The sequence below is a fragment of the Sminthopsis crassicaudata genome, chromosome 6, assembly GCF_048593235.1.
Source record: "Sminthopsis crassicaudata isolate SCR6 chromosome 6, ASM4859323v1, whole genome shotgun sequence".
NCBI lineage: Eukaryota > Metazoa > Chordata > Mammalia > Dasyuromorphia > Dasyuridae > Sminthopsis > Sminthopsis crassicaudata.
Genome location: NC_133622.1, coordinates 184,640,329 through 184,712,417, shown reverse-complemented (window position 1 = coordinate 184,712,417; position 72,089 = coordinate 184,640,329).

Below are 72,089 nucleotides of genomic sequence, written 5' to 3'. Positions count from 1 at the left end.
CCAGCATATTTTTTTTATTTTATAAAACATATGCATGGGTAATTTGTCAACATTGACCCTTGCAAAACTTTCAGTTCCAAATTTTTCTCACCTTCTCTCCACTCCTTCCCCTAGCTGGCAGGTAGTTCAACACATGTTAAATAGTTAAAATATATGTTAAATCATATATATACATATATGTATATATATACATATATGTATATATATACACATATTTATACAGTTATCTTGCTGCACAAGAAAAATCAGATCAAGAGGGAAAAAGAAACCTGAGAAAGAAAACAAAATGCAAGTAAACATCAACAGAAAGAGTGAAAATACTATGTTGTGGTCCACACTCAGTTCCCACAGTCCCTTTTCTGGGTGTAGATGGCTCTCTTCATCACTGAATAATTGGAACTGGTTTGAATCATCTAATTGTTGAAGAGAGCCACGTCCATCAGAGTTGATTATTGTATAGTCTTCTTGTTGCCGTGTATAATGATATCCTGGTTCTGCTCATTTCACTTAGCATCAATTCATGTTAAATCTCTCCAGGCCTTTCTGAAATCATTGTGCTGGTCATTTCTTACAGAACAATAATATTCCATAACATTCATTTATAATAATTTATTCAGCCAATCTCCAATTGATGGGCATACATTCAATTTCCAGTTTCTGGATACTACAAAGAGGGCTGCCACAAACATTTTTGCACATACAGGTCCCTTTCCCTTCTTTAAGATCTCTTTTGGATATAAGCCCAGTAGTAACACTGCATTCCTTCCTCCTTTTAGCCCATGCTGACATTTTTTTTTATAGAATCAAGCCATACTTTCATTCATTCTCCAATACCTGTCCTTTCTTCCATTTCCTTTCTAAATGCCTTCAAAGAAAAATCTGATTTGGACTATGTTCTCTATGTGGCCATTGGTTTACATTAAACATTTCTCCCTTTTCTTACTCATCAAAATTATTTCTTTTTGCATCTTCAGATTTTCATTCTTGAGAGTTTCCATCTATCCTGAGCTTACTTTCTCTAAAGAATTTTATGATTCAATATCCCTCTTATTATTTTCTCTAAACCCTTTAAAAATCTCTTCTCTCAAAATATAATGTGCATATCAGACTATTGCTCATTAAGAACCTCTGTTCAAAAGGAGGATTTGGTCATTTCTTCCAATTTTTTTTCTTTGTATCTCAGGAACCAGATCCTGAATAGTCTTCATCTCATGAAAATATCATTAAGGCTTGCAAAGAAATAATTAGCTGTTCTACTTTTGGCAAAATGAGATCTCCAGCAACTGTCTACATGATTGAAGTTATGTGTAACATTATATCATGTCTCTTTGAGTTTTAGCATTTTTCACAAACTCTTAATCCATTTCCATCTTCTGCCCACATTGTTTGTAGCATACTTCAATTATAGCATCTTTTCTTTTTTTCATCTTTTCTGTGTAATTTTCTGGGGTTTACACAGCAAATAAGAGTTTGAGATAATGAGGATCAGAACCTGAACTTTAACCCAGTATTCCCAAAGGTAAAGTATTTTGCCCATCAGAGGAAAGAGATAGTCTTCATAAGCACAAAGGTTGTGAGTCCGTACAGAAGTTATATTCCAAAAAGTGGGAGAGGGGAAATAGTGAGAAATATCAGTATAAGAAAGGTAAGAAGGTGGGAATGACAAAAGCAGATAGGGTTGTTTAGGTAGAATTGTGACGAGTAGATCAGCTGTTGGAATGTATGATTGTGGAAGAAAGCTTGAAAGATAAACTTGAATACATAAAAAGGAAAATTTTAAAAGCCAAAATGAAGAATTCTGAATAAAATGTTGGATCGATAAGTCTTACAAACCCAATCAACTAATCAAATCCAATGATCTAAATGTTAAAGCTGGAAAAAAGCATATAAGCTTTGGAGATCATCTGTTAAGTTTTTTTTTCTTTTTAGAGACATGAAAGAAACTATTTCCCCAAGCTCACTGATAAAGTTAGTGGTATACTTGGGATTAGAGCCCAAGTCATCTTTTTCCTCCTCTTGAGTCATACTATCTTCTTCATTGATTCATAAACAGCAGAGTAATTCAATGAAAGTCACATTTCCAGAAGGTTAGGCTGTAATAGTCCATGAGAGAATGGGAAAAGGTCTAGAATAAAGTGGGCATGGTGGTAAGAGGAATAAAGGGAACAAAGGGAATGGGAGAACTAAGAAAAATCTAAAATGGAAAATTTTCAGGGCTTTGTGACTTGAAGAGGCATGAGAGCGCTCAAGATGAAAAAATGATGGAGATGGATTAGTTTCCATTCTTAAGACACAGGACAAAGTTTATTGGAAGAATAAGAATAAAGTTATTAGGGAGAAAGTCTACCTGGGAGCATATAGAAAAAGGCTGACTGTTATGAATTTTTAGGGTGACAGAAATAGCCACATCTCAGATTCCAGTGAGAAATTTCAGTTTTCAAAGAAAATTAGAATTCATGGCATTCTAAGTTTCTCAGCCTCCTAATTCATTTCCTTCCTATTTTCTAATTGACTGACCTCCACACAATTCACTCTGACTTCTTATTGGCAGTTGCCTCAGGCATATCTTAATCCATCTTTGAAGATCCTACCCAGTCTGTGAAATAACCTTTATTCCATGTCTTAGTCTCTCCTGAATAAGACTGCTTCACATGGTCTCTTGCCAAGCTCTTCACAAAGGTATTCACTCTTATCCCAATTAAGCAGTCCTGTCATTCTATTTAGCACTATTGTGGATGACATCAACCAACCTTCAGTGGGATTGAAGGGGAAATTGTACTTACTTTAGCAAGGACTGGATCCCTCTACTCTTCTTCAGAGCAATAGTTCTTAACCTGGGGCCATAGGGGTCCAAGAATAGATTTCAGGAAATCCATAAATTTTGGTGAAAAAAATTTATTGTTATTTTCACTAACTTCAAAGAACTGAAATCTAGAATCAACTTGAATTTGGACAATGGAATATTATTCTAAGAAAGGAGTCCATTACTGTAAGAGTTCTGGTAGTTCACCAAAATGCCAAAGGTGTCCATAACACGTCAAAAAAAAGTTTAAGAACTTCTTTAGAAGAGGAAAATGGGTCCACTTTGTTCAATTCGATTCAACCAAGTCGTTGCTTTCACAAAATGACAAAATTTAGTAATAAAATGTGAAAAGTACAGTAATACTTAACCCTGGGCAGTAACTTCATTTGAGAACATCCTAGCGTTACTCTGTACTTTTACATTGCCAGTTTCTCCTAATTCCCAGGGGGTCAGAGAAACCTTCATAGAGTCCTGAATAAAGAGCTCCCATTCCCATGGGCTACTATGCTTTTCAATGCATTTATTTCATAATAGTCTTGTGAGATAGGGAGTGTAGTTACTTTATTCTTATGTTGCAGACCAAAATATAGAAGAAAATGAAGTGATTTACCTGAGGAGAGCAGTAGGATGAGAACACATCATAATGATCATCTAATGAATACCATACTGAGAGATTTAGATTTCCTTCTGTTGAAGGCAAGGGGAAGCTATTAAAGGTTTTTAAGCAGAAGAAATGTCCAAGCTCAGAGTTATACATTAATAAGATTATTTAATTTTTTTTGGACAATATAGGCATTAGTATCAGTTTAACTATGAAAAAGTCTTTCATCCTCTGAAAATTATTTAACTTTCTCAATGGTCCCGTTGGGAAAGAATTATCTTGCTCTTAATTTTCTACATGAGAAAGATGGGACTAATTGAAGCCATATAGCAGAACAGAATGGCATTCATCATCCTGACACTCAGTCATATGGCCCTGCTCTGGGGAACAACCCAGAAAGCTGAGCTCTATTTAAGTGGACCACCAGGAAGGGTGAATGTTACCTTTTTAACCTAATCATTCAGCAGAATAACTGAAACAAACATCATTTCCAACAGCTTGGATTAATATTAATTCGGATCAAGAAACATTTATTAGCCAGCCAATATGTTCAGAGTACTGAGCAAGTACTGAGCAAGTACCGAGCAAGACACAAAATTTGCATGAGACATATGTTTCTGCCTTTATTGAAATTACAGTCTAGAAGGGGACAAAACCTGGACACAAATGAACATGCCGTGCACAAAAGGAGACATTCTAATACTCTGAGAAATTTCAAGGAGGAGCAATCACTGATAGTTGTGGGAAATTAGGGATGATTTTATGGAGAACCAAAGGAGCATAGACATAAAATAGGAAATAAACTTTCACATCATCTAGTCCAGGAATTCTTAGTTTGAGATCTATGATGACTATTTTAATATAATTAACTTCCTTTGTAATCTTACATATTTAAAAACATTCTGAGAAAGAATTCATAGGTTTTACCATGCTGCCAAAGGAGTCTATGGCATAAAATGTTCAAAAACCATTGATCGGATTTGAGAGAAATTGAGACCCAAAGAGGTTATGAGCTGACCACTATCACTGACATATTAAATGGCAGAATCAGAATTCAAATCTGGGTCTTCTGATTCTACATCTTGTGGTTTTTCTACTAGGTAAAGTTGCAAGTGCCACTTGAGCTAGGTTTTAAGGAAGAGATTCAAAGAGGAGATATTTGGAACAAAGGTGCATTCTAGATAGGACAAAGAAAGCAAAGGCCCCCAAAATATGTGTGGATACAATCATGCAATTTGATTCAGCATATATTAAGTACATTCTGTTTGCAACAGTATCTGCTAGGTGATAGAAGAATCACAAAAATTAAATAGGCCATAATCATTGCTTTTAAGTAACACCATCTAGTATCCACCAAACTACCACGCAAAATAATACATTAATACTTGATAGATGCAAACAGATGACATATAAGTTGAGGTTTTAATGATAAGTGATACAAAAAAATTGAATAATATTGAAAAATATCTGATATCCAAAATAATTAATCATTTGACACAAATAATTATAACACCAAGAAGAATCATCCCCAATAGAATAATGGTTAAAGAAGATGGACAATTTTCAAAAGATTTGCCAACTTTAAATGACAACATGAAAATGTAAGAGTAATTGTAATTAAATTTTAATTGTAAAAAATGTAAGCAAATTAGAGCAATTGGAAGTTATTGCTCCTTCTCCATGCTATTGTAAATATGTCATGAAAAATGACCAAGATTCCAGTAGATGTGAATAATCAATGCCCAAAGGGACGACAGAAAGATGATCACAGTGATGTATTGTCAATGGAGCTATGAAATGGTTCAGCTGCTTTTATCATAAATTAAGATTTACTCAAATCTTTAGGGTCTAGACTCTATTTTGAAAGTAACTTGAACTTAGAGGATCTATTTTTCTCATGTCTCTGACAATTAGAAATTAAATTCTCCTTGTAAAATTGGAACAGGTGTTAGTATGTTGTGATGGGTGACTGAAAAAGTAGTATAGAAGCTCTGAATTCAATTTAATTGAACAAACATGCATTAAACACTGCTTGTGGGCAAGTCACTGTGTTAAGTTGGGGACAAAAATTAAATAGCTTCTGCAGTTGAAAAATTTACTTTACAATTAGAATCAAAGTCAGAATGTGTAATCTTGTCACTGCTATTGACTAGATGTAGGATCTTGGGCAAATCATTTTCTCATTTTGGGCCTCAGTTTTTCCATATATAAATAAGTCCAGATGGCCTCTTAGTTCCCTTTCAAATCTAAAATTCTACTGAAAACATCCATGATAAACTTCCTTTAAGGGAGGTTTTTGAAGCGAAACTGTTCAGTTTCATAATCTGAGAAATTGGTGACTCAAGATAATGACCAATGGAAGCCAAAGTAGATATTTATAGAAACCAAGGAAATAGAACCAGAGTTAAAGTACATAACAATAGATGGCAACTGAAATTTTTGGGTGAGAAGTAACTATAAATTGCAAATTTTTGTTTTGTTTAGCTAGTTAAAGATTAATTCATTGGTATGTTTTGTTCTTTTGCTAAATACTTTTATGTTTATATGAAACACTGACTTCCTTACAGAGAGATGTATGGTTGCTTTCAAATGTTTGGGAATATGCAGTATAAAAAATCCAGCGCTCTTTTCACTTTGCTTCTAAGAAAAACATAAGATCAAAGATTAATTGGATATTAATAGTCAGAAAATGGACTTGGACTATTGAAGAGAGAGTTTAGAAATCAGCTAGTTAACTGTCCAAGGAGACATAACAAGATGTTGTGGAATGGGAATATGAAAATAAGAATGGGTTAGAGTTGGAAAGAATCTTAAAGATTATCTAATCCAATCCTCTCATTTCAAAAGTGAGGAAACTGAGATCCAGGGAGACTGAATGATTTGCCCAGACTTTCACAGATAGCAAGTGGAAGAGGCTGGATTGGATTATAGAATCAGTACTCTTTCCATATCATCATACTTAAACCAAAAAAGTTGAAGAAACCATGATAGAATACATTGGGGCAGAGGATTTTTCTTGAAACTAGTGGAAAATTTCCACTTTAGAGATAAGGTTCATTAAGAGAGCTCCAGGGCTTGAAATAAAGATTGTGTATTAAAAAAAAATTCAATGTGTCCAAAGCTATATTACTACTTCACTAATATGGATATTAAAAATTAGTAATTAGTTTTAGTTCACATAACAAAAATAAACATTTTGTAGATTAATCTGATATTATAGAATTAAATGATTGATTACATTTCATTGCATAAATTCCTTTTAAGATGAAGAGATAGAGAAAAACAGATAGATGTAGGACATCATACAAAGACTTCTGCTAAAAAAAAACTGAATGATTACTTATAATGATCAAGACACAGCCAGCTATTGGGCATGTGGAGCATCAGGAAGAGCAAAACAAGTGATCATACTGGAATCAGATAATTAAAGGAATACTATAATAGAAAAGTTATCTGGAGGATGTCACCATAGTGGTTTAGGGGGCAGGAACTAATGCTTAGGTATTACCCTGAGCTTTTGAAATTTCTAAGACATTTGATCATAGAAACCATTTACTTCCAGAAAACCTTGTAGTTAAGATGTAAAGAAACCATGCAAAGGAAGAAAATAAATAACTGTAATATATACTGTATATATATAATATATATGACATATATTATATATTATATAATATGCATAATATATAATATATAATAATATAAAATTTTCTACCTGACTAATCCAGAACCTGGCTATGAATAATATACCCTATGAATAATGTGGACCTTCTCTGTAGAGTTGGTTGTTCCCAAAAGTTAACCATGACTCTTACTTGGAATCAAACAGCACTAAAAAAAAGCTTTACCAGATCATTCTTATGCTGGGTTGGGCTGTGCTCTTAAAGATATAATCTTGACCTTGTTACAACCATGGTTATCCTTTTTCCTTTCAAAGCGAATTTCTATAATCATAGCAAGTAAATTCTAAAGCTTTTTTCTTTTAATAATTCATCATGCTGTTGTAATACTGAAACATCTTTGAGCTCCTATAATGATATGAAAGCATGAGAAACTATTGCTTTGTATTTTACTATTTAATTTTGCACTGATTCTTTAATTCATCTCCTTAGTCTAAGCTAAGAAACCAGAAAATGAATTCTTACACTTGTTGATGGTTATGTATTCATGTGTAGCATTAGGTCTGTAATACATACACACACACACACATATATATGCATATATATGTATATATGTGTACATATTCAAAGGGTAGATAGAACAATATGTGGTATGAAAAAGAAAGATATAAAGAAGATGTAAAAATTTAAATTTTAAATTTTATATAAAAATCTTACATTTTGATGAAATAGTGAATTTTACTTTAAGAAAAGCAAATTCATTTGAGAAAAGTAATAAGGCTAAATTTTTCCTAAAAATTAGGGGATATGTATATGTATACACACATCCACATGGCTATTACATGTGTTTGTACTAAGATATATAGATATATACACACATTATATATACATATGTATATTTTTAGATATTATACACATATATATCCTAAATGTTTCTTTAAGAACAAAGACAAAAAGACAACAGAGGTTTATGTCTTGGGCTGTCACTTGGCCAAATCTGGGTCTCATCAAGATGGTTTTGGCAACTATGTTTAGAATGTATAATAGAGAGTAAAGAATATGGTTAAATTATTTTCTCATATGTCAAGGAGATTAATTACGAGATTATTATAAATAAAAATAGTTCACATTTCCTGAAGCATTTTCCTCACAACAACTCTGTGAGTGAAATGATATAAATTTTTATTATGCCTGTTTTAAAGGAATTTGAAACTAAAAAGGAAAGTGACTTTAAAAGGGAGGTCCCACAGTAAATGAATAACAGACTTTAGATTAAACTTCATATTCTGGCTTTATGTCCAATGCTCTTGCTCTTTTAAATGAGCTGGAAGGGAAGGGATTTATTAAGTATGTACTGTGTGCCAAACATCTCGAAATTACTATAACGAGATGAAAATGTGAGAAGTTTTATTGTAATGTTCTCTGTTGGTTAGGTTTTCTTGGGGTCTCTGGCTTTTGAGGTACACACACACACACACACACACACACACACACACACACACACATAGCAATGTTCCAAGCAATCCCTCCCAGCAATGTTCCAGGAACCACTCTTTGAGGCCCTCTGTCTTTGAGCCAGCTTTAGCCTTACCAATGGTACCCACCCAGACTTGTTTCAAAGGCAGGTAGGAGAGAGGACAGGTGTTGTGCTTTCCCAGAAAAGACTTCTTTCTGGTTCCATTGAGTCAAATCTAGTCCAGTCCCTAGTAAGAACACCGATCTCAACAAGTGGTCAGCCAGCCTCTGCTTAAAAATCTTGACTGAGGGAAACTTACTTGAAAACTCTCACTTTGGTTGAGAACACATTAGGGAAAGCTCTCAGGGCTAGATTATCTTCCCTCATGTCAAACCCAAAAGTGTGGGTGGACTTACATCCAGAAGCACTGATATCTGTGAGTAGCCCCCAGCCCTGAAATCATGAAGCTGAGAGCAGGAAAACGAAGAAGCAGCTCATGCCCTGGGTCCAGCTCAGACTTGAGTTCTCACCATGACTGTTCCCACGTAGATGAGCTAGATTCCTCCCAAGGCAGGGTCCCAGAGTCCCATCTCCCAAATTCCTCTTCATAGAAGTCATTCTCCTTTCCCTTTTCCTCTCTCTCAAGGTCTCATTGTATTGAGGGAAAAGAACTAGGTAAACTTCCATGAGCTAGCTCAGCGGGAGCTGTTGTTATTTTTCTTATAGAATGAGAGAATTACAGAATTTCAGAGTGGTAAAAGACCTCAGCAGGAATTTAATCCAAAATGTTTTTCCAAAGAAATCCTCACTACAACATTCCCAAATATATCAAATACTCTCTGCTTGAATATTGCAGAGCGGAACAATCTATTCTTACTTCACTTATGGTCAATTATTTAGCATTTATTTAGCACCTACTTTGAGTTCTCTTCTTAGGAATATTTCTGCCCCCACAGTTTGTGGGAGAGACCTGAGAAGCCTTTGAAAAGTCCCTGAGAGATTTCATCCTGAAAACTAACCTAAGGGGATTTTCTGATTTTGCTGTGTCCACAGCTTCCTTCAATTCCCTGAAATATGTGACTAGACCGTATATGAGGCTCCATGAAATCGGCTATTCAACAGAAAAGTAAAAAAGTGGTTGAAAAAAAAGAGGAAACAATTCTTATTATTTTGTATGATTGCTAGAGATTTTCCAAAGAAGTATGACACTTCCACAGTATTTCACAAACAAGGCTGGGAACCTTAATTTCCTTATCTGGAAAATAAGGGTTTTGGACAAAGGGACTTTTAAGATCCCTGCCAGTTCTAACAATCTCTCTGCATTGTGTTATAAAGACCCTCCATTCACATACACAGTATTAAATAAACATAAGGATTCAGCCTTAAGAAGAGATATTACATTTAGATAAGACCCAGTTCCTTCCCTCTTGGAGATCAAAGCCTCGTAGTTCTAATATTTTATGTTCTCTGATGTATCCAAAATATATTTCATAATCTTTACCTTCAAATCACCTTTCTTCCTAGCTTTGTTGTTTTGAAAGCACAATTATTCTTCTAGTCACCCAGACTAACAACCTAGAAATCATTCTTTATACTTCTCTTTTAATCCTCATAGGTAATCAATTATAGAGTCTTACTGATTCTACTTTCCACAATATTTCTTGGATCTGTCCCACTCCTCCAGTTACCATGTCATTTTCCTTGCTTAATTCTTAACCAGTTTTCCCCTGGGCTATTGCAATAAGCTTCTAAATGGCCATCTTTCATCAAATATCTTCCTTCTCTATTCCATCTTCCACACAGACTCAACCTGATTTTCCTAAATCCACAAGTTTGACCATTTTTAACACTTTTGCTTAAGAAGCTTCAGGGGATTTCTTTTGTCTCCAAGAAAAAGTACAAACTGATATCTATGTGTCTGGTAGATAGAAATAAACCTAAAAATAATTCTGAGCACATCTGTCAGATTGGTTAAATGACAGGAAAGGATAATGACAAATGTTGGAGGGAATATGGGAAAACTGTCCCGCTAAATGTGGAACACTGGGATATTGTTGGTAGGTTTATGAACATATTCAACCATTCTGGAGATCAATTTAAAACTATGCTCAAAAAGTTATCAAACTGTGCATACCTTTGACCCAGCAGTGTTTCTCCTGGGCTTATATCCCAAAGAGATCTTAAAGAAGGGAAAGGGACCCACATGTGCATAAATGTTTGTAGCAGCCCTATTTGTAGTGGCAAGAAACTGGAAACAGAGGGGATGCCCATCATCAGTTGGAGAATGGCTGAATAAGTGATGACATGAATGTTATGAAACATTATTGTTCTATAAGAAAAGATCAGCAGGATCATTTCAGAAAAAGCCTGGAAAGACTTACATGAACTGATGCTGAGTGCAGTGAGAAGATCCAGGAGATCATTATACACGGCAACAAGAAGATTACACTTTGATCAATTCTGATGGACGTGGCTCTTTTCAACAATGAAGTGATTCTGATCAGTTCCAATGATCTTGTGAGGAAGAGAGCCATCTACACTCAGAGAGCATTGTGGGAAATAAATGAGGACCACAACATAGAATTTTCACTCTTTTTGTTGTTGTTTGCTTGAATTTTATTTTCTTTCTCACTTTTCCTTTTTTATTTAACTTTTCTTGTGCAGCAAGATAATTGTATAAATATGTATTCATATATTGGATTTAAAGTATATGTTTACTGTGTTTAACATATATTGGATTACTTGTCATCTAAGGGAGGGGGGGAAATTGGGACACAAGGTTTTGCAAGGGTTAATGTTGAAAAATTATCCTTGTATATGCTTTGAAAATTAAAATAAATAAATAATAAAAAATAAAAAATAAACAATCCTACCTCATATATTTAACCAATTGGGTAATCTTGGGCAAGTCATTTGATCTCTGTTTCCCTCAAGTTTCTCATCTGCAAAATGGGGATAATAATGTATCTACTTCTCAAGTGCAGATCAAATGAGAAAATATTTATAAAGCTCTTTGCAAACCTTAATGCTAACTTATCATGACCATCATCATTAGTCAATTAAAGCCCTTTCTAGCTAGGCTCTGACCTAATTTGCCAGATTGTTTTTACTCCCCATGGCATGATACATTCTAGCTGAACTGGCTACTTGCCATTCCTCATGAACAATATTTCATTTCTCACCTTGTATACTTTTGCATAGGATCTACTCTTGTTGTTGGAATACTCTCCTTCCTCACATCAACTTCTTGAATTCACCAGATCCTTTCTAAGCTATAGGAATTCTTTTCTGATCTTTCTCTCCATATTTTTCCATCTTGAATTTACTTTGCATTTTTTTATTTATCTTATTTACCTATCTGAACACATGTTGGTGCTCCCATTGTAGAATATAGGCTCCCTAAGGGTAGGAATGATCTCATTTTTGTTTTGGAGTCTTTCGTGCCTGGCACATAATAAAACAATTAATGTGTATTGAATTGAAATGAAGGCTCAGCAGATGGTTTTCAAAGATGTGACTGACATGGATTACTGGCTTTTAATTACAATAGGAATATTATCACCACTAATTTAACAAATGAGAAAACTGAGCCTCAAAGAGGGGACATTCATCAATCATAGTTACACAATTAGTTAAGTATAATAGCCATTATTTGAGTCCAAAGCAGTTTAATCTAATGTACACTGAGCTGCTTATCAGAAATCAATGAAAAAAGTTAGATTTCTCTTTAGTTGGGGAACTTTCTATTATCATCATCATTATCATCATCATCATCCAATAATGGCTCCAGGAAAGATTCATACCGAGAATTTATATTCACATATTTCCAAAGCTTCCTAAAGTGAAATGAACTGTTTTATACCCATCCTGGCTGAGCAAACTCAGTAAGTGAAGAATCTCTATAATCAAACCTATTATCCAAGCAGGTGAGACATTTATCCTGAAGGGGAAAAAAGCTCTCTTTGCAGGGTTTCCTTGGATCTGAGATGCAAAGGCTTAGGGGCATAATTTGTCCATTAGAGCTTCCTACTGTGTTTTATTGCTTAGAACAAGTTCAGTCCCATCAGTCTCCCATTATCTGACCAACCTGGGGAATTCTCTCTTTAGGGGGTTGTCAAAGGCATCAGAAGGAATAGAAAAGACAAAGTTTAATACCGATGCTTTTCATAGAAGGCAAAGAGGTTTATTTATTTGACACATGATCTTTAGCATTCTCTTGTACCAGTTTCTAATGAAAACTTAATCAATACTGCCTTTCTTTAAAGATGGTCAACTGCAAAGTCGTGAGACTTGAGTTTTAGTTCTATATGTACTCTCAATATAACCTTAGGCAAATCACTTCTACTTTCCCCACTGGACTTTGCTTTCCTTATCTGTAAAATAAGAATAATAATCTTATTATTGTAAAAGCCTTAATAAGGGTAGAGATAATAGTGATAGTGGGAGGTGGGGTAGAATGATGGTCATAGCAACAATATTGGTGGTAATAGGAATCTTGATAATAAATAATAATACAATGATGATATTATTGTCATAGTGACAATTATGATGATGCTGATGGAAATTATACTGATTATGGTCATAGTGATGATGGTGGTATTGATAAGGAAGGGTCTGGTCAGTGTGAGCTATTTAATTTGTAATCATACCACATTTATCTATCTCTTCACCTTTGTTTTTACTCTCCTGCCACTTTGGACTGCCCTTCCCATTCCTTTCTTCTTACATTTCTTTAAGGTCCAAATTTAGTTCATGAAGCCTTCTCTCCCATTGCAATTGTTAGCAATCTTTCCTTTCTTTGAGTTCCTATAGAATTTACCACTCTCATCATTCAACTGTACTTCACACATACTGAGATAATAATACTGAGATAATAATTAGACATCCTTTGCTCATTTCTAATTCACCCGATATATATTTAACAGAAAAAAAAAAACACTGGCATATTGCTTTGCCCATGTTAGATATGTACTGAAAAACTTAAATGACTTTCAACTACAATTCTGGCCTTCTGTTACACTTGGGGACTTTAGAATTTGAGGGGCAGAACCCTAGTATTTGGGGTTCTTTTGGGGGTCTTCTCTTGTGTTCTTCTGAGTTAAGACTTAACTAATTAATCCAGAGGATTAATATGTCTGTTTTATGTACCTTCTGACATCTAGAGTATTTAATCAGAACTTTCATGTGGATTGCCATTATTTTATGAACTAAAGAGACCCATAGAGGGCTCAGGCCAGTGTGATTTCTCACCTGAAAGTGAGAGGGGTGACTTTCAGTCAACCTCAGGTTTTTAATTTCTATTAGGAGAATTCTGCATTTTCTGGGAGCTCATTTGGCTCCAGATTTTTTGTTCCCCCTTTTCTTTTTCTGTATTTTTCAACTATATTTGTTTCACTTAAATCAGATTTTATTTCATTGGCAACAAACAAAATTAAGAAATGGAGAGAAAACTCCTCTGTATATGGAAAGAACTCCCTTATGAGGAATTTATAGGATAGAGAGACAGATGGGCAGACAGACAGAGCATTTATTAAGTGCTTACTATGTGCCAGGCACTGTTCTAAGTTCTGGAGATACATATAAAAGCAAGCAAAACAACTACTCCCCTCAGAAAGCTTATATTCTAGTGGGGAGAAACGCCATATAGAGGACCCAGAAAGGGAAAAGAATGGTAGAAGAGAGGGAGAGGAGAATGGCAAAAAGACTTTAGGAAATGGCATGATACCCCAATTTCCAATTAGATAAAACAAAAAAGCACACTTTGAATGTAAAGCTAAGTTTCTTTTGTGGTAGTTCTCAAATTCTGAATTCTGTGATGATTGTTTTTCTTGTTTTGGAGGATTTTAAGCATGTTTTCTTTTTTAATGCTTTTATTTATTTAAAACTTAAATGCAAAATAGAAAAAAGAAAGAAAAATATTGTCAAGTGCACAGCAGAATGCAAGAGAATTCAAAATATTTAACAATAAATTTCCCTTTCAAGAGAACATATATAATAATAGAAGACATAATAGAAGACATAGTATTCAGAACTGTCATCTTATATTTGCTGTCTTATAGGTTTTCTTTTGTTCTCTGCTATGTATGTTTAATTTTATTCTTTTTTCCTCCTTTCCTCCCCCCATATTCCCAAGGAGGCTGCAATTAAGAATGTATATATTTATGCACACATATACATACACACATATATATATATACATAAGCATATTTACATATATACATACACCTAAAACAATGTTAATATGGATCACATATAATGTAGAATTTTCCTCTTTTGATTAAATCATTTTTAATTCTGACTTTGTCTGAGGTCAAAGAGTACTACCCTTACTTTTTCCCCTAATAAATTCTATTTTTAACCATTGTTATTGTGTTTGTGTATGTTTCTTATTTCCTATCTCTACTAACTTTTCTATGTTACTTCTACCTACTAGATTGCTTTTCTATCACTTAACCCCTTTTCCCTTTTCCAAGAGCCCCTCCCTTAACCTCTCCTGCTAGTAGTTTTCCTCCCTTTTTATCCCACTCCAATTAATCTACACAACCTTCTGTACCCTGTCTGAGCCTATGTCCTTTCCCTCTTATTTCTTTATAAATTTTGGAGGGTTTTTACCCAGATAGATAGCTAAGTAGAGATAGAAATAGACATGGATGGATAAATGTATGCATGGATGTATTATTCCCTCTTTAGCCTATTCCCAATGTGAGGAGGATTTCAAAACTACCAATCTTCCTCCCCCATCTAATTCTTCTTTGTCAATTCTATATTACATAATTACTGTTTTTACCTTTCCAACATGCATTTACTTGTTAGAATCATATCATACCAACCTCTACAGACCTCAATCTTTCTTTTGAACTATCCAAATACTAATGACAATCTTAGACATATGGTTTACATTATCTTGTATAAAACATAACCAGATTGTCTTTATTGAATCCCTTGAAATTAGTCTTTAATGTTGACTCTTATATGTCAAATTTTCTATTAAATTCAGATTTATTTGCCAAAAAAATCTTGAAAATCTGACAATTCAGTGGTTGTCCTTTCTTCATTCACTATTATATTTAATTATTCTGGATATATTTTCTGCCACAACCCCAGTTCTTTAGATCTTCAATATTCTAAGACCTATGCTCTTTTATTGTAGCCATTGATAGGCCCTGTGGAATTCTGATTGTGGTTCCAAGGTATTTGAATTGTTTTATTTTGTTGTTGTTACCTGGAACATTTTCTCTTTGATATAAGTTTTTTTTTTGGAAATTTAGCAATAATATTCCTACAGATTTTCCTTGTAGAATTTCATTCTGGTGCTGATTGGTGGATTTTTTTTTCTATTTCTACTTCCTCTTCTCATTTTAACACTTTAGAACAATTTTCTTTAATCACTTACTGCATTATTGTATCCAGATTTTTTCTTTTGGGGGGGAATCATAGCTTTCAGGTGGTTCAATTATTCCTATGTGTTCTCTTTTTGATCTTTTCTCTAGATCTGTTGTTTTTCTTTACAAGATATCTCACATTCTCTTCTGTTTTTTTTTTATTCTTTATATTTTGGTTTATTATTTCTTGGTCTCTTATAACTTCACTGGCTTCTTTTTGCCCAATTCTAATTTTTACAGAGTCATTTTCTTAAAACTCTGGATCTTTTTTTCTGGTTGGTTGACTTTTCATAATCTTCTTTTTCTTGTATTATTCTATTTTTCCAGTTTGTCCTCAATCTTTCTCATTTTCTTTTTAAAATATTTTTGAATTGTTCTATGAATTCTTTTTGAGCAGGTAACCATTTTTGGGTAGGAGAGGCTTTTTTTTAAACTTCAGTATCCTTCTCGAAAGATGAATCCTGATCTTCCCTATTCCCATAGTAAATTTCTATAGTTGGGTTCTTTCTTTTTTGCTTGTTCTCTCTGTCTCTGTCTCTGTCTCTTAAAAATAAGAGCTTGTTAGTGTAATCACCTCATAAGGTAAGAGATGGGGCAGGGGGAGGAGGAAAATGATGTCTCTGGCCTCAGGTCCTCGTTTAGTTCTCCCTTCTGTCCTGGAACCCAAAATCAAGAATTCCATCCTTCTATAAATGTTCCAGGATTACAACATCATCCTTTAGAACTGGAAGAAATCTTAGAGACATCAATTCAATTCTGCTCATTCCATAGACATTAATGAAAGATATAGAAGAAAGAAACTTTTAGGGTACATCTGAACAAAATGAAATACTGGGAGATGAAAAGACTTGTCCCAATTCACACTAGGAACTGGCATCATATTTATTCTTACCCCTAAGTGTATACTGATTTTCATTACAGGATCTATGTCCTTATTTCCTCTTTTTTCTTACCTCTCTATCCTTCAAAAATAATTTCTCGTCATTGATACTGAATATTTTTAGCATATTTTAGACTCTCATGTAACCCTTGTATCAAAAAGTTCTCCTGACAATTTGAGATCGTGTTTTCCTGACTTATTATTCTCACTCAAGCTCCCCTTATAAACACATAGATTTACCAAGTTCAAAGCATGAATAATTTAATTTACAAGATAGTGGAATTTTAAAATTTTGCATCAACTCTCTTCAGTACTAGAGGTTGACTCTTGTTCTCTCAGGAAAATATAGAATCATTTTCAGATATATGATTCAAATTCTGTATTTTAATAGCCAAGAAATATCAGGGAATTAACATAAATATATATAATCAAGTCAGTTCTTAATTAACAAGTGATAAAAATGTAAATAAACAATTTTCAAATAAATACCCAGATGATTGACAAAGATGACAGAAGACAGGAGTCAGTGTTGGAAGGATTTTAGAAAAACAAGAACATCAATAAGATATTGATAGAGCTCTGAATTGACTCTAATATTTCTAGAAAATAATTTGGAATTAAGTAAGAAAATTCACTAAACTACTTTTAGCTTTTGACCCACATTACTGAGCAAAGGAAGCCAAAGACAAAAATAATACATTCCCATGTATGCTAAAATATTCATAACAATATGGTGGCTTTCATGCTATTTTCTGTGGTAGCAAAAAACTGAAAAACCAAGACCATTTGGGGGGTGGTTACTAATTCATGGTATAAATATAACAGAACTGAATATGGAAATAATTTTTTTAAAAAGAAATGTAGACTTCACAGAAACTTAGAAAGGCATGTATATACTAATGCAGAGTCAAGTAGAAAAAAATCAAGAGAAAAATACAGATAACTACAATGAAAAGAAAAGAAAGACAGGAAAGGCAAAAAGAAAAAGAAAGAAAGAAAAGAAAAGAAAGAAAGAAAGAAAGAAAGAAAGAAAGAAAGAAAGAAAGAAAGAAAGAAAGAAAGAAAGAAAGAAAGAAAGAAAGAAAGAAAGAAAGAAAGAAAGAAAGAAAGAAAGAAAAAGAAAGAAAGAGAGAAAGAGAGAAAAAAGAGAGAAAGAAAGAGAGAAAGAAAGAGAGAGAAAAGAGAGAGAGAAAAAAGAGAGAAAGAAAGAGAGAGAGAAAAAAAGAGAGAAAGAAAGAAAGGAAGGAAAAAGAGGGAGGGAGAGAGGAAGGAAGGAAGGAAGGAAGGAAGGAAGGAAGGAAGGAAGGAAGGAAGGAAGGAAGGAAGGAAGGAAGGAAGGAAGGAAGGAAGGAAGGAAGGAAGGAAGGAAGGAAGGAAGGAAGGGAAGGAAAAGCTGAATGTAAATAGATTATAAGGACAAATTTAGGCCTAGAAGAAAAAAAAATTATGTAAACATCTCCCAACTGTCAGCAGAGAAATAGGAGACCTTGTTTTCTTTACTAAGTATGACCTTTACTCCTGAAATGTCGGAATAAAAATGTCCAAGAGGGAAGATGAGTAAAGAGATAACAAGAATGCACCTACCTGCTCTTAGTGAATTCAAGTCTCCAGACATGAATAAATTAAATCTTCAAGTATTAAAAGGCCTGGTAGCTGTGATTGCTGAGCCAGTGTAAGGAATTTTTTATGGAAAATGAGAGTGCCACAAAGTTGGAAAAGAGTAAATGTCGATTTTAGAAAAAAACAGGCTCTATCCACTTCTCTAACATAGCCTATATGAGACAAATCATAAAAACTGTGTTTTACACTTTTAAAAAAAATTCCTTTTTCTTAAATTTTTTGTTTACCATCGCCATGGCCTAAAATCTCATTTAAATTTAAATACTCAGCACAAGCTTCTCTACAATAGAGGGAATAGGAATGAACACATTTCCTTCTTGCATCATGCAAATGTGTCTCCACGGTGAAGATGAATAACTAATATCTACCTTTCTCTTCTAGTATTAAGGCAACATGTCTTTCACTCATGTTAATACCATGGCTTTTTCCTGATTGTCTCTCTGTTCCTGGCTATCCCAGAGTAATTGAGCTAGGCTACTCAAATTAATTGATGGTGCTTCCAGAGAGCTTCAATGACTTTATCACAATTCCATTTCTGTGATATACATGGTAGCCAAGGTTACCTGAAAAGAGCCCTAGGCTTGGAGTCAGAAAACCTGAGTTCTAGTTCCAGATTTCTTACTTAATAGATGTGTTACTTTGGGAAATTAATTACATTCCTTTCTCTGGGTTTCAGTTTTCTCATCTATGAAATGAGGAGATTAGATGAACTCTAATGTTTAGACATTATATTTCCTATGATGCAAGGTCTTTCTCATCTCTAATATTGTTTGTTTCATTTAATTAAAAAACATTTAAGTGCTTTTTATATTAGTGATAAAGACAAAAATGATAATAGACCCAGTACTATCCAACTATAACAAGTCCCACCCAATTATAGCATTCCTTCTTCTGTGTTTTCAGGACATTCCCAGTTTTTACTGTCTACTATATGACTCTATCCTTTCAGACAGAAGCAATCTTCCCCTCTTCCAAACACTTGTAGTACTTTATGCATTCATTTTCCCACATTATATTCTATCTTATGTTTAATTCATCAGTGCTTCTCTCACCCTCCCTTTAAATCTCATTACTAAGCTTTGAATGGATAGAGACTTGTATGTAGGACAAATTCAATAAATACTTGCCAAATGGATGGAGGAGAAGGAGAGAAGTGAATAAGCATTTATATTAACACTTACCATGTGTCAGGCACTGTACTAAGCAGTGTTACAAATATTATTTCATTTGATCATTTGGATGAATGGATGGATAGATAAATAAATGATTCCATCATACGTACATAATAATCGTTGACTTATCTGTTTCCTAGAATTGCCTTGACAACTCAAAGAAGGATAGAATATAAGACAAGGAACCTAGATTCCAGTTCAAATTGTTACTCTAAATACTTCACATATATATAGTAGACATGTGATATTTGCTAACTTAAATTGTAAAAACAACAATAATAATAACTTTGAGAAATACATAAAAGTTAATATTATAATTTAGACAGAAAGGGAAACCCCAGTTTTTAAGTTCCACTGGGCACCATGTGAGTGTAATGGACAAGGATAAGGAAGAAAATCATAGAATTTGCACTTTCATTTTTCAGCTGATTTTATTTTTTCATTTCTATCTGACTGTTCAAGGGGACATAATGTAGTATTAAGAGCTTTAGACTTCGGTGCCAATTGGTTTGGATTCTAGGCCTGTCTCTGACATTGACTTGCTATGTGAACTTGAATAAAGCACTTCACCCCTCTTCGGCCTCCTCATTTCTAAAATAGGGCTAAAAATCCATGGCTAAAAATATTGAGTTTTTTTAATTACTTTTCCTCACTTTCTACCCAAGAATTTTTAAGGACAATCTGTGGAGGAGTTTTGATAGTAAATCTGGCAACAGCTGAAACACAGAAGATCATGGGTAATATAAAGAAATAGATTGAAAGGAAAGAAAATAGGAAGTTTCTACTCTTTAAGACTGGAATTGAAAACTCAAGTACTTTATTAAGGTTTGTGTGGTAAAGAGAAAATTGTACATTTACAAATATTTGAAAGACTCCCTCATGAAAACAAGTCATTGGCTTTATCCACTTATCAGATCAACAAAATCAAGCATGAAGAAGCCTATTTTTAATGTACTCTCTTGAATAGTGGTCACAGATTTTTTTTTCTTTTATTTATTTATTTTTATTCATTTTTCCAAATTATTCCCTCCCTCCCTCCACTCCCTCCCCCCGATGGCAGGTAATCCCATACATTTTACATGTGTTACAATATAACCTAGATACAATATATGTGGGTCACAGATTTTTTATATGGATATGTTACATATAAATGTATACTATATGCATAACCATTGCAATTTAATACAATAAAAGAAATCATCTTCAAAAATAGAAGATAGGTTTTGATTTTATGGAGACCCTCATGGTCATTACAGTTTTTCACATGCAGCTTAGCCTGCTCCCCTCATTATGTTCAGCTGTGAATTCACTTCATTATTTATCTGAAACATCTGTTCAAGATTCTTGTACTAAAGAAACTGCTCTAAGAACTGCATGTCATAGTCTGGACAATAAATATTCTTCATACAATTAGATTTCCCTGCATAGAAATAGTCAAACATGTTTGAGAGATTATGTATCTCTATTTAGGAGGCTTTGAAGTATTCCTGGCCATGACACAAAAAGGTACTATGACATTTCCAAAATCTATGAGACCTTACCAAATCTGAAAGAAAATATCTTTGATTTAAATTTTCTGGTAGATTTCTTCTGTTGTATTGGAAAATACTTCTATACATTTGCATTTGCTTCATTTTATCAACAAAAATAAAATAGCTACAAGTTAGAATACTTTGGTCTCTGAAGAATTAACATTTATGACCATCCAAAGGGCAACCGAGAGGTACATGGTGGGTGAGAACAGGCTAAGATCTGTCACTAACAAAGAGTATTATAAGATATAACATTAAGGACCCAAGGACCTCATCATAAAGCTGTCTGGAAAAGAAAATAGAGTAATCTTGTAGCTACCTTTGAGGGATAACTGATAGATGGCCCATTGGTATCCATGGCATATCAGGATATATGGAGGATGCAACCTCACCCAGCAAAGTTAGGTGAGGCTGGGGGAAGATTTATGGAACTCTCTGGTTAGACAAGGGTCTCCAAAAAAAAAAAAGGTAAAGATAAGTATGGATAACTTAGGACTCATGCTTAGTGGAAGAAGTACACAAATTGCTGGGAGCACAGAATCATCAAAATATCAGTGTAATCCCTGTTCAGCTTACCACTCAGAATTATTGCAGTGAATCAGATGAGATAGTGGTTTGAAAGCACTTGATAAACTCTAAAGCATTATAGAAATATGAAAGATAGTTATGTTTTCCAAGGGGTGGAAAACCTGAAGAATCAGCTTATTTCAGGGACCTGTAGAATTGAGTTGTGTGTTACCAAAACAAAACCAACAGGAGGTTTTCAGACTTCAGGTGACAAATCTAATTACATCGTGGGGAAAAACACTGTATTCTCTAAATGTGTGCAATCAACCTTGTTTTGAATGGCATAGATGCTGTACCTCAATGATTTCCTGTGGAGGATAATGTCCAAGCCTTCCCCAAATTGAGCATTTTTACTTCTCAGCAAGACATTACAAAGCCTTTACCAAGAAATAAACACTTATCAAGGCTTAAAGAACTAAGAGTGAAGTAGAGCAGATGGAATGAAGAAGAGGCTAAAGACCAAGGACTCAGATCTGAAGGAAACTCTTACAGATTGTTTTAAAAGCTTTCCATTTGATAATTTAGGCATTAGGCTCTACCTTTCATTATCTGTAAAATATCTTTTAGGATGGGGAGTGCAGACTCTTGGGTTCCAATACCTGGTGTGACTTTCCAAGAATTTTCATATAAGGCAAATAAGAGCTGGACCAGATAGTCATCAAGGATTTCCCCCTAGGGCATTACAATTCAGAGGTGCAATAATATTAATCCTACTCTAATACTATAAAAAACATTGAAGTTGGCTCTGAGATAGTAAGAATGGCTTATTAAAATAAGCAGCTATCAGTTCCTACTAATAAATATTTAATAACTGGCTCTCTGGGGGAGGAAAAATTGTATTTAGAACACACTTTTAATTTAAATCTGCATTATTCACATTTTCTCTATCACATATTTGAGTCTAGACAATAAAAAACATAAGTCAAGCTCTGATTTGTAACACTTGCTGATTTCTGAAATATAAATGCTTACCCTAAAAATTTAACAAGAGCCAGCTCTAGCACACTCCTGAACTGAGTCCAGTTTCTTCCAATGGCCATGTAGGTGGCTGAAGCAGATGCTATGGAAGCCTGGTCAAGAATCAAAGATGCCAATGTGATTCTCTGCATCCTGGGTCATTGCCATTTTCTTGACTTTTTTATCTTGTCATTGGACTTAGAAGACTATGGAAGAGAGAATGACGCTGATGTCTTTGCAATTCAACTTCACTTAAGTCCAATTCACAATATACAATGTTATTTGAAAACAAAAGCTAAACAATAATAATTTATTCCAGTTCTGTTTTCCCCTTATCCTGGAAGGAATACCCATAGGGGCTTGTATTCCAGACCTCTTCTGTGTTACAACTAAATAATTAAATTTGTCATTAAAATCTCACTCGAAGTCTTAGTTTGTAAAGTTGTCCCAAAAGCTCAATTTACTCTTCCTCTACCTCTCTGGGTCTAGGATTCTCACTGAAATTGGAATCATAACATTTGCTCATATATGCCTCATGGAACTGTTGTGAAGATCAAATACTAAAATGGTGGGAGTGAGCAGGCTAAAGAATCAATAAAGAAGGAGTAAAATGACTGCCTTATTTCACTGAAGTCCCAATTCATGTTTGGTAACATAAATGGACTGAGTCAACATAGCATCTTGCATCAAGTGAGATGTTTTGTAAATATAAAGCACTTAAAAAATACGAGCAATTATGATCTTATTTTTTTATTGCTGTGTAGTTAATTTTGCAAATTATTTTTACTCTCATCACCACATGGGCTTATTCAATAACCTTCAATAGCTCTTATTTTCTCCAGATTCAAATTTAACTCCTTTGTCATTGAAAACTCTCTACAACCTGATGACATGCTGCATTTAGATCAGTATTACATGTAATTCCCTTCCACACACTTTCTGGATGAGGCAGACTTGGTTTCCTTGCTGTTTGTCATGTATGATGTACCATCTTCTACATCTTCTGTCTCTTTGCTTTGACCTTATTATGGCCCATGCCTGTTATTCCCTTCTTCCTGACACTCCTTTCCTGGAAACCGAATTGCTTTGAGACTCCTGGTTTTCCTGCCTTCTATTCAGTTTCAGCTGAAATTCCCCATCTGGTACAAAAACTTTCCTGATTCTATTTAATACTAAAATTTTATCTCTGTTGTAGGTACTGAACCCAAGAAGACATGAATTCAAATCTAGCCTCAGACCTGATCACCTCAGTTTCCTCATCTGTAAAATAAGTTGGTAAAGGAAATGGCAAATTATTGCAGTTTCTGTCAAGAAAACTCCAAAAGGAATCACAAAGAATGGGAAGTGATTGAAATCACTGAACAACAACAATGTTCTCATATCTTTCACATAAAATGCTCTAATATAATTATGCATTTTTATATTAACTTCTACATTAGAAAGTAAGTTTCTGAGTGGTAGTTATATGCCCAAAACATAGCAATTCAACTAGCACAAAATAGGCATTTCATAATTGTTTGATTGCTTATTATTTGATCTTCACAATAACCCTGTGAGGTTGATAAAGCAAGTGTCATTTTTTATTGTTTTCTATTTTATTTTTGAGTTATACATGAACATTCATTTTTACATATTTCCATATGAGTTATGTTGGGAGAGAAAAATCAGAACAAAAGGGAAAAAAACAAGAAAAAATAAAAGAAAAAGAGGTGAAGTTGTATGCTTCTAACTGCATTCAGTCTCCATAGTTTTCTCTCTGGATGTGAATGGCATTTTCCATCCAAAGTCTATTGGAAATGTCCTACATCACTGAATTGCTAAGAAGAGAACTATTATTCATAGTTGATCATCACAAAATTTTGCTGTTGTTGAATAATGTTTTCCTGGTTCTGTTTGCTTCACTCAGCATCAGTTTATGTAAATCTTTCCAGGATTTTCTAAAATCAGCATGTTCATCATTTCTTATAGAAAAGTATTATTCCATTACTTTCATATACCATAACTTATTTAGCCATTTTCCAATTGATGAGCATGCACTCATTTTCCAATTCCTTGCCACCACAAAAAAGAGTTGCTACAAACATTTTTGCACATGTAGGTCCTTTCTCTTCTTTTAATGCATTATTTTTAATAGTATTTTTTCCAAATACAGGTAGAGAGAATTTTTATCATTCACTTTTAAAATAAAATTTTGAATTAAGAATTTTCTTTTTCTTTCCTATCCCTCCCCTCTGGGGAGCAATTTGATATAGTTATATATGTACAATCAAGTAAAACTTTATTTCCATATTTGTCAAATTGTGAAAGAAACAATTTGCAAAATGATTAAAGTTTTCAAAAGGAAAAAGAAACATGAAAAAATAAAGGGAAAATAGTATGCTTCAATCTGCATTCAGTCTCCATCAGTTCTTTCTGTGGATATACATGGCATTTTTCATCATGAGTCTCTTGGAATTGTCTTGGATTATTACATTGATGAGAAGAGTTAAGTCTATTAAAGCTGATCATTATATAATATTGCTGTTACTGTATACAATGTTTTCCTGTATACATTTCACTCTACATCAGTTTACATAAGATTTTCTAGGTTTTTAGATTTCTGAAGGGAAGTATTATTACCCACAATTAATAGGTGAGGATTTCTTTATGAGGATACTTAAAGAGGAGACTTGTCCACGCTCACATAACTGACAAGAGTTGGGACTCAACCCCTGATCTTCTGACTTTCAATTTAATGCCCTTTCCTCTAATTCCAACTTGCCTGTCATAGAAATCACCTCTATAAAGATGAAGATATGGATTTCTCTTTCATTTGGAAACCTCTTTTCTATTTTTTGGCAGACAGTGTTTTAGGACAGATTCAAATTTTGCCCATAGTTATGGGACTGAAATACAAGTCTCTGACTTCCAGCTCCATTTTGTTCCCAGGGCTCTCTGTAATACCTCCACATTATTTCATCAGATCAGAGTTCAAAGGACGTAGATTTAGAACAAGAAAGCATTTCAGAGCTCATTAAGTTCAACCCCCTCATTTTACAGATCAGGAAAATGAGAGCCAGAGAGTTTAGGTAACGTGGCTGAGACAAAATTAATAAATAGCTGAACCAGGATTCATTCTTCTGGCAAGGGTAACATAATACCTAGTGCGAATGTTATTAAAGCTTTATCAAGCATCAATTTACCATATTCTTTCTAACAAAACAAACTAAAATCACTTCATATTTGAGGATTTTAGTAACTAAGTCTTGATACCAGGTATCATAGGTTTTGGCCGAACTCTGATATGACTCCACATTAAAGTCTCCAATTGTGAATCAAAGGGATGAAATAACCCTAAGGAACTCTTGTAGCTCTCTTCCACATAGATACCAAAGTGCAAGTCCAACTACATCATTCCTCTGTTCAGGAAGCTCCAATGGTACCCTATTGCCTCTAGAATCAATTCAGTTTTTTTTTTTTTTTGTTTTTTTTTTTGGCATTTAAAACCTCTCATAGTTTGCCTCTCATCTGCCCTTTCCGGCTTCCTTATTACACAGTTATTTCTTCCCCACACTCTCCAGGCCAGCCACACTTATCTTTTTGATCTTCACAAGACATTCTATCTCCAGCCACTCTTGTGGGTTAGAAGAGGCTGATCCCCACACTGAAAATGTACTTCCTCCTCATCTCATCAAAGAATCCCTTACTTCCTTCAAAGCTCAACTTAAGGAATATTTCTTAAATAGGGACTTTGTGGATGCCCCTAGCTGCTAGAACCTTCACTCAAAAATTACGTTATATTTGCTTTGTTTATCACTTTATACTGATATATAAAAAACATAGTGTAGCTATTTCAAAGTCCGATTCTTTTTGTACAGCAAAATAACTGTTTGGATGTGTATACATATATTTTATTTAATTTATACTTTAATATATAACATGTATTGGTCAACCTGCCATCTGGGGAAGGAGGGTAGGGGGAAGGAGGGGAAAAATTGGAACAAAAGGTTTGGCAATTATCAGTGCTGTAAAATTACCCATGTATATATCTTGTAAATAAAAAGGTATAATAATAAAAAAATAAATAAATAAATAAATAAATAAAATGGGAATAATAACATTTATATCATCCAAGTTTTGTTTGGAACAAATAAGATATAAATAAAATCTATAAATAGTGTAAATGCACATAAATATGTACTGTATATAAATATATATAAATATACAATATATTTATAAAACATGTAAATGTATACAACAAAAGTATAACACATAAATGTATATATACATGTATCCATATAACATATATGTAATTATGTAGTAGCATAAATGTACACTTTGTATATATATTCTTTCCTCAATAGAAAGTAAGCTCTTGGATGGAAGGGACTGCTTGATTTTTTTCTTTTTTATCTTTTACACTTAGCATAATATTTGTCACGTAGTAAGTCTTTTAATAAATCTTGGTTGATTGTTCATCAATTTGATTATGAGATGTGGCTTAAAAGATATCATTGAAAGAAACCTGAACTTGAAGCAAAAAGACCTGTTTCAGCTAGCAAAATATCCAAGATAGGTTTTCAAGGTCAAAGATGAGAATGAGAGGGAGGTTGAAACATATGCCATAGTCTGAAGGTACAAAATATCTCCATGGTAGATCAGAGTATATTTCAAGATCTAAAACTGCTTCCCAATCTTCTAACTTTCCCTTTGGCTTCCATGTCCCTTCCAAGATATAAAATGGGTGACTGAAAAAGGGCGTGTTGAGTGGGTGGATAAAAGAATTGGAAGAGAAGCAAAGATGAATGACAATAAATTGAATCCAATCATTTGTTTATCTGAGTTGAATGGGTGAAGGTTGATCCCTATATTTCTGCAAGAAGACCTCCCAGTATCTCCACTCCTAGGATATGCTGCACAAATAGAGAGAGCCTTAGTATAAGAAGCCTTGTACATGGTTTCTACCCTGCTATTTAACAGAGTTGCACCAGCTAGCTTGAAACTTTCAAAATTATGGAGTCCCAGGGTCATGAAAAAATTCCACTTTGAGTTTACACCAGTCATAACTCCCTAAAGACAGTATAATCACCATCACTACCACCATCATCATCACCTTCATCATGATCACCTCTCCCAAATACAAGAAAGTGTAGTTTACAAAGTACTTTGATCTTCATTATATTATTTGACTCTTGTAAAATATGTACCTCACAACTTTGTGAGGCAGATGAGTTGAAATTCTTCAATATTTCTAAAGACCTGTGATTTAATTATCTTAGGTATTCACTCCACCACTGTAAATCACAATTTTTCCACAAAGTAGAAAAAGGACTTTACTTACATCTTGTAAAACCTTTCCCCCTTTTTTTGAACCTTAAAATGGCCACATGAAATAGGTGACATGAGTAAAAGTAAGGAAAATCAAGCTCAGAGAGGTCGGATAATTTGTCCATGGTCACATGGCTAAATAAATGTTAAATGCAGAACTTTTACCCAGGTCTTCTAAACTCTATTCACCACAACATATTGTGCATTTCATATCTTACAAAATGCTTCTATTATTGCATTGAACCTTTGCAACAGCCCTGAGATTTAAAGCAGTCAGTATTACTATCCCCATTCCATGGATGAGGAAACTGAGATCTGCGGGAAGTAACTTGCTTAAAGTCACATACATAGGAAGCCAGTAGAGCCAATTTTTGAATGAAGTCTCTTGATTTCAATGAATTCATCACTTTTTCTACTACACCAAGCTGCTCTATGTATTTAGGTAGATCAATGTCTTCCCACACAGCCAACATACCCCCCAGACAACATACAAGCCATTACTGGATCCATACTCAAGGCCTTTCCATCATGGCAGAACCCAAGGTTACCTGTGGTCACAAGGAAACCCAAGAAAAAGACTCCAGTGATAGGGGAATAATATAAGAAAATAATAATTAAATTCTAAATTGGGTCTATAGTATATAAATAAGAGCTAGAGAAGTTCCAAGGGCAAAGTGCTGGCTTTAAAGGAAAAAGACCTGGTTTCAAGATGGCTTTACCATTAAGGTGTTTGGTGACCTTCTCTATCCCTGCTCAGTTTCCTCATTTGAAAAATAAGTTGGTTGGACTGCATGATGTTTGAGCTCCCTACCACCTCCTCTGACACCTTCCAATTCTAAAATCTATTATCTTATAATCAAAAAAGGCTTCCTGGAAGAAGTGGGAACTAAGCTGGGTCTGATGGAGGATGGTCCTAAATTCACTTTCCATTTTAAGCCTGAGGCTACAAATGGACTGACCACAGTGGCAGGTTTCCTAAATGCTTCTTTTTCTAAAGCCTGCTGTGGGCTTTGATAGGAGAATTTAAGAAAGTACTCTACAGAAGGGCTGAATGCAACAATTCTTAGGATTCAATTTTCAGTAAATGTCAGGAGAGTGCCTATGCAGAGGCCCACGCTTTCCCGCTTACTGGTTCACCCAGGATTGAATGTCCCTGAAAGGGAACGGTTAGAAATTGCTGTAATGGAAAGATTGAATGAGAAGCTTTTAGATAATCAAATGCAAAAACCTCAGGGAATCTTAAGGTGGGAGTGAATTGGTACAAAGTTTAGAGTTCATTTTGGGCTGAGCTTTGGTCTCTGAAAAGGCCAGGGAGAAATTAGGCCTTGGGAAAGTAGAAATTGAAAACAACATAAATAGAATAATGAAGGAACCAGACTCATCAATTTTAGCAAGTGGTAGCCATATTAGAAGAAGCATCAGTTCTGAGTAGCCATTTTGTCAAAGAATTAGTTTGGCTCCAGAAACATGGATGGGACATCAGCTCTTTCACATAGTTGTTGCTTGATCCTGAAAACCTTTTTATATATGTCAAGATTTTTTAAATTACCCTGCCCTTCTTATATGCAAATATATGTATGCATGTTTATATACATGCATACACAAACCCACACACATATGTCCAAAGGACTACCAAACTGTGCATACCCTTTGATCCAGCAGTGTCTTGGCTGGGTCTGTATCTCAAAGAGATCATAAAGGAGGAAAAAGGACCCACATGTGCAAAAATGTTTGTGGCAGTCCTTTTTGTAGTGGAAACTGGGTGGATGCCCATCAATTGGAGAATGACTGAATAGATTATGGTATATGAATATTATGGAATATTATTGTTCTGTAAGAAATGATCAAGAGGATGATTTCAGAAAGGCCTGCAGAGACTTACATGAACTGATGCTGAATGAAATGAGCAGAATCAGGAGATCATTGTAGACAGCAATAAGACTATGTGATGATCAACTGTGATAGATTTGGCTCTTTGGCCAAATGGGCACTCAGAAAGACTCTTCCTGATTCTATGTCCAGTGCTCTATCCCCTGTTCTACCTCGTTGCCCTCCTATACCACTGTTAGTCAATATTGGATCCATATTTCAAAGTCAAATTTCTCAATTCAAAATCTGGTGCTCTCTTCCTCTCTACCATACTGTATGCCCATCCTCCTTCCCTCCATTTCCTTTGCTTATCTAATTGTGATACCTCTGTGTCAGGAAGAGGTGGATGACATCTTCACTACCATGATCACAGAAAGCTCAAAAACAAATGACAAGGTTTAAAATTATATAAAGGAGGTGTCAGGGGCTCTCCTACAACTTCACAACAATGTTTGAAGAGGTCCCTCATTGAACTTGAGAGAATTATGGGTCTTTGGCCACTGGATAAAAGCAAGAAAGACTTCACAGGAAATATTTAGTGACTGCCTGATGACACACCTGTCACAGTACTTCTGAAGGACATGATGAAAAATGCTATCTCCCTCCAGAGAAAGAACAGATGAAGTCTGAATTCCGCTTGAAGTACGCTTTTATTAACTTTATTTTTCTTGGGTTTTATTTTTATTCTAGTCTGGGTTCTGTTTTGCAATGTGCTTAATATGGGTGCATGTTCTGCATGACTGCACATGTATAATCTACATCAAAATTCTTGCTTCTAAAGGTCAGGCAAGGGTGGGAGAGAAGCAAGGAGAGAATGTTGAATGTAAAATCTTTAAAAATTATTAAAAAAACTGTCTTTACATATAATTGAGAAAAATTATATATATAATTTTTCTCAATACATACATATATGTCATACCTCTTAGACCAATAGTGAATTGTGTTGATTTCAGAATCAGGAAAATGTGAGTTCAAATTCTTCTTTAGATGTTTACTATGTATGGGATTCTAAAGCAAATCATTTAATTTATCTCTCAGTTTCTTTGTCTGAAAAATGAGTATAGCAAAAACAAAAACAAACATGTTTCACTGGGTTATTGTGAAGATCATATGAAATATTATACATAAAATCCTCTGCAAACCTACAAGTATTCTGAAAATGCTATCTAAAAAAAAAGTCATCCAGTTGTTTAATTCTGAGAGATGCAGTTGTGAAGGAGACCTTTTCTACCAAACCAAATACAGGAGGGGGTAAGGGGAAGTCCATCTCTTCCCTTCTCTCTAGTCCCTCATCAGAGTTACTGGGATCTGCTTATTGGGATCAGTAAGAGACCAGTGGGGAGTAGAGACATACAGCTTTAAGGGGCATGGCATTTCATAATTGAAAGTAAGATGATAAAGAGGCTCAGAACCCAGACTAAGAACTAACTGATTCTCTTAAGAAAGGAAGGACTCCTAGGATCTACAGGAGCAGGAGCTATGAGCTGCCTTCTCCACTGGTAGAATTCTACCTGTATTTCTCACTGTTGTTTGTACTCTAAGCTCAAGCTCATTGTTCCCATGGACATTCAGTGGATGTGTGAAAGGGTAAATAGTGGCTTCATTTGGTAGATCAGACACTGAAATTTCTAGGTTTCATTCCTTCTGTGAAGAAAATTAGTAATAATCCCCAACTTCACATTGTATTAGAAGGAAATAGCCCTTAAATTTTTTCTTTAATTTTTTATGAGAAAGTAGATGATAGGGACTGAATCTATCTCATTTTAGTCTTAAAGAGCTGCCTTGAGCATTGGGAGACTAAGTGTGTAACTCTAAAAGCAGGATTCAAAATCAGGTCTTCCTGACTCAAAAGCAAGCTCTGTAACCATTTCACCACTCTGCCTCTCATTCCATAGATTAGGCACTCAATAAATGTTGGAATAAATTGAACTGCTTTTTTTTTTCCATTTGCTTCATATCTGCTCATTGTGGTCAACAGTTTTAGATCATCTGTGAAAAAAAAATTCCTATTAACATATTCACCCGTGTCTAGGACAGACTATCTATGGAAAATTTATTCAGTAGTGCTACATTTTAGAAAAGACTGACAAACTGGACAGCATCCAGAAGAAGGGGAACAGGATATTGAAAGGACTAGAGAAGGGACTGATTGAAAGAACAGAGGATATTTAGCCTGGAGAAAAGAAAATTTAGGCAGGTCATAAGCATTGACTCCTACTCTGACTAACTCACGATGGGACCATGGGCAAGGTCACAGCCTTTCTATGAAATAGGACTGGTAATGATGATGATTATGATGATGATGATTGCTAACATTTATTCAAAAAGCTTTCACATGCAAGAGGGTTTAGATTTAAGCTCCTTGATGACAAGAACTACCTTTTACACTTGTATCTCCAGCACTTAGCACAGTCTGGTACTTAGTAGGTGCTAATAAATGTATATTGACTGACTGACTTGTTCTGATTGTCCACCATGGGCAACTGTGGAATAATGGGAGGAGGGGGAAAGAATTAGGAGAAGGTGCATTTAGCTTGAAGTAAGGAAAGACTTCCCAATGATGAGATATATCTATCTGAATATGAAATGGCTGGTCTTAGGAGCTCATATGCCCTGAAGGTCTTCAGAAGGATACTAGATGATTCTCTGATGAAGTTCTTACAGAAGGGGTTTTTGCTCAGACACCAATGATGTTTAATGCCATGTGAAGTCCCTTCAAACTGAATTTCTACTGGATTCCCAGCTATCCAAGTTTAGTGGTACCCTTTTGCAAAGTAGGTCCTTACATGAGCTGCAAATTCAACTATAGTACCTCACTAAATCATATCAAGGTCCAGCTGTGATATGAGGGAATGCCCATCAGTTAGGGAATAGCTGAACAAATGATATATGATTGGGATGGAAAACTATTGTGCTGTAGGAAATGACAAACAGGATGGCTTCAGAAAAACCTGGAAAACTTATATGAACCAATGCAAAATAAAGTAAATAGAACCAGGAAACCACTGTGTAGAATCAGAAATATTGTAAAATAATCAGCTGTGAATGTCAGTTATTCTGAGCAGTGTTCCAAGAGGATTCTGAAGGACTTATAATGAAAAATGTTGCCTATCTCTAAGGAAAAATTGAATGCAGATCAATACATACTTTTAAACTTTATTTTTCTTGGGGGTTTTTTGTTCTATGTTTTCTTGTGTAGCATGGCTAATATGGAAATAAATTTTGAATAACTTCACATGTATAATCTATATTAAATTGCCTTCTCAAGATGGGAGAGGAAAGAGAGGAAAAAAGAGAATTTGGAACTAAAAAATGGTTTAAAGAATGGAATTAAAGAATAATAAAAATTTAATGTAATTGAGAAAAAAATATGATCAAATATTTTTAAAACCCCAGTAAGTGGAGACCTGAAGGCAATGCAGTTATAGGGGACCCCTTCTCAATATGAAGTCAGTTTTTAATATGTAGTTAATAATGCATAAGTTTGGGGAAATAAAGAACAACTGCTTCTTTTCCTTTATGCCTAAGAGAAAGATGGTGATGGAAAAGAAATAAGCAACAACTTCAGGGTTTCTTTAGTATTCCCAGGAAACTGAGAAAATGAAAGATTACTTTTTGGACATATAAGAAAAAGCCAACATTAGGGAAAAAGTGAGGGTGTTAGAGAAATGGGACTTTAGAACAAAGGGCCAAATTTTGGAGGGACCTTATAATCTAAAATCTAGCATTTCTAATCTTACAGAGGCATCAAAGCCTAGAATCTAGACTGGTTTTGGAGGTACCTTAGAATCTAGAACCTGGAATCTCTAATCTTATAAAGGCATCAGTACCTAGGATCTAGACTATCAGATTTTGGAAGGACCTTAAAACTTAGAACCTAGAATACCAAATGTGGGACAGACCTTAGAAACCATCTAGTCAAATCTCATTTTAGAAATGAGGAAATAGACTTTAAGAAATGGAAAGTGTCTCACCAAGTTCACATAACTAGCTGGTAGCAGACGGATATTAGGGTTTCCTGGTTTCCCAGTCCTGTAGTCTCTTCATAGCCCCTTACCATTTCTCTTAAAGGTAGCACAGTTAGCACAGCAGGCCATTCTGACTCATTTTTTTACCTACTTACTATAGAGTTTCTGTCTGCCTGCTCTCTTGCCACATCACCTTACTAGGCTGGGAAATGAATCTGAACAACTTTTTCCAATGTCCCTCACAGATGGGCTGAGAAATTCAGTTCAGCCAAAGAGTTCAGGCCACTTGTTTGGAAACCATTTCTTTAAAGAAAAAAATTATTATATTTGGTTTTGACACATCAGCAACTTTCCAATAAATAATAACCTCTCCCACATATTACCATCTCATAAAAATTAAGCAAAACTGTTCAGTTATGAAATTGCAATGGATAGTATTTGCAACTTTTCACTTCTGGAATTGCCTTTTTTTAATACAAAGGGTAGAAGGTACCTATGGACAACGGCAAAGGGACTGCCTTTGGATTTTGACTTTGCTACATATCACTTTTTTCATCTTGTTATGTAACCTCTCTGTAGACTCAGTTTCTTCATTTGTAAAATCTGGGTGGAAGATTATACTAAAGTATAAAGTATAATATTCCTTCTAACTGCAAATATGTGATCCTAAACCCTTCTCCCCCTTTTTTTAAACCTCAGTCATGTGAAACTAAGACTGACCATTATGTATGTCCTAGATTCTGTTGTTTTATAGTATTGTTTTCCTTAATATTATTATGGCTATTGTATATATTGTTTTATTGTTGTTCTGTCATTTCATTTATGTCCAACACTGTGACCCTATTTGGGATTTTCTTGGCAAAGACACAGGAGTGGTTTGCCATTTCCTTCTCCAGCTCATTTTATAGACGAGAAAACTGAGGCAATTGGAATTAAGTGACTTACCCGGTTTACCCAGCTAGTAAGTGCCTGAGGCTGGAGGAAGATGAACTTCTTGACTACAGGCCTAGCACTCTGTGCCCTATGGCACCATTTAGCTGCCTCAGTGTATATGGAGGATTTGTTTGGATTTCTTTTGGAGGGGAGATGAAATTGAGGGTAAAGAGGGAGTTATCTGCTTTCTACATCAATTTGTACGGATCTTCCTGTGAAGACCATTGTTTGTCAATACTAGATTCATAAATGTGAAGACCCTGGAAATTCTCATTTTTGGGGGGGAGGAGCTATAATGAAGGGAAAAGAGAAAGAGAAGGGAAAAGAACAATAGAGAGATTGACATATTGGTGTTATGGAAATAACTCTAACTAAGCACATTATTTTTAGCTGCCCCTTAGACACCATTAGCTCAGTTACCAAAATTTGTGATTGCTCATGATTTGGATCTTTCACACTAGATATCCCAGAGCCATCTCAAACACAACATGTCCAAAGCTGAACTCACTATCTTTCCCCCAAACCCTCCCCACTTCTGAACTTTTCTATTTCCTATCTAAAGCACCATCATTTTTTTTCAGTCTCCCAGGCAGAGTCTGATAGAATCACCTAAGTCCTTAGACTAGGAAGCCTAATGCAAACAAAAGGCATTAGTTATTTAGCTAGGAATATCTTTTGCTCTTTCTCTAGCTTGCCAAGACTCTGAAGGGAATAAGAAAGCTTACTCTGTAAAGGAAAAGCTGAGAAAGGGATTTTTTCCTAGAGTTTTGCTAATCCTTGGTGTGGGTGGCTATAAAAGTGATTTTAAAGCCTCTGACTTTGAGTTAAAAGGGTATTTCAGAAGCTACAACAACACCCTAGCCAAAGACTTGAGTTGAAGTTAGAATCTGGATATAGAAAGAAATCCTACAAACTCAGGTATATCAGGATCTTTGAATATAAAATGAATGATTTCCCATTCTATCATTTCTTAGGTATATACACATTTCTTCACAAATGTACTCTTCTACCTTTGAGTACATGTTTAATCTTTTGTTGATATTAGATGTATTTAGGAGGAAAGAGTACCCCAAATTTATGGGGGAAATATTTTGTTGTTACTTTTCTTATTGTGGCTCTTCTGTATTCCCAGTCCTTAACATGATACCTGGTACAGTGTTCAATAAATGTTTCATGACTGACTGACTCAATGCATTGGCATTAATTGTGTCTTCTTGCTGACTATTTTAAGGTAAACCCACTGATGGGGGCTTATCAGCTATGATCTTATGGGATACAGAACTACATAGTTTGTTTTTCCTGACAGACCTATCCTTTAAAGTTTAAGTAGAGGGGAGGAGGTAGGAAAAACAGAATAGCTCCAGGTATTATACCTATTTATGGATTAGAAAACTGATACCTGAAAAGGCTGTGTTTGTGCAATGATGAATCTTGGTGTCTGTGCTAAATAGCCTCTCACTGCCCACTCCTACATAGTTAATTCATGGCAGAGCTTGCTCTCAAATACAGGACTTCAATTCAAAAGTAATTAAACTCTTACAAGGTATTAGGCACCAAAGATCCAAAGAAAAAGGGAAGCAGTCCCTGTCCTCAAGGAAGTTCCATTTTCTGGAGAGCACACCACTTACAATGTTAAGTACAAAATAATACAAAGCAATTTCTGGATAGAGAGAATCATGAAAAACCTTGATGAGGGAACAGCATCTGAGCTGTTATTTGAAGGAAAATAATGATCTTTCTATAACAAAACTCCTAAATAACCTATCATTATTGAGTCTTGCCAGTTAGCTTTTATTATAACTAATCAGCCAGTGGAGATTTCTATACAGAGAAATGTCATTTATTATTATCTTCCCAGTGCTAGCTCTACAAGAGTACAGTGAAATGAATGGTACCAAGATTGTTCTCCCACAATTTCCACATGTAGAAACTGAAGGAGGAATGACAAAGGCTAGAACATATATCTCCTAGGCCCCATCTCAGCCTCTTTCCACTCCACCATATGATGCTTTTTTTTTTTTCTGCAAAGATCTAAGGGGAGAATGCCCATAATTATTATTATAATCAGTAAAGCTCTCCTACTATTGCCTCAGGGACAGCCTCAGTCAACTTAATAAAATTCATCTTTTTATTCCTCCCAATTCTGCCCATCTGCCTGCTGTGTGTTAATCAGATGTGTTTTCTCTCTCCTGAGCCCTGCCTGCTGTATCTTATTACCATCATTGTCCACCCCCTGCAGCTTTTTCTCTCTGATGCTTTAGGGAAGAGAAGGGGAGTGGTAGAAGTTCCTTCCTCAGCATAAGCTTTCATATAGAAGATGGCTTTCACTGGCCTCTATTTCCTCAACTGAAAAATGGGAAAATAATAGCACCTACCTCCTGGGATTGTGGTGAGGATGAAAGGAGATATTTATGAAGTATTTAGCACAGAGTCTAGCACATAGTAGGAGCTTTATAAAATCTTTATTGAGTTGAATTAAAGAAAAGTTTCCACCAGAATTATAAATGGGCAAGAGTTTTCAATAGATAGAATAACTTCTTCAGGATTATACAGATTTTGATTCTTATCCTGACTCTGCTGTTGACTAGCTAGCTGTGTAAACTTGTGTGAATACTCTCACCTTTAGAAACTTAATTTATTTTTTTGAAAAATGGATGATACTACTATTTTCCATGCTTATGTCAAAGAGTTGTTCTGAGGATAAAATGAGAAATAAAAAAGAAAGCCATCAACATCTTCTCTCTTGTCCTACCCAGATCCTTTTCCCATTTGTTATATTCGTAATTGTTGTTCTGTCATTCAGTTGACTCTTTTCAAGATTCTGACTAAATTCAAAACATTTTAATCCAGTTCAAACTGGTTTAATCCAGTTCTAATCATTTTGGTTCAAATCAGTTTAATTTAGTTCCAGTTTCCATTCCCAATAAAATCAGGAGTGAAACAAGGTTGCTCACTATCACCATTACTATTCAATATTGTATTAGAAATGCTAGCTTTGGCGATAAGAGTGGAGAAAGAGATTAAAGGAATTAGAGTAGGTAATGAGGAAACCAAATTATCACTCTTTGCTGATAATATGATGGTATACTTAAAAAACCCCAGAGATTCTACTAAAAAGCTATTAGAAATAATCCACACCTTTAGCAAAGTTATAGGATACAAAATAAACTCACATAAGTCATCAGCATTCTTACATATCACTAACAAAATCCAACAATTAGAGCTACAAAGAGAAATTACATCTAAAATAACTGTTGAAAGTATAAAATATTTGGGCACCTATCTGCCAAGGGAAAGTCAGGAACTATATGAGCAAAACTACAAAACATTTCCCACACAAATGAAGCCAGATCTAACCAACTGGAAATATATTAAGTGCTCTTGGATAGGTCGAGTGAATATACTAAAGATGATGATACTCCCTAAACTAATCTATTTATTTAGCGCTATACCAATCAGACTCCCAAAAAACTATTTTGATGACTTAGAAAAAATAACAACCAAATTCATCTAGAAGAACAAAAGGTTAAGACTTTCAAGGGAACTAATAAAAAAAATCAAATTAAGGAGGCCTATCTGTACCAGATCTAAAACTATATTATAGACCAGTGGTCACCAAAACCATTTGGTATTGGCTAAGAAATAGACTAGTTGATCAGTGGAATAGGTTAGGTTCACAGGACAAAATAGTCAATAACTTTAATAATGTAGTGTTTGACAAACCTGAAGACCCCAGCTTTTGGGATAATAAGTCACTGTTTGGCAAAAACTGCTAGGAAAACTGGAAATTAGTATGACAGAAACTAGGCATTGGCCAACACAACCCCATACACCAAGATAAGGTCAAAATGGGTTCGTGATTTAGGCATAAAGAATGAGATTATAAATAAATTAGAAGAACATAGGATAGTTTACCTCTCAGACCTGTGGAGGAGGAAGGAATATGTGACTAAAGAAGAACTAGAGTTTGTTATTGATAACAAAATAGAAAAATTTGATTATATGAAATTGAAAAGGTTTTGTACAAACAAAACTAATGCAGACAAGATTAGAAGGGAAGCAATAAACTGGGAAAACATTTTTACAGTCAAAGGTTCTGATAAAGGCCTCATTTCCAAAATATATAGAAAATTGACTCTTAATTTATAAGAAATCAAGCTACACTCCAACTGATAAATGGTCAAAGGATATGAACAGTTTTTGAATGAAGAAATAGAAACTATTTCTAGCTATATGAAAAGATGCTCGAAATCATTATTAATCAGAGAAAAGCAAATTGAGACAATTCTGAGGTACCACTACACACTTCTCAGATTGGCTAGAATGACAGGGAAAGATAATGCGGAATGTTGGAGGGAATGTGGGAAAACAGGGGCACTGATACATTGTTGGTGGAGTTGTGAATGCATCCAACCATTCTGGAGAATGATTTGGAACTATGTCCAAAAAGTTATCAAACTGTGCATACCCTTTGATCTAGCATTGCTGCTATTGGGCTTATATCCCAAAGAGATCTTAAAGAAGGGAAAAGGACCCACATGCACAAAAATGTTTGTGGCAGTCCTCTTTGTAGTGGTCAGAAACTGGAAACTGAGTGGACTCCCATCAATTGGAGAATGGCTGAATACATTGTGGAATATGAATATTATGAAATATTATTGTTCTGTAAGAAATGACCAACAGGATGATTTCAGAAAGGCCTGGAGAGACTTACATGCACTGATGCTGAGTGAAATGAGCAGGACCAGGAGATCATTATATACTTCAACTACAATATTATAGGATGATCAATTCTGATGGACATGGCTCTCTTCAACAATGAGATGAACCAAATCAGTTCCATTTGTTCAATAATGAAGGAAACTAGCTACATCCAGCAAAAGAACTTTGGGAAATGAGTATGAACCACTACATAGCATTTCCACTCCCTCTGTTTTTTTGTCCACTTGCAATTTTGTTTTCCTTCTCAGGATATTTTTACCTTATTTCCAAGTCCGATTTTTCTTGTGCAGCCAAATAACTGTATGTATGTGTGTGTGTGTGTATATATATATATATTGTGTTTAACATATACTTTAACATATTTAACATGTATTGATCTACCTGCCATCTAGGGGAGGGGATGGGGGGAAGGAGGGGAAAAGTTGCAACTGTTGATGCTGAAAAATTATCCATTCATATATCTGTTTATAAAAAGCTATAATAAAATAAAATAAAATAATTTTAAAAAGAAAAATGGAAAAAATTAGTTCCAGTTTAAAACAGTTTAGACCAGTTCAGTTCAGTTTAATTCCTGGTAAAAGCACGACAAGAAAACAATTTCTCTGGGATTTTTAGCAGACTGCAAGCACAAGTGTCAAATATATGATAGCAATCTGTGGCTGGATTAAGAGTGGTATATATTGTGCCCTGGTCAGACTGTGTGTGTGTGTGTGTGTGTGTGTGTGTGTGTGTGTGTGTACAAGGCACTATGCTCAACACTAGAGACAAAAATAAAATGAAAAGTCATTTCTTCAAGGAGCTTCCATTTTCCTGGGACATAAAATATACGCAAAAGTAAATAAAATAGATACAAAGTATACACTAATGATGAGCCCCTTTGGCTCATCTTACCATCTCAATAATCTTTCATTTCCTCAGGGAGCTTCCATTTTCCTGGGAAATAAAACATATATACAAATAAGTAAAAATAAAATACAAAGTATACACTAATGCTCCTTTGGCTCAATTCATCATTCCAATAATTTTCTAAACCAAAATATTCCTTATTACCATTTCCCTCAATATGTTGTCTCCTCCTATTAGACTGCAAGATCCTTGAGGACAGGGGTTGTATTACTATTTTATTTGTATCCCTAGCACTTAGCTCAGTGGCTGCCATATCATAAATGATTAATAAATTGGTTTTTTATTCATTCAATGTTTTTAAAAGTATGAACATCTGGGGAAACCAAGAGAGTCCTTCCATAGGAGATACATTCCCTTTAATACTTTGAAGAAGTGTGGATTTGCCCATAGGTACTCTACTTCCACCAATACAGATGGCAACCCTGTTATGCCTTTGAAGAGTTTCTCTTTGAGAGTTTCAGTGGCTGAAAAAAAAAATCATAATCCTAGTTTCAGGCTTCTCTGAACTCAGCTGGACTAGTCCTTGGATGAAATCCCACCCCCAATCCCCAGCCCATCAGGAGCCCCCAACTTAGAGCCTCCCACCTCCACAGGACATGAATTCGTGCTTTGCTGGAATCGCTGTCAAAATCCAGGGTCAGCTTTGGGAGACCAGAAGGCATCCAATTAGGCCTTTCCTGCTGTTACAAAGCAGTTTCATGAGTCAAATTTCAGGACAATCATTGCAATAAGAAATTATTGCCTTTCTCTTGAACTGAAACATAGAACAGAAAGGGACCTCAGACCAAAGAACACATAATGTTAGTGTGAAAGGGAACATCAGAAGACTTAATTTAACCCCTTCTATTTACAGAAGATGTCATTGAGACTGAGAGAAAGTGACTTGACCATGGTCAAGTAGGACACATCTCCTGACTTGCATTCTTTCATTGCCAAGGTTTTAGGACAGCTAGATGGCACAGTGGATAGAGCAGGAAGGGCCTGAGTACAAATCCAGTCTCAGACACTTAATACTTCTTAGCTGTGTGACCCTGGGCAAGTCACTTAGCCCTAACTGCCTCTCAAAAAGAAAAATGAGGGAGGAAAAAAAACAATTCCAAGGTATTTGTAACAGATTATTTCAAAGGTCTTTTCACACTCTAATTTTCTATATTGCAAGGTCATCCCAGGGAGTTAGGTGGTACAGAAGGGTGCTAAGCCTAGAGTCAGGAAGACGCAAATTCAAATCCAATCACAGACATTGGCTAGCTGTGTGACTCTGGTCAAGTCACTTTATTTTTCTGACTGCTTAAGTTTCCTCAACCGAAAAATGAGGATCATAGCACATATTTTGCAATGTTGTTTTGGGTTTTTGTAAGAATAAAATGAGATATTTGTAAAGCATTTAGCATACCACCATGTATATAGTAAGCATTTAATAAATGCTTATTTTTTCTTTTTTTTCTTCCTTCCTTTTCCTCCAAGATCTATCACTCTAGAATTCTACAGAAGAGTCTAAGAATTCTGTTTTCTAGCTTGTGGTCAGGCTTATATAAGAAAGTCCCAATTAGAATGTCTTCCTGGGCAGAATTTAGCAGATTTTGAAATAAATAAGAGATTCAAATGAGCTTCCCCACTGTAACATAACCATCTTAAAATTTCTGTCTAAAAATTTTCTGTTCAATTTTCTCTGTAAATTCTTTGTACTGTCAGACACTGCAAATTCTCTTAGAAATAAGCCTGGAGCAGCTCTCTTGCTAGTGTAATCTATATGCAAGGCTGGAGAAAGTTCATATAGACTACAGCTAAAGTAACACTTGGAGAAAGACATTGGGTGCAGTGATTGAATGAGCTCTGAACAGGCAATGCAGAAACCTAGATTTGAGACCTGCCTCTGTCATTTAGTAGTTATGTGACCCTGAGCAAGTAATTTTCCTCTGAAGGAAAAAAGGGATTTTTTTGCTTGTGAAATGCAGCAAGACCTACCCTGCATTCCTCATGGGATACACAAGTGATCCAAAGGGAAAGGGATTTGTATTTGTAATGACAAAGCATTATACAAATAAGATGGATTATTATAATTATTATTAAAATGAAAGTTATTCAGGCATAGAATTTAACCCAGGTCCTGCTTTTTAGCTTCTACAACTACTACTAGTAGAGAATGAAAGGCTCAGACAAGAAGACCTGAGTTCAAATTGAACTCAGATGCTAGTTAGTTAAGTTTCACTCAACCTTGTCTCAGTTTCTCCTCTGTACAACAAGCTGGAAAAGGAAATAGCAAACACCTTTAATAACTTTGCAAAGAAAACCTCAGATGGGGTCATGAAGAGTTAAATATGATTGCACAACAATTAATACTAGTAATTGTAATTATAATTCTATTTTTAGAGAGCTTTCCTAGCAATAATTCTGCAAAGTGGGTAGTACCAATATTCTTGTCATTTTACAGATTGATAAACTGAAACACTGAAAGATGAAAGGTTTAGACCAGGGCTCACAATCAACCCAGGTCACATTCCAATAATCCTCCACTGATTCCTTCATGATTCAGGTTAATGATCTATAAAAAAAAAGTTTTAAAAATGAGTAAAATAATACCCATTTTATGTGAAAAATACTCTTTAAGTCAAGCATATTTACAGTTTGAAATCTAAACATATTCCCAACAAACCTACCCTCAAGATCATCCCAATGGTGCTAAAATATGAAAATAATAATTATTGTTATATATCATGGTATTGTTTTTTAGAAGGGACAATGCCAATATAAAGGAAATGTAATCACCCATTCAAATGATTAAAGCATTTTCAGAGTTTTTCTTTTCTTTTTTCAGGAGAAAAATTGAGCCTGGAAAAATTAGTCTCTTCGAAGCTTTTCTCGGCAAAAGCAAAAAAATTCTGGCTGGTTGTAAAAGAACTCATTCCCATTTGCCCTGGAGGAACATCTTGTTTCAATTGCCGTTCAGGAAAATGATTTTCAGCCTCTTGCAGCTTGTATTCTTCAACCTCCATACAGTCTTCCAGGCCTGGCATGGAAAACACTTTTTTATAAATTGCTTCAGACCAAAAACAAATTCCAGGGCATTTCTTTCTCTTTTCATTAGAAGACTTTGCCTTGCCTTCCCTTCTCAATTTGAGACCACATTCTGTGTTCTAGCCTAAGGTTCCTTCCCAGATCCAAAGATCTATATTCTATTTACTTCAGCAAATATTTACTGAATGCCTTTTGTGTTAAGAAGCTAGACAGACAGAAGAAAGAAAATCAAATCACCCTTACCCTCAAGGAGTTTACATTCAAAGGAAGGTATACAGATAGGATATATACACAGATAAACACACATTGTGAATGTATAGCACAAAGTACTTATAGAAAAATGTAAGGGAGAAATCAGGTGAGTAAGTAAGCATTTATTAAATGTGATTCTCTGCATGATATTAAGCGTCAGGAATACAACAAAAGGTAACATTATTATTAGTTATAACACTTAAAGTTGTGCAAAGTATTTTATATGCATTTCACTTTATTCCTACAACAATCCTGAGAGGTCTTTATTATTATACCCATTTTAGAGATGAGGAAATTGAGGGCCAGATATAGGTTGAAGTAACTTGCTCAGAGTCACACAACTATTAAATGTATGAAATGGGATTTAAACTCTGTTCTTCTGGACGCCAGGCCCAGTACATATAAGATCTATACCAAATAGATGGAAGATAATATATAAGAAATTAAAGGTGAGGGTGAGAGAAAAAGATAAAGTGCTTAGGAGAGAGCTTCATCTTCTAGATGAAGAAAAAAGTACTTTTGTACAGAAAGTGGCATTTGAGTCTTGTTTTGAAGGCGTTTAAAGCTTCTTCAAGGTTGGGAAATTATATTCTATCAGGGGAGACAACACATGGGGAATTATGACCAGGGAATGGAATTATGGTCTGAAGAGTTTAAAAAAGGGTGTTGAATGGGACAATAGAGATGTTTATTAACGTTGGTTGGTTGGCTGTTATCCATTGTTCTTGAAGAAGACCAAAATGTCATCACTACATTGAATTACAGTGTGTCCGACTGTGGCTTTTCAGACCAGTGTGAGCTCAGAGTGGTCTGCCATAGGTTGAATACAAATAGTCCTGATGAACTTGGGGTGGATTCTCTAACTTTGCACACCTCATGTTTCTTCTGAGCTAATTCAATTTTGTTTGCTCTCTGATAAGAGCTCACCATGCTGGGTGATCCTGTCCCAGTGTCTCCCATGTCATGCAATCAATTCTAAAATTCTCAAGAGAGACCCTGAGAGTGTTCTTGCATTGCTTTTTCTGACCATCCTGTGAGTCTTTGCCTTGTGTTAGTTCTCCATAAAATAGCCTTTTGGGCAAGTGTACATTTGGCATCTAAACAATGTGGCCAGCCTATAGCGTTACTCTCTCTGCAGCAGAGTTGGAACGATTGGAAGTTTAGTTCAAAAAAGGACCTAAGTGTCTGGTATCTTATCTTGCCTTCAGAATCTTCCTAAGAAGTGTTAAATATCTGAAGCCATATTTGAACTCGGGTCCTCTTGACTCGACTGCTAGTGCTCTATCCACCGCTGCCCCATTCTGGAACATCTGTTAGCCTGCTGACTGAAGCTCAGTATACAAACTCTCCCTGACTTTTATTCTGAACAGATTCTCTCAGAACAGTGATATTCTACAGATTCTCTTAGAGTCCATTCTATTTAACTTTTACATTAATAAAGCCTCTGTGATTACAAGAGAATCTCCTTGCTTTTTTCCCAACAATCATGAACCATGATTCTCAGATACAACACTGTTATTATCTTCATCTTACAGATAAGGAAACTGAAGAAAACCAAAGTTAAGTGATTTGCCCAGGATCTGAGTCAAATGTCTGATCTGAACTGAATCTGAATTGTATTAGTAGTGGTAATTATTTTGTAGTAGTAGTAATAGCAGCAGCAGCAGCAGTTAAAGTAGAAGTAGTTTGTTGTTGTTTTGTAGTCATTGTAGTGGTAGTAGTAGTTGTTATTGTGCTTTTTGTAATAATTGTAGTGGAAGTGGTAGTAGTAGTGGTGACTGTAGTAGTAGCAGTAGTAATAGCAGCAGCAATAGTAGTAATGGTAGTTGTGGATATTGTAGTAATTGTAGTGGTAGTAAAGCAGCAGCAGTTGTAGTAGTAGTAGTAGTAGTGGGTATTGTTTTTGTAATAGTACTAGTAGTGTAGTAGTAGTACAGTAGCAATAGTTGTAATAATAACAGTAATAGTAGCAGCAGCAATAGTTGTAATAATAGTGATAGCTATTGTTTTTGTAACAGTACTAGTTGTAGTAGTAGTAGTAGTAGTAATAGTACTAGTAGCAGCAGCAGCAGCAGCAGTAGTAGTAGTAACAATAGTAGTAGTAGTAGTAGTAATAGTACTAGTAGCAGCAGCAGCAGCAGCAGTAGTAGTAGTAGTAGTAATAGGAGGAGGAAGAATAATAGTAGTAATGATAACTGACATTGATATAGTACTTACTATGTGCCAAGCACTGTGCAAAGCACCTTATATTATTATATAATTATAATTATATACTTTGATAATAATAATTATATTACTATAACTTTGATCCTCATAACAACCCTACTAGGTAAGACGGAAAATGGCCAGGGCGTTGGCCATGGCAGGGATGATGGATGTCAGATATGTTGTAGCAGCAGCATCAAGAACTAATTTTACTGGGGTTGGGGCTGGAGATAGAGATAGAGAAGAACTGAAGGTAATTCTGAGATTACTTTCCCAGTAAATGAAAGGATGATGTCATTCCCAAGAGAAATAAGAAAGTTTGGCACAAGGATGGGTTTGGCAGAAAATAAAATTCCATTTGGGATACATTGCCTTGGAGATTTTGATGGAGGCCCACAGAGAGAAATGTGTAACAGGCAATTGGTATTGTGCAATGGAGCTTCGGGAAAGGGATTCCACTTGGTCATATGGATTTTGGAGTCCCTGACAAAGAGACGATAATTGAGTCCATGCTCTATCATTCTGTGTCCTTTGCTCTAAAGTCCCTTCCAGCTCTGGGATTCTGTTGTCTGGATAAAACAATATTGGGTGAGATAACCCAACCCCTGACTGGCCAGTTTTCTATCTGATATTTAAAGTCAAAGTATAATATGTGTATGTGAGGGGGGAAGGAATAACACATACTCTGTTGCTTTGTGTAGATGCAGAAAGAAATAGAGCTGCCTAATTTTGCAATAATGATCCACTGCGATGTCATAGGGTTTGTAGTCTGAAGACCTGACTGTGCACCCCAATTCTGCAATTAGTGAAGTTTGGAAACTTGGGCGAGTGACTCGCCCTCTCTGGGAGTCCAATATCTCCAGGATACAATGGGGGTAAGTAACGTTTGTGTGGACTTTCTTTTAGGGTTGCTATGAGAAAAGTGCTGTGAGAAGACCTATGAGCTGATCTTATTCAGGACTCCTATCTGTTCCTTCTTGCACCAGGGACCAGGGCTGAAGTAGGATCTGTTGAGAAAAGACTCCCTCTTTTCTGTCCTCCTCATAATTTATTCACATAACACGGATCGGCCAAAAAATTAATTGGGAATTTGGCCTTGGAGAAGGACATAGCTAGTCAGTGGAATGCAGCTTGACTATCTAAACACAGATAAGTGAAATGACCAGTAGAATTACAGCCTCTAAAGCTGGAGAGAATGCCCTTTTTTAAGGGCGTACAGTGTCAAAGCTGAAAAGAATCTTAGAGTCATCCACTCCCAATTCCATCATTTTTTTTTCCCAGAAGGAAAATGAGACTCAGCAAAGTTTACTGGTTTCCACACCCCAAGCTCACACAGCTGGTAAGTGGCAGGCTTGGCAATGTTAGTGGTATTGAGACTCAATTCCAGATCTTGTGATTCCAAGCTTGGTGTTTTTATTAATACCATCCAAATCTAGGCTTCGATGCTTTCTAGCTATGAGACTTTGAGTAAGTTCTTTAACTTCTCCCTGCCTCAGTTTGCTTAACCATAAAATGGGTATAATAATAGCCCCTAACTCCCAGGGGAAGGTATGAAGTCCAAATTAAGGAACACATGTAAAATGCTTTGCAAACCTTAAAACACTCTGTGAACACTAACTTATTACAACACAATGTCACCTGTTCATCCCAATTCTCCTGAGTCAAATGTGCTGCTCAGTTGTTGAGCTTTCTGGATGCTAATTGTTCCACAGATCATTCTAGGTGGTAATAAACAGAAAGGGAGGTGGGCGTATCATGCATTCGTAGCATGCATTCTCCACTACTTGATTAAAATCTTTGGTTACTTCCATTAAGTTATTTTTTTATTATCTTGGGTTTTCTGCAAAGAGAGATATTCTAACTTCTTATTGCTAATGCTTATTCTTTTAAGCTTTTTTCTCCCATGTCTTTTTTTTTTTTTACAATTGCCAAGACTGTGTTATTCTCCTCTCCCCTGTTTTTTATTAAAAGGAATACATAGCACATAATTTAGAATCAGGAAACCTGGGTTCAAATTGACTCTATATTTCTCTATACTTCTATAATTTATACTCCAGAATTATGTGACTTTGAGGAAGTTATTTTCCTTCTATAGTTCTTAGTTCCCCCCTGTATAAAATGAGCTAAGTGATTTTCATGCCTTTCCAGCTCTGAACCTCATTATCCTTCTTTAAGGCAAAGGGTACATTAGGCAACAGAGCCTGGTTCTTTTGTCGACTCGATACCCCGGGTGAGTCCTGAGAGAATAGATAACTCTCTTCTTAAATAACTTTCATTTAGCAAGTAATGACTTGGATTTCAATTAAGAATTGACAAACTTTTATGAAGAGTTAAAGCAGTCGGTATCAGAGCCTAAGTGACAGCCTCATTACTGAAGGTGCCCAAGCAGTGACCAGATGACCACTTGTCAAAGATGTTGCAGAAGAAATTAATCCAACAGGTATGGATTACATAGGACTTCTGCCTCTGGGGCTCCACTTGCTCATAATAAAACATAATTCCATGTCATAAAGGGGCCCTGACCCCACAGTTTATGAAGCTTTAGTATCAAGACATCTAAGAGAATTGTTTCAAAGATATTCTCTGAGATGAGAAAAGAGTTCTATCAATTATTTGAGAGTGTTCCAGGATGAAAAGGGTTAATGACTTTTTTTCTTTAGAGACAGGATCCACTCCAATAATTAGAAGTCTTTCTCTATCCAAGGGATACTAATGTCTGCCTTGAAATGTTTTAGGCAATTTCTAAAGCAGAAAGAAAACATGACCTCAGACAACTCCTATTCCTCTAGCTGTCTTGACAGGAGTTAATGAATATATACCCTAAAATACAAATCTCTTGGAGTCACTATTTGTGATGTTTTATTATCTGTGCAAGAAGAGAAAGTAACATTTAATTCTGCTTTTCAGCTCTTTTCCAGTTCAGCCTATTTGCTAGTCTCTATTCAGTCCATGAAAGTTTCCTTAATCCATCAGCTACCACCCATGCTAAAGCTAACGTTCCCTTCTCATCTTCACCTGTGGAAATCCTTCAACTTTTTCAGGTTCAGCACAGTAGCCATCTCTACCATGAAGCTTAAGATGTATCCATTGGAAGTGATTTCCTCTTTTCTCAAATTGTTTTAGGACATCCCATTTTTATTTATTTATTATTATTATTTTTAATTTTTATAGTTTTTATTTACCAGACATATGCATGGGTAAATTTTACAACATTGACAATTGCCAAACCTTTTTGTTCTAATTTTCCCCTCCTTCCCCCTCCCCAGATGGCAGGTTGACCAATACATGTTAAATATGATAGAGTATAAATTAAATACAATATGGTGCATCCCATTTTATAACCCCTTTACCCCTCTCACATCTCCCACTTCATAGCTATTGTGTATATATAGTTCTCCAGATACTTGAAAGCAACAATCAAGTATTCATCACCAACACTATCCAAAGTTTCCCCTTCTCTATGATATACTCTCTTTTTCCAACCAATTCCCCTATGGCATGGTTTCAAGTCTCCTCACCATATCTAAAGCTGCTCTTTTTGTATTGGCAAGAAAGTGCAATACCACTGTGCCATCAAAAATAAACCTACATGGTTTCAGAGAAACCTGGGAAGATGAGTAAGGACTGAACCAGTCCTACTCTTATCCAATATATTGAGCTGAGATCTGCATTACACCAGTTCACACAATGATGAGATCTCTCAATTGCAAGAAATTTCCCAAGTCAACTAGTCCAATCTCCTACCCAATGTAAATATTCCCTCAATAGTCTCTGCTTGAACAGTTTACGAATTCTGTTGGCTAATAGAATAGACAACAAGTAATAGAACCATAAAATCTCAGAGTTGAGCTAGACCCCAGTAATATGTTCCCTATCTGATGAAAATCTGTCGCACAACATGCTCAATAAGTGATTATTTAGCCTCTACATTGGATAGATGGGCTGAATTTTCTATTTTTTACCCTACAGTTTTGGAATTAAGGAGATCGAGACTAGGATGAGGCAGCAGGAAGCTCACAGGGATTTTCCCCTTTCTAGGAATTTCCAGACTTTGGTCTTAGAGGCACAGTTGGTCAGCGGAGAGCATACAAGCTGAAACCTTCCCATCAACCATTTCTTCCCTAGGTGGCCTTATGCAAGTCACTAGGCCTCAATTTCCTGCTATAAAATGAAGGGGTTTCCCAGACAATCCCCAAAGTCATTTCCAGCTCTAAATCCCATGATCCTTGGCAATGCCAACCAAGTGGGAGCTACTTGATGCTCTCTGGACTGTAGGATGTGCCAGGGTGTGACCAAAAAATCACTTTTTTCCTCTCTGCAGCTTCCAAGAATTTACTCAAAGCCAAGAGTTTTTATTGCTTTTAAAATATTCAGGATTTTTTCCCTTTGCCCTGCCACATTATTTCAGTGCTCAGTCAAAAAGTCTACTTCTATTCCTCAGAGACTCCAAACAAGGATGCAAAGCCCACATGGAAATCATTTATTCCAATCCCCTAATTTTAAAGAGAAGGAAACAATAGTCTAGGGAGAAGTAAGTTGACCAAGTTCACATAGGTTGTAAGCAGCAAAAGTAGGATTTGAATCCACATCATGAAATGCAATATTCTTTTTCACTAAACTATACTTTTCTATCTCTCGGCCCATATTTCTAGATTCACCTTCTAATGCACTGATCTGATAGTGTCTTTCCTTTTCTGACATTCAAGGTCCTTAGTAACCTATCTTATTTTCAAGGTATTCCACAAGTATCCCTTATCTCCCATTACACATTAATTATATTAAAAACTCAGTATACCCTCAAACGCATTAGGTTTTTTGTAACGTGTGGACTTTGCTGGTCTCTTCCTTCTGTTTGAAGTGCCCACTTCCCCATGCTTGATTATATCAAGGACTTATTATTGCCTGGTGGCTTCTCTAGCTTCCTTCCATACTTAGTTGAAATCCCATTTTCTACAAAAGCCTTTCCCAGTTCCCCCATCTGCTCATCTTCCTAATCACCATCACAGGTTGTTGATGATCTAAGCCACTTTCTAGTGGCTCCAAGAAGCTACAACACAAACAGTGGCCAAACTCCATCAGCAGATGGCTAGACCAGGTTGAGGGTAACCGGAAGTCCTCAAACCCACCAGTGAGTTAGGAGGGTACCTTCCCCAAGCATGTGAAGACTTTCTCTGGAAAAACAGGTAGATGAGAACAATTTGTTCCAGTGTCCAGTGTGGAATGAATTCCTAAAAGTAGTGACAAATAACTTACTTATCTGTATATTTTCAATTCCCAGGTGCATATTTGTTATCGTTCAGTCATTTTTTTCAATTGTGTCCAGCCCTTCATTCTCCCACTTGGGGTTTTCTTGGCAGAGATACTGAGGTGGTTGGCCATTCCTTTTCCAGCTCATCTTACAGATGAGGAAACTGAGGCAAACAATGTTAAGTGTCTTGCTTAGGGTCATAGAGCTAGTGAGTGTCTGAGAGTAGATTTGAACTGACTCCAGGCAGGCAGGCAGGAAGGCAATCTATCCCCTACACCACCTAGCAGCCCTTTTGCACATTAGTATGTGTTTAAGAAATTTTTAATGAACCAAAATAAATAAATGAAAATGAAATGAAAGCAAAAATGAATTCAATCCAATAACAAAGCACTTGAAGCAGACCGGACTGCAGAATTCAAGTTAAAATGTTGATATGACCCCCTTTTCTACCCTGAATCTATGGATGAAAATAATGTTCATACGTTGTTTTATCAATTAGCTGTGTCTATCAAAGAACAAACAAGTCAATTAACACTTCTGTAAAGAAGGTGGATCAGGAAAAGTCATCCACAAAATAGGGGAATTTTCCTAAACAACTTGATAATAGAACAGATGAGGTGAGCCATTGCTAGTCCCTGATCCAATTGAAAGCATTCCTTGGTCAACTTGGTAATTAATGTTGGCCACTCAGAGAAGTTTGATTGACGGATCACAGAACCTAGGGACTGGCTAGATGAGTATCCTCCACATTTAAAATGGCATTTTAAAAGCAAACAGGCCCAATTTAGCTCTTGAGGAGTGACTCTCTTCTCTTGTGGCTCTTGGAGAATGCACCAAGTAGGGGAAGGGATTCCTTTCTCCTCCTTCCCATGATTGACAACAATGTCTTGCAGCAAAAACACTTGCACTTAGGAAGCAATCATGAAGGGCTCATTTATCTAGGAGTCCACTGTAAAACTCTGGGTTCATTGCTAGACAACAGTGTTCAAGGACAATAATGTCCATATGGCTCCTATCAACTTCCATATAGTAGTATAATAGGTATCAGTATTTGAATATTCAAACATGCAAGAGCTATCTCAAGACAACTGTTTTCTTTGAGAAGAAACACTTCAGAATACTGACTACTTTACTATACTCCATAAACGAAAGAATTGTTATACTACAATCTCTCTAAATCTCTGTAATATTGATGCATTTAGGATGGAGATCCCAAATGAATCCTTAGGGCTCATGAATCCATTGCTGTTGACTTATAGAGTTTCCAGCCTTAAAAATCACAAATATCCACAGATGTCTTTGCCTTTAATAGTGATGGAGAGACCAAAAGAAAAAAAAAAAAGCTCTCAAAAAGACACTTGTTTAAATGATATAGAAAAAAAAAAAAAAAAGAAAAAAAAAAGAAAGAAATGAAATATCTTCCCCATTATGCTGAGGCACAGTCCCAGAGATACACCCAGCATCAACAGAGAGAGTGCATATAAATAAAGTCAAAAGTAGAAAAAGTATAAACCCAGGGAACACATGTGACCAAGCCATGTGCCAACTTCTGATGTGGCTATTAATGTCTTCCCACTGACTTGGGTATCACAATTTCTGTCGTTTCCTCAAGAAGTGATCACTGTGGGACACCAGTTGGCCATTGTATGTACTATTTTCAGCCTTGGCTTAGCTAAAATCTCATTGGTTTTGTGCTTCGAGAAAGAGTTTGTGAAAGAACTATATAGACTCAATTCTGTCTTTTCCATGGAGAAGCAGAGGACATGAGGAAATTTCTCTCTAAAAGATTCAGTTCAAGAACTCTCTAATTTGGGGTTAGACATGAAGCAACTCTCAAAGCTGGTGCTTCCTTAGAACTTTCCTTTCTCTGCTAGAAGATTAGCTTCCAGGATCCTGCTCTTTAGGGAGCTCAGGAAGTCCTGCTCCTCAACACATACGATTGATGCTCAAGGAGCAATGTCCTTGAACTCCCCTCTTGGACTATGCAAGTATATGTCCTTATGGCCACTGGACTGACATAAAAAGAAAGAAGATCCTATTTCTCCCTTGCTGCATCCCAACAACTTTGTGCAACTCTGTCTTACTTCTATTCAACTCATACACGAGTCAAATACATCAGCCTGTGATATCATCAGATCAGCCCTCTCTGAAAACAAAGGATAAATAACAACAGAAATTACTGAAAAAAAGATAAAAGAGTGAATCTATATTGATCTGTGGCTTACTTTATGGAATGATCAGACTAATCTATCACCCAGATGACAGCCTCCTTTTGATGTATATTTGGACATTGTACAAACCACAGTAACCAAAGCCCATTTCTGCTCATAGACGCTAATAGTCACTCAGAAATATAATTGCCTCTCTGGGGTACTCGGTAAAGACAGAAATGATATGATAAGAAAATACCTCCTAGAGTTTTAGAAGATTGGTAAGTATTCTGTAAATGTTCTAGACACAGAGAATAGAATGAGACAAGCACGGAATTGAGATAAGAGAAGCCATAAAGATTAAGGGAGGGGGACACAAAGCAGGTTTATTACATAAAATGTCCAGTGTGTTTTTAGTAAACAGTCTCTTGGAGGCCAATAGGATGAAATGTAACATAATATGATGGTGCCATGTTTTAGAGAACCTTAAATGTCAATCTAAGGAGTTTGAATTGTATTTGGAAAGCAATGGAATTATGGAATATTTTTTAACAGAAGACTAATAAGATTAGCCTTATGCCTAAGGAAAATAATTCTGGCAGCAATATGAAAGAAAGACCAGAAGGTTCAGATAGCTATAGGAAGACTTGTTCTTAATGAGTAATAAGCCTGAATGATAAATGGGCTTAAGCCATTTAGGTGGTAAAGTATCAAAACTGCAGAGAACCACAGAACCCAGAACTTGTAATAGCTAGAAGGGCACTTAGAATATCAGAAACAGAGGAAATCTTAGAGACTGATAAGTCAAAGAGCTTTCTTCTTCAGATTTGGACTTTAGATCAGAGAAAGTGACCTTCCAAGTTGTTTTTTTAATCTGATTGATATGACAGTTCTACAACACTTTTGTTCTATCAACTACTTCATCTTGAATGTAAAGAAGTTGAATTAAAAAAAAAACTTGAAAAATATCTCTATGATATGCAATTAATAATGATTAAAACAATACATTTAAATAGCTACACAGGTGATTTTTGTCCAGGTGGTGTCTCAGGCAGTAACCATCATTGCTAACAGTGGCCTACATGTTGAACAGCATTCATTAGTCAATGCATTATTTAAGAGACAGAGAGCTTGGCTGGAGGAAATCATCTGACAACGGCCTGGAGGAGACAGCAATTATTTTCATCCCTTTACAGTTCAGTGACTCATCCAGAGTATTTTTAATACATTAATTTCTAAAGGTGAGTATGTTGTGACAAATATCAGCTAGGTGTGCATTTGTGCCAGACAATTGAAACAAAGGTCATTTATTCTCCATTCACTCAAGAAATGTTGACAGAGTGCTTAGTGAGTGCTCAGAACCATGCTAGCCTTTGGGAGATGCCAAAACAAAGAATTATTCTCAGCTACAAGAGATAAGCCAGGTACATAAAGGTAAGTGCACAAGAGGAGCATTAAGTGCTATGAAATCAGAGGAAGGAGAGATCACTTGGGCAACCAAGGAAAGCTTCCTAGAGGTGGAAGCATTTGAACTGCATCTTAAAACAGGAGAAATCTTTTAAAGGCTAGGTGGAAAGAGAGAGGAAAGCCTTCACATCCAGTCATCTGCTATACTTGATTCTGAAATATTCATTATCACATTCCACATTTTCTGTCCCACCCCTGACTCTTAGTTAATAAATGACAACTCATTTCAACTAGGCCAAAAATGTCATTTTTTTCCTTCATAACAATCACACATGTTAGACAGTGCAAGCTGTTTCCTTCTCCAGCTCATTTTGCAGAGACCAGGGAGCATGTAGTTAGTGTAGTGGATAGAGAACCGGTTCGTCCTGAAGTCAGGAGGACCTGAGTTCAAATTTCACCTCAGACACTTAATACTTCACTCAGATTCCAGTTCCTTACCACAATGAAAAGGACTGCTGCAAACATTTTTGCACATTTGGGTCCTTTTCCCTCCTTTATTATCTCTTCGGGATACACACTGAGTAGGATGGATCAAAGGGTATGCACAGTTTGATTGCCCTTTGGGTATAATTCCCAGATTGCTCTCCAGAATGGCTGGATCAGTTCACAACTCCATCAACAATGTATCAGTGACCCAGTTTTCCCATATCCCCTCCAACATTCATCATTATCTTTTCCTGTCATCTTGGCTAATTTGAGAGGTCGCACTTTACTTTTGATGATTTGATGATTTTACAACAAAATGCAATGTTCTAGCCCAAATTAAATATAATTCTGTACACCTAATCTCTGAAAGCTGCCCCATCCTTTTCTGCTCCACTGTTGCCAATTGTATATTAGCTCAATTTTACCTCTAAGTTATCAAGAAATTCGCCCATGGAGAAGCTCTTCATTCTGTTGATGTTAAGTATTCTGGTCGGCATTTGATGAGGCTGCCACTTTTGCTGAATGCATATAATACCTACTGGGTTCCCTAGCAACAAGAGCTGTTCATCTTTCAAGTCTACTGGATTTCTTGTTTTCCATTAATGTACACATATCCCATGAACTAATAGTGAGTGAAATCATTTTTGCAAAAATTTTTTGTTTTGTGCTTTGACTACTGGGTAGCATCCGTGCCTGACAAGATAAGAAGGCTAGGGCTAAACTTGGTGAAGCAAACAATTTTAGGGTACCTTTTCTAGTCCCTTTTTTACATCAGATGGTGAGCAATGAGGTTCTTTAAAAAAGCTTCCCAGATACCCGCGGGTTACTGAATCCTATTGCTTCAGTCCAGTGGGAAAAAAGCCCTATGGCCTGGGCACCTGTGTGTAGGGTTGTGACTGCTGCTCCCAGTGTATCCCTACCTGCTCCCTCATCACTTGCTCATTATCACAGGACTCTGAGGTAGACAAAAATGGTAAAATGATATCCGTGATGTCTTTTGATTCATGCATGAATTGGATTTAAGTGAGTCAGAGTTGTACAAAGTCATCAGCCACTTCCAGAAGTCAAGTGGCAAGACAAAAGTCAATGGCTTGGGATGTAGTGATGTCTTGGGGTCTTCAATATCCAACCAAGCTCTAAGTACTCCATAGTCTCTGCTTCTGCCATAGCTCATTGGAGCTGTTCACATCTCTCCATTCCACCAGAGGAAGTTTTCACATGCTTGGGGTAAAAAAACTCCTAACCCACTGATGGGTTTGAGGCCTTTAAGTTACCTTCAACCTGGTTTAGCCACCTGACAAAATGGTTAACTGGGTTTGGCTGCTGCGCATGCTACAGGAGAAAGGTGGATGAGCAGCCCTGAAAAAGGCTCAGTGAATCCTCTCTCCGGTGATGTTAGTTTTTCCTGACACTCATACACCCCACTACATGCAATAATGGTAAGTGGGACCCCTCTTGGCCAGTCCCTGGGATCCATCTCCACATATAGTTCTCTAACAAGTTTCCAAATGAACAATATATTTTCATAGACATGGGGTCATAGAAGACATCATCCAGCTTCATTTTACAGATAAGGAAGCCAAAGGGCAGAAAAGGGAGGTGACCAAGGTCACACAGATAGTAAGAAGAACCACAGTTCTGCCCTAGTTCATCTGACTCCCAATGCAGGGCTCCAAGCCAGGACAGATTCTCACACTGGGGGAGCAGGAAGATTATTCACAATCCCCAAGGTCTCAGCCAGACTGTCAATCTTTCCCTTTCACATCTGCTCAGCATCACTGTCATACCCATAGAAGATGTTTTCCAGTTCCTGTTTGTCATAATCAATCCCCAAAGCTGACAGTTTCCATATGAATCCCTGGAGAAAACTGTGGATTTTTTTTTCCTCTTTCATAAGCAAGTCCCTCTTTGTTTTGTGCTACTTTAGGGAGATAAAATTACTCATTAAAACCCTTCCCAGTGGATTTTCTTTCTCTTTCAGGAAGGTAAAGTAGAAAGACTAGATTTGGGATCAGAAGATCTGAGTTCAAATCCAAATTTCAATATTTACTTCCTTTTTAAACAAGAAAAATCACATCACTTTTGGGGGGCTCAATTTTTACATCTCTAACATGAAAGAGATGAACCAGAGACCTCTAAGGTCCTGTATCTATGTCCTATATCTCAGTGGTTCTCAAAGTATGATCCAGAGAATCCTGGAATCTCTAAAACTCCTATATTGATGATTCTAAGATGAGAAGATTTCTAAAGTCCCTTTCAGGTCTAAAGCCTACGGTTTTAGTAAGTCTTTATTGAACACCTACTTTGTCCAGGGATGGAACTTGTCTTATATGCTATGAGGGATACAGAGAAGATGTCATTATCTTTGGCTTTTGGGTATTCTCAATATAATTTGGAAAATGAAAGAATTAGAAAACTTTCTTTTTTCATTTTAATTTTCTCCAGTTACATGTAAACCAACATTTTTGATTATATATGTATATTCATTTATACATCTTTCTTTATGAATCATTTTGGGAGAGAAAAAATGAGAACAAAAGGGAAAAACCACAAGGAAAAAAAACAGAAGAAAGAAAAAAAAATGAACATGGTATGTATTGATTTATATTCGGTCTTCATGGTTTTCTCTCTGGATGTGGATGGCATTTTCCATACAAAGTTTATTGGGATTGCTTTGGATCACTGAACCACTGAGAAGAACCAACTCTTTCATAGTTGATCATTGTACAATCTTACTATTACTGTATACAAAGTTTTCCTGGCTCTGCTTGTTTCACCCAGCATAAGTTGATATAAATCCAGGTCTTTGTTAAATCAGCCTGTTCATCATTTTATAGAACAATAATATCCCATTACTTTCATATACCATAATTTATTCAGCCAATCCCCAGTTGATAAGCATGTACTCGACTCATTTTCCAAAAATTAGAGCACATTCTAAAATATGCTGTGACATTGTGTGGTGGAGCTTGTCAGCATTTTAGGATTTTAGAAGAAGGAAGAGCAGCATTCTGTTTGGCTTTAGACATAAAAGTAGGACCAAGGAGAAAAAAAATACTGAAGTTTATTTCAAGTCAAAAAGTTAGGACTGTTTAAAAATGGTTGTTGTCCAACGATGGAATGGATTTTCAAAAGTGGTGGGGCAAGGTCACCACCTGACCTGGTTCTCTAAAAATAAATGAATGAATGAATGAATGAATGAATGAATAAAATCCAAAAAAGGATGGGTTAGATTGTATGACTGTTAGAATTCCTTCACATTATAAGAGTCTATGATTCGTGGCCCTAGTGACTAGGATGATAAGATAACAGTGCTGGAGAAAGCCTTAGAATATAGAATGTCCGTTGGAAGAGATCTTAGAGAGAAGACTGTTCAAACTGGGAGGGACAAAGAACATAAAATATATTATGCCAGAGCTGGACATCCCTATAAGAAAACAAAATTAGGGAATTTCAGAGTTGGAATGGACTTTGCGGGCATTGAAAAAGAGATTTCCTGAACATTCCCCATCTTCCAATCCAATCTTGCCTGCAAGCCAAAATATCCTCCTATTTCCTCTGCTTGACAAAAGCTAAATTTAAATATTTATTCTCTCCATATTCTTCTATATTTACTACCAGCCTCTTTGTGGGTGGAAGCAAGTCAACCTGCAAGGGAAAAACAGATTTGATCTCCCTAATTCCCACAGAGCTAGGAGAATCATTTAGTGTTGCTGTCATAATTGATGTTTTCCAAATGGCTGAGGCTGAACACCAATTTGCCCTTATTCTTTCAAGTCTAAAAATTAGAAACTACTAGATTTTTATCCAGAAAGTTTTTTCCCCAAGTTACTCACTATCTCTAGGTAGTTCTAGACCATGTCACCAGCCTATCCAGCCCAGGAAATCTTGCTACCTGTCCTGTCTTGGCTCATACCTGCCTTAGCCCCAAACTCACCTATACCTTCCCACCACTTATTCTTGATCTGGAAATTATAATAGGATCAATATTACCATGGCTACCAAAAAGAGCATCATAATCATTGTCCAATGGCTTACCATGATCCCTACCTGGTTGACACTGTCCTTTCCTTGTCTTCCACTCCCTTATATGTATGTGTCATATCCCCTTATTAGAATGCAAGTTCTTTGAGGGTATGAATTATCTCCCCAACACCTAGAACAGTGTCTGGAACATAGCAGATACTTATTAAATGTTTGCTGATTGATTGGTCTCCTTCCATAAACAACCATGATTGCTTGGTGTTTGGGTATTGGACAAGGCATGGGAATGAGCACTGCTCTAGGAATCAAGAACTTGGGAGCTCAGACAAAACTCTGACCCTCCGTGGACATTCCTCATCTGAGAAATGGAAGAGACAATAATTTTTCTGCTTTATAGGCTATGGGTTGAATCAGATGATACAATGGGGTCCTTTCCATTTCTAAAATCCATATCTTTCTCAATGGAAGGCAATGAATGATCTAGTTAACTGACTGATATAATGAGCACCATATTTGAGGTAGGAAGATCAAGGTAAAGGGATAAGTAAGACTCAATTGCCCTTTTGCTTTTTCCACATACACTCCTACAGATGTCTTTTTGTGATCTTTCCTCTTTCAAATAATATTAATAATTGTAATCTCACTTGCGGGCACTAGGTAGTACAGTAGAGTGCCAGGCTTGCAATCAAAGACTCATATTAAGAGTTCAAATACTTGCTAGCTGTGTGATCCTGGGAAACCTGTTTACCTTAGTTTTTTCATCTGTAAAATGAGCTGGAGAAAGAAATGGCTAACCACTCCAGCATCTTTGCCAAGGAAACTCTAAATGGGGTCATGAGGGGTCGGACATGACTGGAACAACTAAACAACAAGTCTCACTTGCACAAGGTGATCATGGCATGGAAGTGACCCTGATGTCTCAAACATCACACTGACAAAAAGCCAACCCCCGAAGCTGCTGCCAAGCTGGAAAGACTTTAGTCCCAGAGCCTGTGATGGATGGAGTCTTCTGTTCAAAGACATCTAAACCTTGGCTCTCCAACAAAGGGCATTGCAAGAGAAGATGCTTGTGGCAGGACCGAATGAGTGAGTGAATCAGCAGCAGCTCGACCTTCCTCATGGCACAGATCTGACTTATAAAGTTCTTTTTCAGGTCTACTTAGGGGACACAGCCAGTCAGCAGCATTCTGTGACATTTTAATGGAGCAGTGGTATATAATCTGTCCTGGAGAAAAGTTGGTTAGGAAAGTCCCCATTTGCATGTTGAGTACAACAAGTATGAAGTCATATACAGTTAAAAAGTACCATGTATATCAGAGGCTTCTGTGTTCATCTTAAACCAGATGGAAATAGTTGAATCCGGTTGTGTTATTTACGCTCCAACAGAATGGGAGATAGTTTCACCAAACTTTATACTTTTTTTTTTATCCTCCACAAAGAGACTTCATTTTTGCCAATGAGGAAACAGGCTGAGAAAAGTATCCAGGATCACAAATCTATTTAAGTGGCAAGGGATGATGGAGAGGGCCCTGGAACTCAAGTTTTTTGTTTTGTTTTGTTTTTTTACTCAAAATCCAACATTATTTTCAATTTACCAGAAAATATTTATGTTGCACGGCATTCATTTAAGAAATATTGTTTGCATATATCTAAGCTCAGAGATGGAGGAGATAGAGAATTTTAGTCCATTTCCTGCCTTCATGGAGTTTACAATCAAGTAGAGAGTTCCCCTAATTAGGCTGTAGACATGATCCAGAAAGGCCCATTTCTGGTCACAGTCTCTTAAAGTTTCTGGGACAGAAGGGGTGGGGACCAAATAAATCTTCAAAGATAAAATCCAATTTTCTGTGAGTAATTAGATTGGCTTTTGAGGCTCCCCGCCTGTCATCGTTGGGTGATTATGACACATTGATTAGAGCCACAGGGAATCACTCCCCAGAGAAGCACCAAGTACATCTGTGAAACTAATTAAGGAGATAGAAAGTGAGCAGATTCCAGCACTCTCCCTTCACCCTCTCTCATATTTGCTCTTCCTTTACATCCTTCGGTCCCCACTAGAGTATTCTAATTGCCACCCATGCAGATTATAGAATTATCTTCATAGCAGGCTATCCCATCTCTGCCCTCTCTATTCCAAACGTTCCTTTATATGTTGCCAGAATAATTATCAAGTACAGATCTGATCATATCACTCCTCTGCTCCAAATCCTGTAATGACTCTTCTGTCAATAAAGTCAAATTCCAACTTCTTATCCTGGCATTCAAGGCTTCTTATAATGTGACTCAAAACAATCTTTCTAACCCAATCTCCTGCTATTCTGTTCTCAACACAAGTCAAACTACTCAATAATCTCTGAACTGTCCTGTATGTACCCTTATATCTTTTGCTGACATGATTTCTTCTGCTTTTTGTTGTTTTTTCAATCATCTCAAATTTTTCCTGAACCCATTTAGGTTTTTCTTGACTAAGATACTGGATGGTTGCCATTTCCTTGTCTAGCTCATTTTACAAATGAGGAAACCGAGGCAAGAAGGGGTAAGGAACTTGCCCAGACTCACACAGCTACTCAGTGTCTCAGGTAAGACCTGAACTCAGAAATATGAATCTTCTTGATTCCAGACCTAGTGTTCTCTCCACTGTGCCATCTAGCTGTCCCTTCCTCTAAAATATCCTGGATCCTTATCTCTTTTAGTCAAGTTTTGAACTTTTGAGACCCAGCTCAACTCACCTCCCTCAAGAGACTTTTTTCTTATTGCTATTATTTATTGCTTCTTAATCCAAACTCATTCTCCCCACTTCCTTGCAGTCAAGTACTTTCTTCTTGGAAAAGCTCAGTTCAATCAGTCCCTTTCCCATGAGGTTTTCTCTAAACTTAATCCTCTAGTCTGCAAAGGAATAACAGAGAGCTTTGAACTGGAAGCCGCGACAGGAACTCAAGGCTTTACTATTATCTCCTTTGATCTTCACAGCAACACTGAGAGGCCGGCACTATTATAATCTCCATTTTGCACTTGAGAAAACTAAAGTAAAATATACTTAGGAACTTCCTCAGGGTCACATATCTAGGAAGTGTCTGGAGTCATACTGGAACTCAAAACTTCCTGACTGCAGAGCCCTGCTTTCTCTCTGCTGCATCATCTGCTGTATGATTGTGAGTGTTATTTTTCCTCTCTGATCCAGGCTCCTCATCTGTAAAATGGGATTCATAATACTTAACACTATTTCATGCCTCAAACTGTAATAATGCTCTATGAAAATATTACTTGTTATTATGTTTTCCTTGCTGATAACTCAGTGGATAATGAACTGTCCTTCACTGCAGTGAGTTGGATTCTTTCTTCAATGACAAAGTGCTGAGGAGTGTGGACTGAGTCCAGAGTCTGACAGGACAGAAGGAATCCTTTCCCTACTTCTGAGACAAACCATGTATTCAAATAGTCTAAGAAAGGGGCAGACTCATTGTGTGCTGTGGAGGTATGGAACACAATACCTCACAAGCATGCCATTTTCCCCCCAATGAACCACTTTGTATCTTGGAAGTAAGTTTTGTTTATCATCAGTTTAGAGGAAACCCCTGAAGAGGTGTTAATAAGAATCTTAGTCATAATAATTGAGCTACTCTCAGAAATTTTTTTTAATCCCATTTTCCCTTTTTGAATCCTCAGCCTGCCATAAAGCTTTAAAATGAAGAATACTCCTCTTCCTCTGCTTCTCCTAAGGCGTGAGAAAAGGCAATTTTTCCATGTTTGCTTAATCTAATCCAACATCAATAAATGCTATAAATACAGATGTTGCACAGATCTGGGTTATTTCTAGACCAGTGAAGAACAGTTATTAGATTTATAGATTAGAATTCTGCTTATACTTTTTCTGTCAAGGAGAATCATGTTATGCAAAATACTTCCAGATAGAGACATGATTGACTCATTGTGCAAATTGAAAGAAAGGAAGAGAGAGACAGAGAGACAGACAGAAAGAGAGAGGCAGAGATGGAGACAGAGAAATAGAAACAAAAACAGAAAGACAGAGATAGAGAAGCAAAGAGAGACAAACAGAAATTGATATTTGGATACAACTAATGTGGAAATTCATTTAGCTACACATGTTTGTAACTTGTTTTGTTTTTCTTGCTTAGAGTGGGGAGGGAATGGCAGGAAGATAATTCAGAATAGAAAACAAAATTCAGTTGAATTTTTTTATAAGGAAAACCATATTAATTTAACCTAGTATAGCAATCTTAAAATTTGAAAAATCTTGGGTTCGACCTTCCTATGGCTCTTTACTATTCATATGATCATTGTGAATTGCCTACAAATCCACTTGTCAGATATGTTATAGAGGGGATTCCTATTTAGGTATAGGGTTGAATTGGGTGGCTTCCAAAGTCCCTTGAAATTCTGAGACTCTGAGTGATTCTATGAATTCATTCTCTCTCTTGGTTTCAGTTCCCACATCCTTAAAATGGAAATCAGAAACTTCCAAAATAGAAAAGTGTTACTTAAATTGAGAACTCTGTGGTAAAGTGCATAAAATTTAAGATATTTGTGAAATCCAAACGTATTATTTACCCTTGGCCCCTCATGCCTTCAGTTCAAACTTCAGTTTGAATTATAGTTTGATGACTGAACAGATGGCTGCATTCGCTGCACACACACACACACACACACACACACACACACACATATATATGCATAAATAATATGGATAGAGATAATATAGATGTAGGTATAATGATGAATATGGAAATATGTTTAGAAGAATTGTAATGTTTAACCTATATCAGATCATGTTCTCTCTTGAGGGGAGAAGGGGAGAGAGGGAGAAAAATTTAGAACTTAAAGCTTTGCAAAAATGATTGTTGAAAACTATCTTTGTATGTATTTGGAAAAATAAAATGCCATTAAAAACCAAAAAATCCAAATTAAATTAAATTAAATCAAATTTATATATATATAAGCATAGGTATAGAAATAGATTAGTTGAAGAGAGAAATGGATACAGATACAGAGACGGACAGACACAGTTATAGACATAAGATAAATATAGATATAAATAGTGTACCCCAAAAAGCAAACATGAAAATTTCACTTAATTTCAGAATTGGGAGAAACCTCAGAAGACATCTGATATAATCCATAAATAAAAAAGAATCCTATAAAACATGAAAATAGTCCTTGACCCTATGTTTAAAGACCTTCATTTAGGGAGCCTACTATCTCCTTAGTCATTTTTAAAAATATTTTTTCTAATGTGAACCTTAAATCCACTTCATTGAAACTTGCATCTAATGCTCCTAATTATGGTAAGAGGAAATAGCGCTGGCTACAGAACCAGAAAATCTGGGCTGAAATCCTGTCTCCGATGTTTAGTATTTGCATTACTTTATCACATAAACTCACTGGGTTTCTGTTTCCTCATCCACAAAATGATGGGCTTGGGCTAGGTTACCTCCAGGTTCTCTTCCAGTTCTAAAACTATGATTCTACTTCTTCTCCCTCCTGGGCCAAGCAGATAGGTCTAATAATGCCTTGCTTCAAAATAGCCCCTCAAGGGTTAAAAATAGCTTATGATCCTCCTTTTTTCTATTTAGACTAAATATTCCCAGATTGTTTTAGAAATATTCTCATATGGAATAATCTTTAGACCTTCTATTCATCATGACTGATCTCCTATAGCAATATTAAAATTTTATTTTACTAGATTTCAGCCAATATTCCAACATATAGAGATCTTTTTGATTCCTGATTCTCATCCTGAGTATTAGCTTTTCTACCCAGCTTTGTGTCACCTATGAACTGGAAAAGTGTGTTGTTTATATTCAAGTCATTGATAAAAATGCCAACAGCATTTTTAATTAGGCATAGATCCCTGGCAACCTTCATTAGAGACATCCTTCCAAGTTGATACTGAGGTCCAAATTGACATTCATTCCTTTATTTCTCTCTGGTCTCTACATTTGACAAATGCAACATTTATCCCTAATTTTTTAAAAATAGAGAGCATAGGAATAAATGGAATTTTTCCTTTAAAATATAAGTAATATCTATTTAAAAAAAAAACCCAGCAAACATTATATGTAATGGGGACAAGTTAGAAGCATTCACAATAAGATCAAGGGTGAAATAAGCATGTCCATTATCACTATTATTATTCAATATTATTAATTTAAGCAGTAAGAGAAGAGAAGAAAAAACAAAGGGAATTAAAATAGGCAATGAAAAAAACACAAAGCTATCACTTTGTGGATGATATGATGGTATATTTAAAGAATTATTTAGAATCAACTAAAAACTACTTCAAACAATTATCAACTTTAGCCAAGTTGCAGAATATAAAGTAAACACACATAAATCATCGGCATTTTCTATAAAGCCTATGTAACTTTAGGCTTTATAGTTCTATAAACTATAGAACAATAGATAAAGCCTATCAGTAAGAGATAGAAAGAGCAATTCCATTTAAAATAACTGTAGACAATATAAAATATTTGGAAGTCTACCAACCAAGACAAATCAAGGAATTTTATGAACACAATTACAAAACACTTTTCACATAAATTGGGAAATTATTAATTGCTCATGGATAGGCTGAACTAATGTAATAAAACAAATATAATAAAAAAGATCATAAAGAAGGGAAAAGACTGGCATGTACAAAAATGTTTGTAGCTGCTCTTTTTGTGGTGACAAGGAATTACAAATTGAGTAGATACTCCTCAGTTGGGCTGAATAAGTGATGGTACATGAACGTAATGAAATATTATTGCTCAGTAAGAAATGATGAGCAGTTGATTTCAAAAAAGCCTAGAAAAACTTACATGAACTTACTATGCCACAGATCTCTTGTATTGTCCTGACTCAGTTTCCCTAATTATCCTGACCCAGTCCTGACTTAGTTTCTCTGCTTCTCAAAGCTCAGTCCGGCAAAACCTCCCCTCACTCTTTATCATAATATTTGATAAGGACAAAGGATCTTATATTTTAAAATATCAGAATGCCTCTTCCCATCCCAAGCTATGGGAATGTCAGATACTGTCTTATCAAGACGCCTCTCCCCATGTCCGGGGTGTCTCCCTCTATTATGTCATTCCTCTCTGGAAGCTCACCCAACCCTGTCAGAGTCCTATTTCTACTTTCAGCCCCCTGACTCTGCCCCCACCTCAATCTACCTCCTGAGTCTGAGCCATGTGTATATAGGTCATTGAGAACTCACATTGTTTGCTGGATTCTCGGAGATGATAGTCTCATTCAGCCCTGGGACCAAATCATGGATCCATTTGGTCCCAGTAAATCTTTCCCTTTTAATAAATTATTAAATACTCTCTAATCTCTATCCTGACTTAGTTTTTCTGGCATTACAAACTGATGCTGAGTGAAGTGAGAAGAACTGGACAACATTGTACACTGTAACAGCAAGACTATGTGATGATCAGTTATGATAGACTTAGTTCATCTCTGCAATTACAGGGATCCTAGACAATTCCAATAGACTTGGGATGCTACCTGCAACCAGAGAGAGAACTGTGGAGACTGTATGTAGATTGTAGATTGAAGCATATTATATTCATCTTTTTTTGCTTTTTCCTTTTTCATGGTTTTCCCCTTTTGTTTTTCTTTTTTTTACAACATGATTAATATCAAAATATGTTTAAAATGATTGCACAAATATAATTTATATCAGATTGATGTCTTGGGGAGGGGGCAGTAAGGGAGGCAGGGAGAAAAAAATTGGAATGCAAAATCTTACAAAAATGAATGTTGAAAACTATCTTTACATGTAATTGGAAAAATAAAATACTGTTGAAATTTTAAAAAGAATCCTCAAAAAAATGTAAATCCCTTGAAGAGAGGGAGTGTCTTTAATATTTGTTTGTATTTTGTATTTGTATTTGTATTCCTTTAACATAATGAACATTTAATAATTTTTGTTGCCTTGACATTGAGTTGCTAACAATGAAGATTTTTCAAAATTCTCTCCATTCAATCATTTCTGAATCCATCTAATTTTACTTCCATCAAACTCACATATCTCCATATTTTGTAACAGAATAGCATGAAAGAGTATGGATAACATTTTCCAGGAACTAGTTTCTGTACTATTAACTATTGGTCCCCTACTACTGATAATCATAGCCTATTGGTACAGAAAAGGATGCTTGCTAGAAACTGTGTTACCAATAGCAACACTGTTGGCTTCCCAACTTGAGAGGATGAGGACATTAAATAAATATGGGAACACAAGATTCAGGGACAATATCTTTCAAGAGAACTAGATGAACAGGAAGGTCTAATGGGAAGCTATAGGACAAAAAGTGTTCGTCTATGAAGTGTGAAGAGGGAGGGAAGCCAGTAAAGAACACCCCAGATGGAAGAAGATTAAAACAGAAATTTAGGAGAGAAGGGGCCTCTCTAATGCTTGTCCCCCTTTTACTTAATTTTCATTCATAGCACATATGGCCTTTTATTCCCTTGACTCATCAGGAGATTTAGGATAGAGTTCGAGCCTACTATTTGTTAACTGTGTGATCTCAGTTAAATCTGTTTCTAACTAGAGCTTCTGTTATCCTATATTGGTGGAATGGGGACAGGAAGGGGGAGGTGAATAATCCTCATCTGTCTCTTTGACAGTGTAACCATAAGGTTTCAATGAGATAATAGATGGTAAAGTGCTTGGGAAATTAGAAAGTCTGAATTAGTAGATTTAGCCTTGCTTTGTCTATTATTCTTGTTGTCATTGTGATTATTTCAGATGCTGTCCCCCTAGCCGACCTAGGCTGAAAATACTAGGGCGGTTCACAAGCCTGATTCCATCACTAATCAGAATGGGAGTCTACCCTGATCTGATGGGTTTGCTCCTACCCTAGGCAACCTGGTGAGTCCCATAATTGATAATATCAATATTTCGCAGTGCAATTCCACATTCTGCTTAGTTTGCTGTCACTCAGAATTCTTGAGTTCAAAAGATCCTTCATCCTCATCCTCAGTCTTATCTTCTCAAGCAACTGGAACTACAGACATGTGCTGTCATCAATACATATACATACACATACATATGTACATAAATATATATATACCTATATATACTTACCTCTTTATATGTGTATGCACACATAGACACACATGTAATCTTTCCAATTAAAATTTAAATTTCTTTGTGGATAGAGGTGGTATTCAGGGCCATATGCAGGACTTTTTTGTGCTTTTTTTTGTTAAGGAGTAAGCCCCACTGAATTGTGGTCATCCAGGTTCCCCAAATTAGCCAAATGCTTAGAGTTGTCTTGTGTTTGTATAAATGTAATTTAAGCCTCACAACAATCTGAAGAAAAATTATGATTTTATAATTTTCAAGATTTATATGTAATGAATATACTAGTAATTTAAGTTTTTCAGAGGTGCCTTTTCTGTCTTGAGAGTCAGGGTCTTACAATGTAGTTAAAATGATCAGTCAATTCTTGACAATGCTCTCCTATGTATGTAAGTGAAGTGAATCAAAGATTATAGAACCTGTTCCCATCACAGAATTTTTATCCTAGCGGAATGATTTCAGAGAGGCCTGAAGAGACTTGCATGAACTGATGCTAAGTGAAGTGAGGAGAACCAAGAGAACATTGCAGCCAAGCAACAAGATTATGAGACAATCAATTCTGATGGATGCGACTCTTTTCAGCACTGAGATCTTGTGATGGAGAGATCTATCTGCATCCAGAGAGAACTGTGGGAACTGAATGCAAATCACAACATAGTATTTGCATTTTTGTTGTTGTTTGCTTGCTTTTTTGTTTTCTTTCTCATTATTTCCTTTTTAATCTGATTTTTCTTGTGCACCATGATAATTGTGGAAATATGTACAGAAGAATTGAACATGTTTGACATGTATTGGATTACTTGTCATCTAAGGGAGATGTGGAGGAAGGGAAAAATGGACAGAAGTTTTTGCAAAGGTGAATGTTGAAAATTATCTATGCATGTGCTTTGAAAATGAACAGGTTTAATTAAAAAAATAAAAAGAATTCTAATCCCTACCAAAGTAATGACCCCTGGGATTTGAAATAAGAATTGTTCCTGTAGGAGTGGAATACACTCATATTGCCCTGAATTTGTGGGCTTGTCATGGATTACTCCAGAACGTGAAAATGACTGTATTACAATCCACTCTCCTCCTCCCTTCCCATTTACGATTGCTACCTTTTCTGCAAAAGGAGAGAACTTCCAGTTTGCAAACTGTATTCCTCGTTCTGAAAGCGATTAGTTAAAGTGATCTCTAAAACCTGTCTCTAGGCCTGCTTTATACAGCTTCAGCTATACACAGTTTAGAGACTAAGACAGTAAAATTTTGTTAACAAACCCCATGCTAGACAATAAATGGTAGATACTCTGGTAGATTCTCATTTTATAATCTAGCAAGCTAAGGCTCGAAAAAAGATGCTAATCAAAGCCAGGACTTCCTGGCTCGGTGTCCAGTGCTGAAACACATCTCAAGAGTATGCTTATTGTTCTTCCCACTTTTGTAGCATCTATAAATATGACAAATATTTCATCATCATGATACAAAACTGAGAGCAATAGTCAATAACCAAGCTAACAAAATCAGCACCCAAAATATCTCAATAAGCTAGAATATTGAGCAGAATCTAAATAGATGGAATTTAATTTGGATATATTTATAGTCTAAAAAGTGGATTTAAAAAAATAAGTTCACAAACACAAAGTGAGAGAATGAGAGCAGTGATTAAATTACAGTTTGTCTGAAACAGATCTGAGGATTTCATTGTACCCCACGTTCAATCTGAACCAGCAAAGTGATGACAGGCCAAAATTAAGTTAAGAGAGGACCAGTGTCCACCATGATTAGAGGTAAGAGAGCTCCTGTCATGCTATACTTTCTCATGTCAGAGTTCGGATACCATGTTCAGTTCTAGCTACTACGTTTTAAGATGATCATAGACACACAGGGGAAAATCCTGCAAGGGGTAAACAGGATGATGAGGCTGCTTGACTCAAGAAAACATGTGCCATGAGGGAGGATCTGTTGTTATTGTTGTTCAGTCATTTTCTTTTCAATCATGACCAACTTTTCATGACCCCATTGGGGTTTTCTTGGGAAAGACACTGGATCAATTTGCCATTTCCTTCTCCAGCTGGGGAAACTGCTGCAAACAGAATTAAGTGGCTTGTCCAGTATCCCACAGCTAATAAATGTTTGAGGCCAGATTTGAACTCATGAAAATGAATTTTCCTCATTCCAAGCCTAGTGCTCTGTTATACCACCCATCTGTCTCTAGACAGAGGATGGAAGTCTCAAAGGAGCAAATGTAGATTTGATACTGGGAAAAATTTCCTAACCATGAAAGCTATTCAAGACAGGGCTTTCTCGGGAGACAATGAGCTGTCCCTCTCTGGATCTGAGGATGGCTGATCAGAGAGATTGCAGAGAGGGTTCTTTCAAAGGTATGGGTTGGAACAGACAGATCCTGAGGTACTTTCTGTCAAAATATCTTGGATATATTGTTTCCCAGAGCTAAGGCCCTCCAAGCGGGCTAGTGTTCACTGAGGGATTTACTCCCCTTACTTTCTAGGGCCACCTATCACATATTCACAACCCCTGTTCTTTATCACTGAGAGGTACTATACTCCTGTTTCTCAGGGCAGCTAGTTAGTACAGGGGATAGAGCCCCAGCCCTGAAGTCAGGAGGACCTGAGTTCAAATGTGGTCTCAGCAGACACTTCACACTTCCTAGCAAAAAAGTTGAGACAATACTGTTTCCACAGGACAAAGGAACACTGGTATTGTCCCAAGAAAAGTTAACCAGGAGAAGTATTTCAAGATCTAAGAAGGACTGTGTTGGGGGCCGACCCCATATAACCCCAGTATCAGCAGCCTTAAGCTCTCCTTTTAGGAGGAGGTTTTCCACTTATAGCTGTCATTTTCTTCACTCTGAAATTAATTGAATTTCTGTTTCTATCCTCACTGTCCTGTCCCTAACCTGCTCTGTTTCAGCTTTGGCCACTCACAGATCATAGACTGGTTCTGCTCTAGTTGATACTTCCAGCTCTAAGATTCTTTCCTTCCCTCTCCTCTTCTCTTCTCTTCTCTTCTCTTCTCTTCTCTTCTCTTCTCTTCTCTTCTCTTCTCTTCTCTTCTCTTCTCTTCTCTTCTCTTCTCTTCTCTTCTCTTCTCTTCTCTTCTCTTCTCTTCTCCTCTCTTCTCTTCTCTTCTCTTCTCTTCTCTCTTCTCTTCTCTTCTCTCTCTCTCCTCTTCTCTTCTCTTCTCTTCTCTTCTCTTCTCTTCTTTCTCTCTCTCTCTCTCTGTCTCTGTCTCTCTGTCTCTGTCTCTCTGTCTCTCTCTGTCTCTCTCTCTCTGTCTCTGTCTCTCTCTCTCTCTCTGTCTCTCTCTCTCTGTGTCTCTCTCTCTCTCTGTCTCTCTCTCTGTCTCTCTCTCTTTGTCTCTCTCTCTCTGTCTTTCTCTCTCTCTCTGTCTCTCTCTCTGTCTCTCTCTGTCTCTCTCTCTCTGTCTCTCTCTCTGTCTCTCTCTGTCTCTCTCTCTCTGTCTCTCTCTGTCTATCTCTCTGTCTCTGTCTCTGTCTCTATTTGTCTCTCTCTGTGTGTCTGTCTCTCTGTCTCTCTGTCTCTGTCTCTCTGTCTCTCTCTCTTTCTCTCTCTCTCTCTCTGTCTCTCTCTCTCTCTCTGTCTCTCTCTGTCTCTCTCTGTGTCTCTCTGTCTCTCTGTCTCTCTGTCTCTCTCTCTTTCTCTCTCTCTCTCTCTGTCTCTCTCTCTCTCTCTCTCTCTGAGTTGAAGATATAAGACTAAACACACACATAGGAAGACAAACACACAAAGACAAACATAGGTACAGAAAAAAACAAATATAAAGATAGAATTCCTAATGGTCCAAGACTCAAGCATTTCCATATTATATTTTAATGTAGCAAGAAACAAAATTGACCAAGGCTTATCTAAATGTCTCAAGAATTAAAAAAATATATATTTCAAAATATCCAAAGGTAAAACTATTTTAGACCATTTAAAATGTAAACACAGAAAAAATAAATA